The following is a 70,148-nucleotide window of genomic DNA, read 5'->3' on the forward strand; positions in this document are numbered from 1 at the left end:
CTTGAGCCGGTTCTAAACAGCATTTAGAGCCTTGGCTAATTTGAAGTTCCTCTCTCAGCTTATTTAGGTTCAGTGTGAAGAAGAAAAAAAACAGTGCAATTAGAGAGTCTTTTAAACGGCAGCATTGCAGGATCTCTGGGTTATTGACTCAATGAGAAAAACAAAAGAACAAAATGCTTTGAATGACCGAATGGCCACATTAAAAGCTTCAGGTGCAGGCAACACCGGAAGCAGCAGATTTCCTACACTTGTCCTGTTTTTAACTTTCTGTCCGGGCTGTATCAGTCAAGAGGAACATTTCCTAATCCTACGTGTTAAAAGCCAGGTAACAGGGTGTCCTCGTTTTACCCCAACCACATTCCCTCCAGTAGAACTGTGTAAATACCCGTACACAAATACAGGGGAGGCCTTTTTGACTTCAGCGATGACCCTTAGTGATTTTCCACTCAGTTCTCTACACGTATTTCACCGGCCTGCACACAGCTGGTGTCGTGCCACTGCGCTGGTTGGCTGAGTCAGAGGACAGACTCGTATCGGGCTAAAAAGAAGTAGACATGACCCCTCCCATTTGGAGCATAAGTCCATGTCCGACTCTGCTGATACGGTGGACACAAGCTAGTCCACCCTTCAGCTCCATTCACACACTACATCCGTTTGTTGAGACCATTGAAAGCATTCATTTCTTATTCTTGGACGATTTGGTGCCATAAAATAGACTTTTACTGAAGGACTTGTTTTTGATGCTTTGAATGCGTGTCGTGTCATTCACATATGGTTCTCCAGTGGATCCCTTTAAGAACAAGACTATCAGCTTCTTTGCAAGATGCAAGAGATTTTCTTCTAAATCGGAGAGAATTTGTGGCATTCACAACTTCATCCTCTGGTAGACTACGCATGTCAGTTTCGTGGCCCCTCCATTCAACAGTTGTGCAGATATTTTGAGACCAACGTAACAGAAAAACACATCACAAGGTCTGGTCGGAGCCCCGCTGTGTTTTTTTTTTTTTATTCTCATTCGTCATTGACACTTCCATAAATATACACTGTGAAGCCATTTTCTGTGGTTACAGAGCACTCAAACCTTCAAGCCACACCTGCTACGGAACAATAAAATAATTAGCACCTCACAAACATTAACCCCTTTTTGCTCAATAGTGCAGTCAGTACCCTTCAATATGGAGCTCTCATCTCCAACAATCAAACAGTAAATCTGGTCCGCAGACTATCAAAAGCTACATTTAGCCATTTTCTGGCTACTTGCTGGCACCAACTGTAGTTTTATTAAATATTTGAATTAGATCAGCTGCCTGCTGCAGCTGCAAATTAGGTGAACCGAGTCAAAACAGTAAAAGCTGTGGAGCGTAAAACCAAAACAACACAAAGGCTCCAAAGAACAGAGGGGAAATGTCAGGTGATGATTCTTGCCCCTTGCACATAAAATAGTCATTTGACCAATTGTTCATAGAAAACGTGTATTAGTGCAGATTTAGCATATTAATTGCAAATTCAAGTTGGTTTGTTTTTAAAAGTCTGGTGGCCGACTCGATCCAACAATTGTTTGAGAGGATGAATCAACCCAAGTAACATTACATGAGACGTCATTTCAACTTCTAAAATCTGAATCCACCAACAATAAACGCTTCTGTAGCAGAGCTCGACTGAAAAACCCTCCAAGTCGATGCAGAAATATGCCCACAGGGGTATTTGTTGGTTGATAAGTAACAGAAACTTGGTTTTACACGAGGTATAAATATTTTCTTAAAATACATTTCTAATGTTTGTACATCAACGTCTTCCATGTTAAAAACGTACTCTTGGCCAAGAGATTGTTTCCTGATTTTAGCCAACAGTTCTGGTCTCAGATCTCCCGTATTGTTCGGGCAACAACCCGTTCGTTTAAATGCTCCTATACTGGATTCAGCACCCGTGCGCTCTCATACTCCAAGAGAAGCGTTTTCTTCTTGATGCAAGGTTTGTATTCGGGATCGCAAGGCAGCGAGTCCTCGCCGTCACTGCTTGAAGAATTACTGGTGTAAAGAGCGTTCGGATCGAAGGAAGAATCGGCATCTTCTTCCTCGTCCTCCTCCCTCATGTCCTCGTCATCGCTGCCTTGCGCCGCAGGCTCTTCTGTCCCGGTTGAGTTTCTCCCTTTGGTCACTCGGTAACACTCCTCAGCGCTCAGCCTGCTGAGACTCACGTAGGGACGCAGCAGCTTGGACTGCAGCAGCACAGCCTGACTCTGCAGGGATATCGTCAGCCGGGCTCGGCTGGTCTGAGACCTGGTGGCCGGACGATCGGAGCGGGAAGAAGACGTGGCGGCGGGACGGACGGGTTTTGACTGCAAGGAACTGGCTTTGCGTGTTTGACGACGAGTTTTAAAGGAGTTCTGGTGGACAACTTGTTGAGATGATTTGGCAGAGGAAGGGATTTGGTTAGCAGTAGAAACTGAAGACAAATCCTTTGACTGAGAAGTAGAAGAAGGAGAATTGCGTGGACTGGAAGCAGAGACCGCATGTTTATTACTAGATATGGTAAAACACCTCGGAGATGCTTGATGGGGTTCAAAGATGGGGTAACTCCCACTGAAGGAGGCGATGTCTACCAGTCGGACCACCGGCGACAGCAGAGCAGGCAGCGGAGTTTCTTTGGTTGACCGAAGCCGACACAGACGTTCGGTTTGAGAGGCATCGCTTGTTGATCCAGAAGAGCCAGAGCTCAGTTCATCTTCCGGGTTCGTCGGTTCAGATCCCCGGGCTGCAGTCTGAAGACGGGTGGAGGTCTGTGGAGGTGGTTGATCAGGGGGACCGGGGACGAGGTTAGAGGGAGTGAGGTCCTGCGATGAGGAGGTCGATGAGGACGACAGGAACAGCAGGGGAGATGAAGAAACATTGGCCTGAAGCAGCAGCTCCTCCGAGCACTCGTCGGGACACTCCCGCAGGATGCTCTTCACCCAGCGCCGGTGTCTGGAGCAGAACTGAGGCCAGCAGGCAGCCTCCTGAACACACTCGCTGCTTCTCTGACTGGCCTTTGTCTTGACGAGCTCACCGTCGCCCTCCGATTGCTGATGTCCTCCGACATCTGAATCGCTGCGATTCTCCAACAACAGCGGGCTCTCCTCCGACACATTTTGCCCAAACGCCTCCTCTCCTCTAAAAATCTCTGGGAGAGTTTCGCCTTCCACTGACTTGAGAAGCTTCGACGAGCCGCCACACGGAGCAGAGTTTGGGAGCTGAGAGATTTCCACGTCTTTTTTCCCAACTTGGGGCGACTGAGAAATCTCGGCTGGACGACAAGAAGCAACATCTAAAGGGACAGAAAAGCATCACAGTCTGATTAGCAAAGGCATCATCAGAGAGAAGGAATGAGCCGAAAAAAACCTGGTGTTCAATTGAAACCAGTTCCAAATGAGTGAAATCCTGCAGCCATTTTAAGCCTGGTTGTTTTAATCAGAGCTCATAGAGTGAGATTAAAAGCAGAAAATACTGTTTTTGCTTGATTCATGACATTTTCCCCCCCCATTATACTCCTCATCTGCTCATTTTGGGGAAAGGTTTCTTACCACAGTGCAGCAGTTTCTTCAGAGTTGTTGCTATGGTCGTGGAGTCAGAGGTGATTACCTCCAGAAGCAGCTTCTCTTCTTCAGTCACGGGACTTTGTTTCTTCAGTATCTGGGACACACATTCAAAAAAGGCAACGACGGTCATTTATAGTCCTTCACGTTCTCTTGTGGGAAGACTTAAAGGCAGCTGGTGGGCTTTTCGACAATTGTTTTGATGAGTGGGCTTCGAGGGGAAAGTAAACACAACTATTTACCTACAAAAAAAAACTAAAAACTCTCCAGTGTAACTTTAAAACGCTCATATTAAAGACAAAAACATTTTTAAACGCTGTAAAGTTTTCTTCTTTTTTTTTTTTTACACAAGGGGACACCAAACTAGATTAAAACACACACTAACATGTCACACACACCTTATCAATGTGGGTATCTCCTGGTAACACGGTCTCCAGCTCACACAGATAGTGCAGCAGCCTCTCCTCCACTTTCTGGCCATAACGTTCACCGTACTGCTCCTCCATCTGATTCTGAAAGACATGTTATTGGATCGTAAGTATTATTGCATTGATAAGTCCTTTCACGGTGGAGCTGGTTTTAAGTTTGTTTGTTTTTTTTTACAGCTGGGTGACATTGGAATACATTCATGACCTATAATAAATTATAGTATACATCTGAATTGGATAAGTAACAAAGCTGTAACATAAATATTGTAAGTACAATATTTCCCTCTAAATTGAAGTGTAACCAGATGTAAAAAGTAGCAGAACATAGAAATACTACATTTCAGCATAAGCTTCCTCTCAGGGTTAACGAGTTTACAAGATGTGGTGGGTCAAAGGAAGAAACAACAATTCAAAGTATTTATTACCCCAAATTAAATCCTTGTTTTGGATGTTTGTGGGCAGCTCAACATTTGTATGCCATAAATAAGGTTTTAAATGTAGATCTGTAGTGCATCCTGCTGGACAGAAAGGGACTCACAATGGTGAGCTGGAGGAGAAACTAGCGCTCTGTACTCTTTATGTTAACTGAGGTATTTCAAGCAAAACTACTATTCAAAATTCTCCTGAAAATATTTGATTATTAGTCAAATATATAGTTAGTAATTGGGTAAAATTTCCATTTACTTTATATCTTTGCAGTTTTATTACTCGTCATTTCCTCTTTACTTTAAGGTGCTATTTACTGTGTTGCAAGTCATCTTAAGCAAGATATTCCCACCGTTATGAGCCAGTGAGGTGGAGTAAACTAACCTTGATATAACCTTTAAACTTGTCCTTGTCGATAGCGAGTGCTTGTGCCAGACCCTTAAAGTCCACGTGGTTCTTCCTCATGAGGAACATTTCACGTTGGCTCTGTGGAAGAATTCAAAAAAAATATATACTGAGAGTTTACACTGTCTGAATCGTGAGGCTTTGCGGTTGACATTTAAAACACAGCAGGTGGGTTTTTTTTGTTTTTGTTTTTAAAGGAATCAATGCATGTACACTCTATTTAAATGCTGGTCTGCTTTTAATATCAAATGATGCTCCCTTAATTCGCTTGGACTTTCCTGGAGCTGCTACAACTGCACACATAACCGTTTCATGAATCTGATACGGCTAATATTAGCAAACAGCTGACTACTTCTAAATCCAGCAGACATGGAGAAACATGAGCTTTCATTTTGAAGCTGTGCTTGTGTCCAAGTGCTGAACATAAATACAACATTGGCTCTCCTTTTAGCTGTTTTAGTCTCCACCAAGTTGCTGAGGGAAATATATATTTACCAGCTGGCTACTAGCTTTGCCTGTCAGGTGCAGAGCAGGTACAAAAAAATAATAATAATAAAAAAAAAATACTGCTTTTTAAAACTAGATTGATGAGAATGAACCAAAACAGGAACGTTGTGGATTGTAAAACCAAAACAACGAGCTAAAAAGGGACTAATTTGTGCTATATGCTTTAAAAGATATCACAAAGTCATTTGTTCCCTTTATATATAAATGGTGAAGTGCATAGGAGCATTTATAACTAAAAATAAGCAGAGTTGCAGTGTTGGACACTTACACACTGATCTTGGTACTGAGGTAGTTTACTTGGGAAGAACTGGACGATTTTAGACACCGTGTCAATCATTCCTCGACCCTCTTTGAGCATCCACATAATAACCTGTAGGGAAAGACAATAACCACATGGAAGAGGAAATCTAAATTATAAAAAAAAATACAATACAATAACAAAACATGCACGTCACACAGATTTTACATGATTGCACATGTTTGTTAAATCATTGGAAGCAGTACCATGGTCTTGAGGCCAAACACGATCTTCATGTGTTTGATGGCAGCCACCAGTCTGGGCTGAAGCTGATAAGTCGCTTGCAGAAAGTCCATCACTCTCTCAAAGTGCTCCATGTCCCGGGTCTTCACGATGGAGAAGACCTGGGCGGAGGCGACTCGCAGCCTCCAGGAGTCTTGGAGGCTCAGAGGCTGGGAGTCCACATCTGGCCAGTTGGAGGGGTCCACCACTGTGAAGAGACAACATGATGACATAATGAAACCGCCTCGACCACAGCTGTAAATAAAAAAAAATTTTTTTAAAAAAAGGCAAGATCTAACATGTTGTGCAGTGACCTGCCAAATATGTTCTTTGTTTACAAATCACAATATTAAAAAATATTTTCTACCCGATATCTAAAAGTTATTGCGTTTACTATCAACCGAGAACCAACCTTCTTGTATATCCATCATCTTGTGAGCCCAAACATGCTCAATGATCCACACCGGTAACTTTTGGGAAGCTCTGCAAACATCCATCCTGCAGCTCTCCACCGTCCATCAGGTGCTCGGTGACGCTCAGCCGGGAATCAGCCCGCCGGACCCCCTTTGAACCCGCCTCGATCATGAACGGGACCGAAACCAACCACCGGTCCGCCCAGCTGGACATGTACCGGCAAGTTGGAAGACGTGCGGCGCTGAACGCATCCTGCTCCCAAACTACTTATAGGCTGTTCCGATTTTGAAAATGTTTTTTTTTTTTTGCAAATGACTTCCTTCACACGCTTACCGGTTTGTTATCAAAATAAAAGTTCATAAAGGAAAAAGGTTGCGATAGGAGGGGGGGAACCATTTGTGATTGAAAACACAGAACGGATCAGCACAACCTTTAATATTTATGATGTAAATTTGAAGTTTTTTTTTTTTTTCGTGAATAAAAGATAAAAATTTAAAAAAAAAAAAAACTTTTATTTTGAAATTGACTGTGTCACGTGACGTTGTTACCCTGGAAGTGGTTGCATGTCGCCGTGAACCTTTCTTCGCCTGACCTCACCTTCCTCGATATGCGGTCCCTTTTCAGTTAGCACGGGCCCATTACTGTCAGGTAACGGAAAATATTATGTCATTAAAAAAAACAAAATGCAAATACTACGTCTTGGTAGTCGCGGCACATTTTAAAATTCAACGTGCTAACGATTTAGCTTCGTAGCTTGTGGTAGCCGTCGAGTGGGTGCGCATGTTTCGGCTCACCGCGATACCCCGGCGGGGCGGTGTTTGTTTGACGTACCGCGTGCCTATTCTTTTTTTTTTTTTTTTTAAATTGGGGGAGCGGGAAGAATATTGAATATAACTGCATGACTATGATTCATCCAGTAACATAAACAAATGAAAGGACTCTGCTGCTAATATGAAAAAAAAAAAAAAAAAAAAAATCGACTGAATGATAAAAAAATTAAAAAAATTAATTCAAATTGCTGACAGCCGATTACCGCCATCTTTGTTTTGATTCGGAAACCAAAGTGCAACTTGGGAAATGAGTTTGAAATTTTTTTTTTTTTTTTTTTTTGGTGTTATCTAGATGATTCATTGAAATGTCTAACCAAATGAACTAAATGTTCTCCCTGTTCTGTTCTGTTCTGCCTGACGTCCCTGCCGGCCTCCTCCCAGCTGCAGCTGCACCATGACCTCATCGGCGTCTCTGCTCCGGCTCTCCTGGAGGGGGTTCAGACTATGTGCGTCGGCGGGCCGTCGCCCCGGCGTCCTCGCTTTGACCTCTGCGACAGCGTCCCCCCCCCCGTCTTCCGCACATCCGCCGTCACTCCAGCAGCGTCAAAGTGCGCTCCTACCTTCAGTTCGTGAAACGCAAGGTCATAGCCCCTCCCAGTCCCCCGTACGGCCACGTGTGCCAGGTGGGGGACCCGGTGCTGCGTTCGCACGCCGCCGCCGTCGACCCCGCGGCCGTGACGGGCCTCGAGATCCGGCGGGTCATCGAGACTATGGTGAAAGTGATGCGGAAGATGGAGTGCGTGGGGCTCAGCGCGCCCCAGGTCGGGGTGCCGCTCCGCATCCTGGCGCTGGAATATCCGCAGAAGATGTTGGACGAGGCGTCGCCGGCGTCCAGGGAGGCCCGCGGCCTCTCCGTCCAGCCCCTGAGGATCTTCATCAACCCCCGGCTGAGGGTGCTGGACGGACGGACGCTGCTCTTTCAGGAGGCCTGCGAGAGCATCTCGGGCTTCTCCGCCGCGGTTCCCCGCTTCCTGTCCGTGGAAGTTTCCGGTACGCTTGTTTACGGCTTAATCCTAAATTTCCTGTTCGTATAACGGTAAAATTCGACTTTGTGATTGACTCAAAACATGATTTTAGTTTGGTTTTTTTTAAAAGGGCATTTCTGTATGTTTTTTTTTTTTTTTTTAATCCTGCAGGTCTGAATGAAAAGGGGCAAGCGGTCACATGGGAGGCCAGCGGCTGGTCAGCTCGGATCCTCCAGCACGAGATGGACCACCTGGACGGCGTCTTGTACATCGACCGCATGGACAGCAAGACCTTCGTCAACATCGACTGGCAAGCGCACAACGAATAGAGGATCCTCACTGCCGAACCACAAAACCGCGAAGCTGGTGCTACGAGATGATTTAGGCACCGCGGTGTGGTTGAACGCTCCTTACGCTTGCTGAATCCTTCCTGTGAGAAACTTTCCTGTTATGCAAGAAGCCGTTTGTGGTTCTGGTTAAAGTAAGAGCTCAGTTTCGGGACCATCGAGAACCGAGTCAACTGAATGTTAAAACCCCTAAATTATGTCTTTTGAGGTGGCGGCTGATCTACGCTCGATACATAAAGAGGGGAATTTGTCTGCCGCTGTCCCGGTGAAGACGTCCGGGACACGACGAGACCCGACAGGTGGCTCCAACAGCTGGAACGCGGATGTGGGTTAAATTACTGGAACTGGAATTTTCTGAAATAAATCAAAACGGACAGAAGCCATTAATATTAATGTAACGCGTGTTTCGTTTTGAGTTCTCATGTTAAATATTACAACAAATAAACGTACACACTTTGTCGCGCTCGTTTCTGAAGGAAACCTCGGCAGTTGAAACATTTCGCAGCCTTGAGAGACTTCGTACATCTCAGCTGGAGCGCACTGCTCCGGTTCTCGGGTTCATTTGGTGGGTGTGTTGGATTACACGCGTCCTGATTTCATACATCATGATGTCACGCATCTCGATGTTGCCGCTCCCCAGCAGACGATCATTTGAATGTAATTCGTATACACGAGAGATTTTGATCACCGATTTTACTGCTGATGACAAACGGGACATCTACGCCGTCTTCACGTCGAAAATGGGGAAAAAAAAAAAAGTCCCGAGACTTATTTTTCATTTTGCAGATAAACTTTGAACCGAGATTCTCTCCCTCTCAATGTCAACTAAAAACTCAAACAAATACGTGAAACTACTTTGTTTTGAGGCCGAAATGATTGTTAGTCATTTTGTTGAAAAGTCAAGCACCGCAAATTTTCAGCTTTCAAAAAAATGTCAACTCGACTTCAATGAAAATCCAATTTATCTACCAAACAATGAATTGGATTAGTAAAGAAAACATAAATAAAAGCACCAACTCAGCTAAAAAAAAAACGTTTAAAATACTCTAAAAAAAAAAAGGGGGGGAATGAATAGATTTGACGCGAAGCAATAAAATATCAAACGTGCCGACTAGTCCTCCGCACATTATAAATTCTACCCCGTAACTCCACTGACCAAACTAATTAAAGCTCATGCATCATAAAACACACATTTACCAAAGATAAGTGGTGCAATGAGCCTTTATACTGTCGTTTGTGTGCAGACAACAATCAACAATGTGCTTCACAAAGATTTGCAGAGACGTGAACCAGGATCACAAACTGTGATCGCAGCCGAATGTCAGCGGTGCAAAGTATTTTTTAAAAGTGGTGAGTAATATGGCCACTTAGAGTGAATCAACAGATGGCACCATGAAAAGAGACTCTGACCTAAACAGAAGAATTAGAGCTCATTTAATCCTCCAGTTCAGTCAAGGCAGCGTTTGAATTTCTGTACCCCCCCCCCCCCAAAAAAAATAAAAAGTATTGTTTTCAGTTTGCAGATTTAAGGCACTGGGATTTTTACTAAATGTGCCTCATTTAGTGCAAAACTCTTCCCAATACAAAAACAAACAAAACAAATCACACGGACGACGACTGGTCGAACGTTTGGCCGCAGCCGCACGTGACGGGATTTCTGTACCAGCAGTTGATGCAATACTCTTTCCCGCAATATCTGCAGAGAACCAGAGGCTTTCTGGAGCACCGCTTCCCGCAGGAGCACATGCCCAGCGGCCTGATGTCATGGTTTCTTTGGCAGAAGTCGGCGTGACTGCAGGAGCCGGAGTGGAAGACGCCGCAGCTGAAGCACAGGACCTGCGGGTCGAGCCTGGTGAGGTCGCAGCACTCGTGGAATTTGATCGGATGAAGCGACGGACTCGTCGATTTGGGGAGTGCGTCGGCGGGGGCGGCGGCGGCGTCGTCACGCAGCGTTAGGGAGAACATGGCTGCGCTGCTGCTGCTGCCGCCGCCGCCGCCGCCGAGAGACGAGGACGCGTCGACCCTGACCTTCCGCGGCGACTCCGATTTCTTCTCGCTCGTGCCGAACTCCACCCTGTGACCCTGCGTGAGGCAGAGGTCGAAGGCGTCGCAGTTGATGTTGTGCACGGCGTTGCAGTTGATGCAGCGCCTCAGGCTGAGATGAGGCGAGCGGAGGCAGCCGCAGAAGCGATCGGCCTCCGGCTCGCTCTGGCACATTGCCGCCGCTTCCGCCTGCAGACTGCGCGACTGCGAGTCCGTGTTCTCGGACCTGGACTCTCCGCAGGGACGCCGGCCGCACCGCCGGCCGGCCGAGGAGCTCCCGCCGGTTTCCGGCTCCGGCGGGGAGGACGGGGACGCCGCGCCGTTGCCGTGCGTCTTGACGGCAGCAGGGGGCGACGCTCTGCTTTGAGCCGCCCAGGATAAAGAGCGGGGGCTCTCGTCATCGCAGACCGCCGCCTCCCTCTGGCCCCCGTTTACCTGCTCGTCTCCGTAGAGACGCTCGTCTCCGTACAGATCCACGTCTCCGTCGAACGGCTCCATCAGCGGCTGGTCGGCTCCCAGGGATTTCTTGGTGTTGTCCAGGGCGACCTGTCGGGATGCAGGAACAATTACTGCAAACTTCTGCTGCTGTGTTTCAGGTTTATCTGAGATCGAATCACAATCCTTTTTTTTTTTTTAGTTAAAGACTGAAATGCCAAGTTTCTGCTGCAACTTTCCCAGCAGAACATTTAGAGGAGGAACTGAAGGAACAAAGGTCTGAATGAAGTTCGAGGTTCAACAGCTGGAAAAAAAAAATCCTGTTTGAGGGGAAACGCATTCTGAAATTTCAGATTTGATCTCTGAGAAGACCACCATTTTTTTTGGTCTTTTTTTTTTTGTCTTTGTTCCAAACGAAAACAAAAATAAAACGCGTAAACTTTAGAAACCAATAACAAAGTTCAGGGCCCTTAAATAAGACGAGTAACTAAACCCAGCAATGAAAGTTATTTATGTCTGCGTGTTATTTGAGATCCTCAAACCTCGATGACTCATAAGTGGTTCGGTCAGATTTCTATGCGAAATAAACCCAAAGTAAACAGGATTTCTTTTTCAAAAGGACACGCGGCTATTTACGCGCTTCGCTCAGTAAATCTGCACGACTCCATCCTTCCTTCGGCATCTGAAAATCACAGATAAAAACATTGCCGTCTAAGTTTGGTGAATCTGACTCGACACTTTTGTGTGAAAGAGCCCGACAGAAAGAAAATGTTGGATTAGAATACAAAAAAATCTTGCTGAGTGAAAATATTCGAGCACAAAACTCTGTTTTCTGCTGCAGAACTAATCAGATGTAAATATCTAACATGTCTGGAACATTAAGTTTATGCACATTTCTCCAAACTTCGATCTGGGTAATAATCTTTTCGACTGCTGGTTCCGGCTCAACTGGATCAGACTCTACTTGCTTTTTTGTTGTTGTTGTTGTTGTTTTCTATTGTGCAAAAGTTGTGGATGGTACCCGGTACTATTTTTGGGATCCCCTCCATCAAGGTTCCACATGAGCAGAGCCGATACTTTTATTCCGAGTCAGAATCAGAATTCACTTCACTGTCATCACGTATATCAAGAGGCGTGCCCATCAGCCACGTTATGATCTCAGCGATAATGGTAAAGTATATTTAAAAGCTTTGCACAATCACTGGCAGCTTCCAGTCATGTCATCGCAAAAGCAGAAAGCACCCCATCGTCAACAACAGACAAAATACACAACTCACCCCACGACTGACTGCTCGACACCCGTCACACCTACCTGCAGGCTGCTCCCGTCCCGCCTCTCCCTCACCACGCTCAGCTCCCACTGGGCGTCCCCGGCGTGCTTCCCCAGAGCCGTCAGAAGCAGGCGGCACTCGCAGCGGGCCGCGAAGAAGGCACACGACAAGCGGAGGAGGTCGTCCAGGGAGGCGGGACCGACTCTGGCCGACTGCAGGCGAAGCTGCTCGGGCCGGGACGGGCTGGGCTTGTACCCCAGCAGGCTGAACAGGCTCTCGATCTGCGGCGTCGACAGGGCCGGGGTGATGTAGTGGGTGAACGTACCAGAGTACACCTGGGACACAAAAGGAGAGAATCGTTTTACTTTCTGGACAGAAATGGAACCAGATTTGATCATTCCGGCTCTTTTTTTTTTTTTTTTTTCACCCACCTTGATGACTTTGTACTCCTCCCTCCAGGGACCCAGGTACAGGTTCAGTGCCGCTTGCTCCAGGACCTCAAAGGCTTTCGCCAGGCCCTTCAGCCCTCCTCTGGCTGTGCCTCGCCTCCTGCAGTCTGCTCCTGCTGCTGCTCCTGCTGCGCCTGCTGCTGCTGCTGCGGCCTTTAGCGACTCCTCCATCACCCTCAGCGGATCCAGACCGAGGCAGTGCGTCTCCCCAGCGTCTCCGTCCATCAGGAGCTCCTCCACCTGCTTCCACAGCTCCTCGTCTGTGCACGCCAGGCAGGAGCCCCGCCCCACAATCTGTTGCTCCAAACTGTAGTCATAGGCGCTCACTAGATCTCTGGTTCTCTGCCAGGAGACGCTCATCTCTTTTCATTCATTAAAAGAAGAAAAAGACAAATGTGTCAATGAAGATCAAACTGTTTAAAAAAAAAAAAAAAATCAAGTTTTAAATGGAAAGCCAGATGAGATTCAGTAAGAGAATAATAATAACTACCGGTTTCCAGTAATTTATATGTATACGCACATCTTTCTATCAGGGCTTAGCAAACAGGCATCGCAAACACATTTTTTTGATTTACAATCATTTCATTTTTTTCTAGTAAAATATAGTGTCAGCTTCCTCAAAAAAAGTTTCAAATCATTCAATTCAATAATGGAAATCCCCTTTGATCGTCATCACTTCCTGAGTCATAACACTAAAAGTGTACCGCACACTTCTACTGTTTAACGTAAAGCGTGACAGGACCCACCAAAAACATGCAGACGTCTATAAAATACGGTTTATTTGTAGAATGTGTCTCTATTTTCATGATTTTAATCAATTGATGTGAACAATAACAACTTCAATTTATCATTAATGGTGTTTTTTTTTTTTTTCTCTCTTAGTTTTTAGTCACACAAAATTAAAGCAATAGCTCCAATTTCACTGGGATTTTTCAGGATTTGTAGTTTGTAACGGATCTAATGGATGACATGTTTTGTAACAGAACTGCTTCAGAAATCAACTGACTTGTTGAATCCGGACATTTTGGGGTTTTACACATTTTATTCACCTTTTCAACTTTTTTCTACCGGAAATGTCGAAAGGAGTTGGAAATCTGGTTCACTACAATTTAATAAGGAATGCACTCCAACCAGACTCCATGATCATTTTCACACATTTAACAGTGCAGTAAAGACTGTTGACTGCTTGCAAGCTTTAAAGCAGCACAGACATTTGGAAAAGAAACTATAAACATTCAAAGAAATCCACAACAATCCTGATAATAACTCAATTTATTTCACTTCATTTGTTCTATTGCTTTTGAATTAATTAACCATATTTATGTTCTTAATCTCTGAGTGTGTAATAGTTCATCAGCTTGTGCACCCTTCACTGTGTGAGCAGCTCTGTGAACACCAACAGAGTTTAGATCAATAAAAAAAAATACACATTACAAATACACCAATAAATTACAGTGTCTGTGTATTGGGAGTTTCTCATATGGCTGCAAACACACTGAAGAAACTGTGGAGACTGTTAATATTAAATATTAATACTTTTAGCAGCATTAAATATTACAAACAGCACTAGAAAAGCTTCTCCTCAAACACGTTTACAACCGAAAACGAAACCTTGACATGGATGTAAAAAAATGTTACTTTCGAAATTTGTAAATTGTAAAGTAATGACCGTTAATGGTCATGAAGTTAATGAACATCAGTCAGAAAAAAAAAATTAGTCATCAATAACATGCTGACATTAGTATTATTTTAGGGTTAGGGTTAAAAGTTGTTGTTTTAAAAGTAACTAACGTTTTTTTTTAGTTTTTTTTTTTTTAACGTCGATAAATTACAAACCAAATCCTTCCTCAATATTGAGCGAATTTAAAACTCGCTTTTCTGGCTTGAACGAGTCATTCTTGAAATGTCACTCAAAACTATTTCAGAAATGTGGAAGTCGTTTTTCACTTCGGCCGATATACAAAGTGAACTTTTAGGGTGCAGTTTTACTCGAGGGCCAAACTTACTGTAAGAAATACACGAGGAAGGAAGTACCCGGGAAGAAAATAGCAAATTACCTCAAAAAAAAAAAAAAAGTTGTAATTTTCATACGAAGACCGCTTTCGTTTTGCTCTGGACATACGCCGAATTAAAAACCATGTCCACGTTGACATAGAAAACGTTGTGTTTTGGGTTAAAGAGGGTGGTGGTGTCGCGCCGACACGCAACGACGTACGATTTAAAGATTTTTGAACGGAAGTCTCAGTCCGAGGAAAAAAAAAAAAAAAAAAAAAAAAAAAAAAAAAGGGGGGGACCGGCGGAGCTAAGCTAACGTTAAACCTCGTTTAGGTGTTAACAGCCCTGATTTTGGACTAAAAACGTCAACTTCGGTGGACACGCATCGGAGACACACGCGGACTCACCTGCGGCTGGCTACCTGTTCAGATAACTGACGAGAGGGTCAAATCAGACATTTCCGGCCACACGGGCGTCTTCGCGAAGCGGACAGCTGCTCGATTGTCCGGGTTAAAGTAAACATTGTCACGTGGCACCGGGTTTTCCCAGCTCTCGACGAGGGGAGGGGGGGGGGGGATAGGGGGGGGGGGTGCGCTTGGTTTGTGACGTCGGGACGGGCCGCGGGGGAGGAGAGCTCTCTCTCTCCTGTGGTGACGAGATGACTTGGAAATTAAAACGCTGGATAGAAAAATTAACTGATATCTTGGGGGGGAAAAAAAGGGGGGGAAATAGGCGGAAACGAGAAATTAATTGTGTTAAGAAATTAATCGATAAAAATCACCGAATTGGCTGGGTGGTATTTCCTCCACTAGATGGCAGCATTTCACCGGTTTCCACACCTCTGCACGAGGACTTGACACACTTCACCTTTGTGACGACACTCACTGACATAATGCTTCCTCTTCAGCATGCTTTAATAGTTTTCCAGGTCTGGTTTCTTTTTTTTTTTTATATATATATATAATTAATTTAAGAATAAAACTGATTTAATGAAGCTTGTTGTTCTGTGATTGTATCCGAAGGCATGTCAAATGTCTTTTCTTTGTTTTTGCTCCTTTTCTACCTGCAGTAGATTTCTGAGAAAAATCTGCACGATGTGTAACAAAGCCACATGTTTTAGCTTGAAGGACAAATCTAATATTTACCCACCTGTGATGTACTGCATTTCCAAGGCTGTATTAGCAATAAAAACAGTCAAGACCCGAGACCCCTCGAGGAACCAGGATCCTCGGGTTCACACCATAATATCTGTGTCAAATGCTGAGTTTATTTCTTGGAAAGTTGTGTTTTGTCAAATTTCTTTACTTTTTTTTTTTATGTACGTCAAGGATTTACCATACAGATGAGCTCAAGCGAGGTGGTTTTAGTCCTTCGAAAGAGAAATGTAAGGTTGAAAACAGCTCTTATTTTCATTTTCAATACTTTTCATTTCCTCGGAAAATGATCTTCGTTGTTTAGTGTTAGAATAGTAAAGTAGTTCAAATGCTTATGATTGTTCATTAAAGATGAAGTAAACATAACGTTTGAGCAACAGTCAAAGCCTATTATGGAGAAAAAGATCATATTTAATTTATTTAAAGATTTTGTTTTGCTTTATTTATTTATTTTTTTAATTGGAGCTTAATCGGCCATGTCCTTAATGTTAACCACTACAACTAAATGTCCACTCTCAACCCTGACTTTAACATAAACCTGATTTTTAATCAGAATACTCAAACAGCTCCTTGAAGAAACGGCCAAAATGTCTAAACATTCCCAAAAAGTCCTCAATCCTCAGGTCTAAAACTCAAACCGGTCCCTACCGAGATAGCCAGACAAGTATACACACACCCACTCTGCCTCTATTTTTTTTAGACCCGGGGTGAGGACAGCTGGGAGCCTCTTTTGTTGACCTGCGGGCGTGGCCTCAGTGACACCGGGAGAAGGGCGGAACTCTGGCCCTTGATTTTAGTTTAAAGCGCACTGGTTCGCCCAAGATGCTCTGCAGAAGTCTGCGGCTTCACTTTCAGTGCACTCAGAGTAACATCCTCCATCCTTCATCCTCTAGCAGGTCTGTGCAGCTGCCGTCGGAATGTCAAACTCGGACAGGGTTGTGTTAGTTCTGGGAGGAGCGGGGACGGTTGGCTCTGGGATTGTTAAAGGTCTGCTGGATAAAGGTAAGCTGCCTCTTGGAGATACAATGAAAACCGCCTCCACCGCTATGAGGACATTCACCGGAAAATATTGGTTACTGTTTGAATCAGAAGGACGATGCTGGATTTTCTGTTTACTCGTTACATCTAAATAAATATGGACAGTCAGTTTTACGCACGGGTGTCCGTAACATGGATTTTACGCATGAAGGAATTCCATCAAAATAAACTGAATTATAGACACTTTCTGGGTATTTTGTATGTGTTTGTATACTTCACAAGTCTTTCTGGTTTTGATTTGTCAAACAATTAGTTATCAATCAGATGTTAAAGGTGCGTCTGCGTGCGTAAAACTGGCAAAAGCCCCTGTTTTCGGACCTCATCTACGTGCTTCACAGACCGACGAAGCCGGTAAATCGCACAAACTGCGCCAACATTTGGGTGCTTAATGTGCCAATTAATCTGCCGAGTCAGAAATAGGTTTTGGCTTTGAATAAAATAAAACCATGCGGTTCACAACACACATTTATAGTCAATTAACCATGTCAGTTAAATATGCCAACATATTGTGGCAAAGTTATAATTACAAATATATTTTAGAGGCAAGAGACTGTTCATGTCCAGATAAATTCATTTTAAATGATAAAGTTTGCAAAAATTTAACATTTTTATGATGAATCACGGGAGTAAATATGTAAAAATATGTGTAAAATATCAAGAATTTATATTCTGACCTTTACGTAATAATAAAAATGTATCTTTCCCAATATGAGCATGATGTTTCTCAATAATCCTTTAGACAACTTTTTTTTTGGGGGGGGGGGGGTTTATAATAATTGAGATTCCCAACATCCCATAAACTCTGACATAAATCAATCTAAACTCTGGATTCAGATTCTGCAGCACTTCCCATCATCATAATCAACAAAATTACAGTTTACGGTCAGAGGTAGATGAGTGTAATTTCAGGTTTTGGTCAGATCTTCATCCCGGTTTGAAGGCTGTTTTGGTCTGAGCTGAACTCTGTTTTGGGTAATTTATTGTTCCTCTGCTGCTGGGAAGGACGACGTCCTGATGACAGTTTACTGGTTGCATGTCCAAAGCTTCGTTGTTTGAACTGAGCAGAAAGTTACCATCTGCTGATCGGCCACTTTTTATCCCTCTGACGACCCTGATAAACAGATTAAGGATTGATGCAGGTCTATTGGAGAACGCTCACTTTCATGTGAGAGGGATTAGAGATGCTGTTTCTGTATTAAAGGTGCTGCTTTTGTCTGTCGACGTTACAGATTAATGCGAGTGTGTGTGTGTGTGTGTGTGTGTGTGTGTGTGTGTGTGGAGGTTTTAGAGTCGCGGTGATCTCCAGGGACAACAGCCGACTGGAGAGACTCAAATCGTTTGTCTCCCCCAACACGAAGGATAACCTCATCACTATAGTGGGGAATGTGGGTAAGTTGGGTCAAACATCCCTCCGTTCATCGAGAAGGCTGTCCGTCATCTATCTTTCTATCAAACTACTGAACACACCACATGTGCAGGCATGTCACCACATTGTTTGACATTATAATTACAGATTCCTCCCTGAAAGTCTCCTGGTATTTGAAGATCCAGAGACTTCTCAAGTTCTGCTAATAGAGATTTACATTGTGTGTGATAGGAGTTTGTATCATTCTCATGGCAACATACAACATCATGGCTGCAAGGAAAATAATCTCTAAAAGTCCCTGGGGGCTGCAAAGTTCATGCCACAAATACAGATTTGACTTAATTAGTTTTAATAAGAGTAAAACAAGCATAAGCAGTTCTGAGGTGCTGGACTTTGGCAGAGCAGTGCTTTGAATTAAATGCTGACATCAGCACGCTACTTCAAGAAATCCCATGCAACGGTTAGGTGAGGTGCAATTTAATCACTAACTGGATTACTTTCAGAGGCAATTTTAAAATGATAATAATAACATTTGTATTAAAGGCACACTCTGGACAACAAAATGCATAGTAGACAAATATAGGCAACACGTAGAAAGAAAATAAAAGAAGGCATAAAAATAATTCCTATGTTGTCAGGTTCCTGCTCTTATATAGCCCCCATAATAGGAACCTGAAAAAGATGTTCCCCAGCTTTGTATTCTAAGTATATCACGTGGCCTGTTGTGGGTTAAAGTTGAACTGAGGAAGACAGATTCTCTCCTGAAGCATCGTACGGTGTGCAAACGTACGTGGTGAGCCTATTATCGGCTGAATACCCGTGTCCGAGTGTTTTAACAATTTAATTTGAAAAAAACTGGATAAATTTGAAAAACAACTTTCCCACTGAGACATCTAAATAATCTGTGAGCAAAACAGTATACATCAAACACCGGGTCAGTTTTCATGTTTAGGCACCAGAAAGGCAGAAAAAAACTCGTAAACGGATTCACTTGACCTCCATTAAACATCACAAAAGTTTCCACCCCTAAATAACAATAAGCAAATTCCATTTTTAGTTTATTGGACTGCCATTACATAAGCTCTCGTTAATCACTGTATCAACATAATTTATAGACTATAAAAGCAATTTCTAGCCTTTTCTGTGATGTTTTAACATCACAGTTTTAGCATTTTTTTTCTGATGACATGTCAGTAATATATTCCATAAAACACAGCTCTCCTATGATGTGTTGATATCCTGAAGTTAAGTTTGATTTATTGTACAAAAAATATTTAATCTGAGCTCACTGCAGTAAACCTATTAACCTGTGGATGTACGATCATTTGGTACATCTAGACCAAAAAATATCAGCTTCCATCAAAAACTGTCGATGAGATCCTTCAATAAACCGTACGAGTCCAATCTCACTCTCACCCGAGTGCCTGCGACTGTTTCAGGGTCGGAGGGGGAGGCGGAGCAGGCCAAGCAGGCCCTGCTGAAGGAGGTGGGGAGGGTGACCGACATCATTTCCTCTCTGGGCTTCAGCTGGTGGCAGGGAGGACCCCCACACACCCAGACCCTCAAAGACCTGAACTGGGTTAGCACACACAACAGACACACAACAGACACCTGTGACTCCAACACACGAGACAGATGGTTACTGATTAAATATGGAATTTTCTTTGCCTTCAAGTATTTATTACTTTGTTGTTGTTGTTGTTTTTTTACTGGTGGTTGTTCATCTTAGTAGCAGTAACCACGTTCACGTCACGTCTGAATGTCAGTGCAGATGATTCATCTCCTCTCCCGTCAACTCCGCAGGTAATGGAGACGTTGCTTTTCAGCACGTTTGTCTCATGGAAGGTCTTCTTCCCGCTGGTGAGAGACGACTCGGACGGCACATACACCTTCATCACCGGTGAGTCCTGCAGCCATTTCAGTCCACTGACAGCTCAATATCGATACCCAAATGAACCACTGCTTGTTTTTTCTGCGTACAGAAGATAAATTGAGCCTTGAGGAAAACTTTATGACAAAACAGATTTGTCGGCGTTTTAATCCCGAATACATTCACCAAACAGATCGAAGCAGGAGATGTTTTTCACTATTTTTAACTGTAGCGTGCTGAAGAAGAGCCGTTTCCTCTCGTGAACTCGACTGCTGTTTGATTTTTATTCATCCTGAAGCCAAAAACAAAAATGTCTTTTTCTTTTGTTTGTGTTCAGCAAAATAACTGCCACACAATTTTTTTTAACATTCCCCATCAAAGTTGAGCACGTTATCAAACTGCATATTTCCATAAAGAGCCGACACACAGCATTTATTTGATAGGTTGCTCAGTTTGTAAAACAATCTGATAATCGTACGAAACACTGCCAGCTGCTCAGAGCCCAAAGTGACACCTTCACAATGCTTGTTTTGTTAAACCAGCAGTTTAAACCTCAAAACTCGTAACAACCAAATTAAAACTATTAAAACAATTTAAAGGAAAAGAAGCAAATCTTCACATTTCAGAAGTTGCAGTCATGAAATTTGGGGTATTTTTTGCAAGAAAAGTAGTTTGCATGATTATCAAAGTTGTCAATTAAGTAAAATGTTTCAGCTCTACTTACATTTACTGTTGAAAGTTACATTTATTTGAAAAAGCATTAGATTTTATGAGCTCTTAAAATCTTTTATATTGTAAAGTAACTAAAGATGATGCAGCAGTTATAAAAAAAAAAATACAAGATTTCCTGCTGACGAGTGCAGTAGTATAACATATATGGTGAAGTATAAAAAAAGAATATAACAAAAAAATACTCAAGTATGTATGTTAAGTGTAAGTACCTCAAAAATATACTTTAGTAAAGTACTTCCATGAGTAATTTTTCTTCACATGACATGCTTCAATTACTGATAGGTTCATCATAACAAAGACTCCTTTTAAATGATAAGAACTCAATTGATCCGTATCAGCGTTCATTTTTTTATGATTTTTTTTTTTTATCACTTTTCGGAGTATGACCTTTTTCTGAACCGACATGCCTCAAGTTACTTCTCACTGTGAGGCAACTGCTCTAACACCACTGTATCATACCGATTTTTATTTTTGTTTGAGTTTTGTATTGTTGTTGACCTTTGGTTTGGTATTAGTATGACCGCATGTACAAACCCGAACCTGTGTGGTTTACCCTTAGAGGGATTCGCTCTCCGTGAACCATGTGGCTTACCCTTATAAAAACTTTCGCCGGGAGAGATGTGTACCAACTTTCATGAGTTTTTGAATATGATAAAGCCCCCAAAAATGCAGTTGCTTACGGAGAATAATAATAATCGCTTGAATAACAATAGGGCTTTCGCACCATCGGCGCTCGGGCCCTAATAAAAGTCCATTGGTGTGTGTTAATGGAGTGTTTTGCTCCTCTGTGCCACAGGAGGTGCTGGAGAGAAGCTGCTGATGCCTGGCACGGGCTTCCTGACGGTGGGAGCTGCCAGCACTCTGGCCTTCTGCCAGGTGCTGCGAGAGGAGTACCCCGAGGTGCCTTGCAAACTCAACCAGGTGAGACACTAAAGGGATTACACAGCAGGACTCCAGTTAACAAAGCACACAGTGGAGTGGAGTGGAGTCACGTGGACTTTGACTGAAGACAAAATCGAGTCAACTTGCGACTGGACATGAACCTCAACGACCGGCCGTCTATGAAAACGGACGGGTCGTCTCCGGGTACTATAAAGTGAAGCCGATGCACAAGTGCTTTAAAGTGCGATACCACTGGTGTCCACTAGGGGCTGTCGCCAAAAAACTATTGGCTCCAATAGACTCCACTCCCTCTGATCGGTGTTCTAGTGGTCCATATGAAAATAATTTCAGAATTAAGATAGGGCCGGGGAACGAAACCACCAACCATGCAATTAGTGGAGGACCCACTGTACTCCCCACGGTGGTCACAACATTCATCCAGTTGTCTTATTTCTCTCAAACCTTCCCTCCTGACAGGTGAAGATCAACACCGGCGTAGCCCCTCCAGAACGAATGGCACCAGGCTTCGTGAATCACCTGGACCTGGGCGAGGCTGTCGCCGCCCTCATGGAAACACGAATCACCTCCCACACTGTTTTCACCGTCAACAGCCCCGCGGACTTAAAGACTGCCTTTCTGGAGAGGAACCTTTAGACTTGAAAAAACCCCTCCAGCCTCCAGCTCTGCCTTGTTGTCACAATGAAATACTGCTTCTGCTCCTGCACTCTCCAGACACACATTTACCGAGTCTTCGGTTCCTTTGATTTCTTTTCCCACGACTTTGTACAACATCATTGTATTTTCTTGTGCCTGTTATCGGATGATGAGCAACTGTTTTCACTGCATGGACCGTTGTGTGATATGTCTGTAAAAACACTCACAGCATTTGTAATACTCACCTTTTCATTGTTGTCTGTTTGATCACACAGTTCCGTTCTGGCATCCACATCAGTGGAAGACATTATAACCAATTTAACATTGCGATTTCGCCAACGATCTGTTAATAATGTTTGGTAAAAAAGCAGCCCTCTAAAGAGCAGGTTGAGGTTGACGACACGACTGGTCAGACTATGTATCTGTCGACCTGGGATAAAAGATACCCTACGGAGTATTTGACCAGTAGATCCACTGTGGAATAATGTTTAAATGAGCACGCACATGAACAAGCCATTGCACTGATTGACAAGTCGCTTTAACTGCCAAGAAAAGCATCAACGCCCAAGCAAAAGACAAAGACTACGAGGCTGGATCAAAAAGGTCAGAGACTGTTCCCGCTGAGCGTGAACGTCGCTCAGCATCGTGACGTGCACGGAGAAGCTGTAACCTTCGTGAGCAAGTACTCCAAATTTTGCTGCTCGATCAAAATCAGCACCTGAGTTACAGACGTTTTTTTGTGAGCGGTGGTCCCGGTGCGTCGTCGATCCCTCCGTGGATATGACGAGAGGGCGCACATCAAATTTGATGTCAAACTCTGAAACTTTTCAACGCAGACCCTTAAAACTGCTTCAGAAAGTCTAAGATGATGAAGCAATTACTCTGGAGAGGAGTTTCGAGTGACGGGTGCAACCAGCTGGGTTTGCTTGAAACTTGTTCAAGTTTCAGGTGTGTAAAGAATCACTGATCGCTGCTCACAAAAGCACGTGTAAACCAGGTGCTGGTTTTGATCATGTGACGAAACTTGGGAGTAATTACTCACAAAGGTCTCAGAACTTTCTGATCCACCCTTGTAAATAATGCAAGATTGACAATAATCAATTTGACATGAAGAAATAAATGGCCTTCAATGTTGACATGGTTTAATGAGTGAAGGCAGTAAAACAGAGACTTGACGAATTAGAAAACATTCACGACCTTCGACGTTAAGAAACTGAAATATTGCTGAAAAGGAGAGGTGAATTAATTTCACATCTTGTTATCTATACAGAGTTTCGGATTCTTTTAGACCATCAGACAAGCGCTTGGTTTGAAGCACACCGACTCCTTAAAGGCCTCGTTATGCTCCAAAAGAACAAGTTCCTGCAACACGTCGAACACTTCCCAGATTGTGATGTCAGATTGGTGTAGGAGAAGGAGATTTCAGAAACTGTTATGCCGCTTTTCTACCCAACTCTACTTGGCTCTACCTTTTTTTTTTATTTTTATTTTTTTAGCATCACCACCGTCTATGTTCAATACGAGCTAATCCGATACTAAAAGAAGACGCAAGAACACTACAGTCAAAGAGAATCGCAATCAGAATTATCATTGCGTCATCACTGCGTCATCAATGTTTGGGCATTTGTGTCCAAACCCACCATTGTTTACTAGTCAATCTACTACGGTGGCGGCATTGTTGTTGTTTTTTTTTACTCACTGGACCATTCGTTGAAGGACAACCCACAAAACCACATTGAGGACATTCCTCTGGTTGGTTGGGATCCAGCTAGTGTGTGTTGCACTGCAGATGACATCACAGTAGTTTCATGCAACGTCGCAATAACAACAAGCTCCTCTCCGAGGGGTCCGATGTGTAGCGGAAAAATAAACTACCTGGTACCAAAGAGCGGGTAGAGTCGAGTCAGGTCGAGCATGCAGTGGGAAAGCGGCTTTAGAAGATCCAACAAAGACTTTGATTGACGCTTACCATTTTTATGGAATTAAGGCAAAGGGCTCTGAGGCGTAAGCGGCATGGCATGATGTCAGAACCAGCCTGATTACAACAGCTTGGTATATTACAGCCACCTCGTAGAGCTTCGAATAGGTTCACGTTAAAGCTTAAAAATACCGCATTTTGCATTCAAACACCAATAAACATGAAATATTTGACTCTATCGATCTTGTGTGTTCTTTCACGTATTGGCCTGGATGCGTCTCTTTAGCAACATCAGGAGCAAAGGGACATTGCTGACCTTGCAACGCGGCTTGATTCAAGATATCATCATGAGATCACAAGGTTACACAATCCATCTCGTCGGGCTTCAAGTTGGGCATTTGTGTCCAAAGTAGAAATGGTTCTGACCAATCAGCAACTGTGGATTTGAAAACGACATTTACAGGGGTAGCTGAGGCTCGCACGGCAGAGCAGGTCGCCAACTAACCGCAAGGTTGGCGGTTGAACCCTAAGTTGACCCCAACGTCGAAAGAGCATCTCTGTCACCGATGGTGTGTGAATGGGTGAATGGGAGGCAAATTGCAAAGCGCTTTGAGACCAGCGAAAAGGCGATACATGCAAGTACTTTTTACAACGATGATCTGATTGGTTGAAGTTAGCCAATGATAGCAGACAGCATCCAATCACGGTGCCGGGTATTTATTTGAAAGGACTCTTTTCCAAACGGTGAAGCGCGTCAGGTTGGGAAACTACAGCGTAAGAATAAAACTAGTACGAACAATACAGAGCAAATAGGTTGATTTGTCACATTTACATCCAGCCTAGCGTGATTCAGCCACAGTTTTTGTTTTGAACTTGTCGGCTGAAAGCTCAATTAGGCCAAATTATAATTAAACCGCAAAGGAGAACCCAATGGGCCCCACTCCCGAAAAGGACAAAAATGGTTCAAATCTACCGGCACAAATGTCTACGTTCGCCCTCCGCGGAGGACGTTCTCATCTCATTGTAATGGGAAAAGAAAACTGGCTTTTGTTTAAGAGAGAACGAGGGGCCACGGCGTGGAAATGTGGGTGAAAGGAGTGAATGAAATGAGAGGAAATGTGGGTGAAACATCGACTTTGATGCCGTAGCGGGAGCAGAAGACAAAGAGCTCTGGTCACCCCTCTGGTCCAGCGTAAAATATCTCAAATATTTCCTGAACTCTGGCTCTCATACCGGCCAACAATCACATCTCAAAAATACGGAAGGTTTTTCTTCTGGGGGTTTCCTACCGACATCGTCAGCCATCGGGTTGCTTCTTTCCTACTTTCACGTGTTTTGTTACCGCAGAATTCCCAATAAAGCCATTTTCATTTACATGTTTTTCTGTTGTCTTTTGCCGCGACGTGACCTAACAAAAATTACGGTACTCGAAAACACAACGTCTGTGTGCTGTACTGTCCACAATACGTACATGCGAAAAAGTTTGAAGCGACAGAATATCTTTGTCTCGACAAACCACTGGCAACTTGGATAACATCAGACAAACATAGGAAACTTATGGATTTGTGCATGATGGTAAAGTTTGAGGACACTGCAGTTTCCCGGTAGAAAATATAAAATGGGACGGCCTTAAAACCCTGGAAAAAAAAAAAAAGGAGTTTTGGCAGGTTGACAACTATTTGATGTACTGTCGTGAAACTTGATGAAGATATCCATTGCTGTTCCGTCGAAGATGGTCTAGATTGTGGAGATTTATCAGAAGCTGCCTTCATGCCATGTTTTTACCCATCTAAAGCCAGAACCGGTCTCAGATAAGCGTTCGTGTGAATTTGAAAGGCATTCAGTGGACAGACGACCGCCAGCTGTCGGAGGGACCATCAACCCAAAGTTCTCGGCTTTCGCCGTCACTGGAAATGTGTTCATTTCCTCTCTTCCACAGCAGCAGTGGAGGGTTGTGAGTCCAACACAGATAGCAGCCGACAAATTCGTCTCCGGGCAGGATAAAGGAAGTGGCACGCAGCCCTTCAGGTTATCAATAACGCTCGGACACCGTTTTTAATCATTATAATTGGCAGTAATGAGGATAATTGCACAGACACACACACATCCAGAAGGTTAAAAAAAAGGAGGGAGCATTCTTTCGATCTATCGTATCTGATAACAAACCAGATGTTTGTAATGTCGGAGGTGACGGTAACGAAGGGGAGGACGAGCGCTTCAACAGTCCAGAGGAGCGTGTCAAATTACTTCTCTGCTTTTGATTAAAACATTGGAGTGGCTGAAACGAGAGGGATTCAAATTTTAAACCAGATGGAAAAAAAAAAAAACAATAAAAAACTGCAGGAAAAAAAAAAAAGCTGAAATCTAAGCAGCGCGTCGCAGCGCCTTTCGTGAGAGAGCAGCGAGACTTCAACCAAAGCGGCGTCGAAGCATTTTAGTTGCTGAAAAACCAACAAACCACACGTTGGCACTTCGGGGCGGCACCACAGGACGGAAGTTTAGTTTAAGAGAGGCAGGGCGGCTACGGAGGTCTCGTGTGTGTGTGTGTGTGTGTGTGTGTGTGTGTGTGTGTGTGTGTGTGTGGTCCCTCGTGGTAGATCATCTTTCCCTTGTGTGGAGCGTCGGTCGGAGTCGTAGGTCTGGTGGAAAACAAGAGAAGTCGTCGTCAGCCCATAAACGCTGTATCTATTTAACAACAGCTGCCTAGATGCTTGCTGCTTTGGAAATGATTGATAAGGGCTTTGCACACTCCAGAGGCTCGCGTCATGTCGGCGGCCAGCTTCGAGGTCAGGCAAACGGAGTCACGCTATCTCCGCCGGGGTGTGTCCCTCCACGCCGACGGCACACGCACGATCACAGGCGGCGCTCGTAAAACAACGATGTGCGCCGGCACGTCACACGGAGTTACTCAATTATTAACTAATTGGTTCAAAATGTGGGTTCATGTAAAGTGGTCTGAGGACACAGTGGGACAGCCGGGTGAGAGACATTTCACCACGGCGGCCGTGTTTGGTGGAGCGCTCGGTCCTCTCGCCGAGACACGCATTTGTATCCGGACAGAAGAGTTGAAAAAAAACAAACTTGAGGTTAAAGTCCATTAAATACTTTAAAAAAAAACTATTTTCAGATTAGATTTTTTTTTTTTTTTTAATGATCTGCTCAACGGACAGAAAATCATGGAATTGGACCACGAGTCACTTTAAACAGTAAGAACTGTTTCAGTCCATAATCATGTCATCTTCATGAGTAAGGCTTCCGGAAGCTGTCAACGAGAAGTCTTTTGGCGTCCATGTTGCCTTGCGAAGGTGCAAACAAACTCAATATAACGTGCTAGTTAAATGAGCTTCTCATCTTTATCTATCTCTTCAAGCCTTTATCTTCATGCTGAGCTGAGCTCGTCATCTTCTGGCTCGAGCTTCATATTTAAGAGCGAGACGTGAGGAGGGTATCGATGTTATGCTCGAGGGGAAAAGTGAATAAAAAAAAAAGTCAAACCAGCGTTCTACCTGCTGGCATGAAAGTACAACAAGTTTAGAATAATTATAATTTGGTTTTGTTTAAGCTGCCTGTGATTACATAAAAGTGAAGCTGCAGTGTTGTGCTGCACGCGGGCTGCTCGAACCTGACGATGACCCCACTGACGTGAGCGCAGGAGGAGGAGGAGGTCGACCCGGCAAATGAACCGGAAAAAGGGACAAACACCCACAGTGAGACGGAGAAAGAGGGACATTCAGAGGAAGAGCGAGCGGCGGATGGAGGACATGCTGGGCGCTGCGCGGGCTGCTGGTGGACTTCTGACGGATTCGGAGTGGCATGTTGTTTTTTCTTCCGAGTTCACAGGCCTCTGCTGCTATTCAGCCATGTGCCCATCACGGCCTCCTGCCCCATCCAGGCATATCACCCCTCACACAGACGCCCCGACAACTGACAGCCACAAAAAAAAAAACAAATCTAAGAAAAACTTGTCACATCAGCTCCCATTAGCACCGGGAGACTGTTTCTCCAGGTTTTGTTTTTCCTCTTCTCTCGGTAAAGAAGCGACATTTTATACGATTTTATCCTTGAAGTGTCGCTATAAAAATCATTTATTGCCATAGTGCTTTTTCAAAAGGCTATTTTTGACGTGTCACAGCCGTTATTCACTGCTGAAGGGATCCATATTACGGAAAGAACCAGTCAACTAAGAGAAACAACAGTCCATTACTTGAGGATGTCAATTTCAGTCAGTCCAGAAATTGAAGCTAAATAAAAAAAAAATTTTTAAAAACCCATCAAACTCAGTGATGAAACTGTTTCTCATGAGGACCACCACATGAAAGGAAGAACAAGAGTTCCCTCTGCTGCAGAGAAGTTTATCAGTAAGCAGCTTCAAAAATCAGCAACACCAGCATCTCATTAGAGCCCACATCTCCGTTTCACAGTAAAAACAGCCGACAGATCTCAACATGACCTGTTGGCAGAAGACTGTGTGAATCAGACCTTCATGGTCGAACTGTTGCAAAGGAAAAAAAAAACCCCAACTGAATGGGACCAGGAAATAGAAGAAGAGAAGTGTTTGGACCGTGAAACGCAAGGAATGAACACAAGACTCGCGGAAGTCCGGACGTTGGTCTGATTAGTCTATTTGTGAGATTTCAGCTGTCGTACTTTTGTAAGACACAATGAAGGCAGTCCGATTCACCAGATGAAGATCTTTGGTGTAAACCTGCAATTGGTCGACCATTTCACGCAACTGTTTTCAAAATCTCCATTGCAGCAGAAAGCAACAACATCCTCCGAGCAGCGACCTAAACAGTGAAATTGTTTTGATGAAGACATGGATCACGCCCGTTCAGTTCATTTTTGCTCTTTTGCAGCAAATCAGCCATTTCAACGGCCACGTGTAAATATTCCACCAAAACAAGTTTCTCCACAACACCATCATCGTTGCACCCTGAGACGAAGATGTTTGTGATCGGTTTGAAGAATGACGAAAACGTCGTTGCAGCGTTGTTGTGGAGTAGCGGGAAGCTACAGTCTTCTCGAAAAGTATTTAAAAGTTTAAATCGCTCGATCATCATCGGCGCAAAACCACAAGGACTCCAGCACTGTCACACAAAGAGGCAACTAAAAAGCAGGAGAGTTGGCTGGAGTGGTATCTGAAAAGATCGGGTCAACAGGCCTGGAGGAAACCGGAAGTAGAAACTTGTCCAACAGAAACGATGAACTGGGAATCCTCCTTTAGAACAAAAAAAAAGCACAAAAAGACACGGAAAACAAAGACGAGAGGTAGAAACGATGAACTGACACGGAAGAGGTGGAAAACACACAAACTAAACAAACTTGGGAGGGGAGGACAATGAGGGACAGATGAAGCTAATCATAATATAAATAAATCATACCATAGACTGTATATAAAAGTAGACGTAGCTTCCAGGTCTGAAAAAAACGAGGCCAATGGGGGAAGTAAAGTACCTTTAACTGCAATACCACCGAGGGCCGCTAGGGGTCGTGTCCAAAAAGTCTCTCAGAGTCAACAGAGGCAATTCGTAACCAGCTGTGTAATCCGATGAGAATCCACGTTCATCCGTGTTGGGTTTAGTAAATGTAATGTAATGTTTAGTAAAGAGAGCCAGAGAACGCTGAACGAAAGCACACAGGAAATGATTTAAACATCTCTCTCTTCTCTTTATTGCCTGGTCTCGTCGACACACATTCGCCCTTCTCAAGCACTCAGTCCGACAGTTTAATAATGAAATGACACCTCCAGTTTTCAAAAACAACGCAAAATGTACAACAAATAATTTATATGAACATAGTGGTTTAATCCACTTTGCATAATATCACAGCATCCTGACTTTTTTTTTGTTTTTTGTATTGTTATTCATTACAGACATTTATTACATTGACATCAATCTGTTTTTGGTATTAATGTCACAAAATGAAGGTAGTGGTAACAAATCAAAAAAAGCTCTTAAGATCTTTTGACATCTTTTGGACCTAACAAATTTAAAAATGTATGTTAAATACTAACTTCGAGCAAACAAACAAACCAAATAAAAATGATAAGAAATAAAACTGCAGTTTTTCAGTGTAAGTGGAGGCGAGTCTGCTTCAAGTTTGTGTTGAAAACACGTTCAGATCTCCGTGGTTAAAGATATTTGAATCCAGGAACTACTGGTTTCCACTAATTCGCCTTGAAAACCTGCTCGACATTAAGCTGGTAATCACTTCATCTTCACCCTGCTGCAAGTCTCAGATGTCGCAGTTTAATTCCACCGCAAGAATGCACCACAGGGGGCACAATTTAAATTCAGTTTGAGGTTTCAGCAGAACATCTGCAGCCGTAACACAACACGGGGAACGACAAAGCAAGATACCACGATTTATAAGTCGATGGTGGTTAAATTCTGTGCAAACCAACGGCTGACGGGAAGACCAACAGAGTGAAACAAAGTAAGTCAATAAGTAAACATTATTTGCAGGTACTTGGCTTAAAAAGAAAGAAAAAAAACAAAAACAGGACTCTTTAAGGTAAACGCTCGCTTCAGTGTCTGTGTATTTAAAACTAAACCGCTTCAACAGAAAAGCATAAAAACAACCCGATCCCTTTAATACCATACATCTTATATAGTTAACATTTTGCTCTGCAGGTAACTAGACGTCAAGAGATGAGTCGACTTTGATGCTCGGCATTAAAAAAAAAAAAAAAGATAAATCCTACTGGCGGTAAAATCGAAAAACCGTATGCACGCAGATATGAGAGCAAAAGCGAGTTCTTTTAACTGTCGCATAGCAAAAACAACTATCAAAAAGTTCACGTGCGCCTGCAGTCCATAGTGGCTCGACTTGAAAACTCGTGTTACAAAAACTAAAAGAAAAAGATTAAAGAAAGGGGGAACGAAGGAACTACCAAAGTGCAGCGGTCCTCCTACCTGCAGTGTTGCTCAACCCGACCTGCTGTTCCAGACAGTCAGACGCTGCACAGACTTTGCAGCTCTCAGCAGGCGCCGCTCCGGTTTCCGACGGCGACGATCAATCAGCAAGTCTGTCTGCAAGCAGATCTACTGCCTGAACCCGACACCATCGTCCGGTGGAGCTTGTCGAACGCCTCGACACCCAGAGTGCATAATATTAATCATTTCAATTCATAGTTTATGGATGAACGTCACCAACGGTCTCAAACACGCGCGCGCGCGCACACACGCACGAACGCAAACTGATTTATAAATGTGCTTTGTTTTACAAGTTAAAAAATAAGAAGTTAAATGAGGCATTCCAGAAGATTTCCCGAAAACGACGAACTGCTCCGATCGCACGGTAAAGTAGACAAATATCAGAACACAAAGTTAGCTCGTTCACAACTTCAGTTTTTCACGGCTCCCTCAGATGCGACTTGAAATATTGTTTGACGGACGCGTTCCCTCATTAGTAAACGAGCACATGTTGCAGGTTTTTCCTCTGTGAAGACATATTCAGAAAAGGTTAGTGTTTTAAATTTGGGATAGAGAGCTTACAGTATGGATTTTTTTTTTTTTTTGAGTCCCTTCCCAGTAGTAAAGCGAACTGGCTGCTCCTCCTGTAACTGAAACCCCCGTCCGGATCCACATTTGTATTTTCAAGTTCTTTCTCCTGCATTTTATCAGCGCAGTGAGAAATTTAAAAACAATCTGATGGAAACACCAACATGTAGGGCTGTCACCATTAAAAGACGCAGAATTAGCTGTTTCTAATGAATCCGTGGACGAACAGACGATTATCGGCGGATTACTGTGACACCGAAATAAACCTAAAAATGTGACAATTCTGTGGCAAGTTCTGCAGTTGTTGTTTTTTTTTGTTTTCTTCGAAGCACGGTCACCGACGTTTTCTTGATTTCTGTGTCCGTCATAATCCTGCGTCTTAAAATCCCGTCTGGAACGACGAACTACCAGGAGCCGCTCGAGCCTAAGCGTTCATAAACTCAATAGCCTCCCTTCTAAAGGTTCCTTACGAGCTGGTTAACAACTCTCGTATCGCTTTTGTCGTTCTAAACCTCGACGTTCGTGGGCAGAGCGACGACTCGGCCGTCACAGACATGGAGGAGAAACAACAACAACAACAACAAAAAAACATCAACCAGTCTCTGCAGGGAGGTTTTCACGGTGTTGCTCAGCTGATCAATCACTGCGTGAAGAGGAAGTGAATCATCAGTCGGTTCATCAGTTTCCAGGAGGTTACAGAAATGTTTTGACCCGTCTTGTCCATCGTCTGGACGGAGGATAAAACCGGTTTAAAACGGCTCCGGTCTCGACCCAAAGTCCAGCGCTCGTAAACGCAGCGACGCTTCACACGTCACCTACGGCGAAGCCCAGTTTGGTCCCACGCAGGGTCTGATTTGGTTAGAAACGATTCATAGGCACTGGTTTAGTCCCTCTGTTGGAAAAAGAGTTCAAGGAAGTCCTTCTGTTAAATCTAAAGCATATCTGCGTGGGCAAGTTAACATGCGTCACCACAACATGCAGGCAGCTGCAGGTTCGGCCGTTGCTTCTCTGCAGCGCAGCAGAGAACGCGAGAAGAGCTGTCGGGAGGATGCGCAGCAGCCTACGACACAGAAGACAGTATTTCATTTGGAGTACATTTAAAATAAAAAGGTGAGGCTGCGTTTGATCTTTCGTTAAAGCTTCAGGCAGCAATGGTCTGTATTTTTCTTCATCCGTCAGCTCTGTTCAAACATGAAATAAAATGAATCAAAATCTGAATTAAGGCTCGTTTTCCACGCTTAGATGCCAGCGAGGACTTTTAAAAGTTCTGTCTTGAAGTCAAGTACATCTATGTCGGACATGACTGCTGTCAAAACTGCAGCGGGGAAGGCGTACAAAGTCATACATGTACCAAGAGTTCAATTTTTGTCCGTCGTGGAATCATTGTGTCACTGGGAGTTTTGGGGAACGCGGGTTGAGGACGTCACATTTCATAACGCACAGTGTCGTCGCGGCCCCCGTCCCCCGTCCCCTCCGAGCTGCAGTGTGCTAACATCACCTTGGGCGCCGGGCACACTCGTCCCTCAGTCTACTTCACTCCATCAGTCCCTCCATCTCTGCTCATGAGTGCTGGCAAAGGAAAAAAAAAAAAAAAAAGAACGGCGTGCGCTCCACAGCTAATGATCAGGTCTACCAGTCACCCACGGGTCAAACCGTTCTGCAAAGATCAGTCGAAATTACACTGTACAAAATGTTTGGTAAAGTTCAAAGGTTTGTTTGGTGATACTAAAAGACGCCACTGTTTAAAATCTGTACTGTAGAGACGACTGAACGGAAACGTTTTGAGGTATGTTTGGTAAAAACGTAGCGGACCGTGACCCAAAACTGAGGCGCAGATCAAACCACTAATATTTTTTTAAATCAAAGATTTTATCAGTGACATCCTCATTCTACTATTTTCATCTTCATGAAAAGCTCATTATAAGCTTTCAGCTGACTTTGCGAGAAAGGTGAATAAATTAAAAAAAAAGTTCTTGTTCATCAGGTCGTTAAGTGCAGACATTTATTTACCTTTTTCACATGAGCTTCTCTGCAGGCAGTTGAGCTCCTCCCGGGTGCAGCGACTCAATGTAGGCCAAAGCACTCTGCATGGAGGTCAGACAGTAGCCTTCCTCTCCTATCAAATAGCTGAAAGACAGAAGTGGGCATTAGTTCATGAAAGTGATCAACACGCCATTTATTTCAACTGTTTGAGGTCAAAGAAAACCGAAAGAGGTCAAGGAAGGACACAAACACAACGAGGCATGACTGCCCACAAGAATGCCAAACATCCCAGCACGGGACAAAATCCAATTTATTCATTTCGCTTTAATCGACGCATCGGCATTTTCCCACGGCGAGTGTCCGCTCCACCTTCGCCCGCTCTGGAGACGTTCTCCGCGTATTAGACGGGTGGGCGGCGCGAGGGAAGGGAAGTGATGGACGGAGGGGCTGATAGGCGAGAAGAGCAACGGACCAGCGAGGAGAACTTTTCCCAGAGATGGCAGACGAGAGGCCGAGCAGCGCTGGAGAATGAGTCAATCCTGGCTGACCTCGGACTAACTGGAGCAAGACACGAGAGCGACCGCAGGCAGGACGCTGGTGTGTGGGTGTGGGGGTGTGTGTGTGTGGGAAGACCAAGAGAGGAAAGAAGATAAGACGCCTATCACTCCACTGTGATCTGTACATTGTGAATTAAATATAGCTGATGTAGTTAGTTTGGCACAATACCTCAATGTTCATCGAGCGTGTGTATATTAAAAAAAAAAAAAAAAAGCATCTCAACAAACCCGAACAAGCAACCGGCTATCACCACATTTGATTTAATTTACCAAAAAAAAATAAAAACCGTTGACAAACCTGAAGTAACCCTTTCAAAAATTGAAAAAAATAACCAAAACATTAAAACATAAACAAAAAAGTGAAAATATGTTGTAATTTTCATCAAAGACCAAATGTCAAAGACAATTGGATTATGCCATTATAACTTGAAATGGGTATTTCTGCAAAAATACTATTTAACATTCACTGGAACTATTATATGAAGAAAGGTCATTTGTTACTTTACTGGTCGTTTTTTTTTTTTTTTTTAATCTGTTCAAGCGGGAGCAGATCTGCCGCCATTTATTTGTGGAAATCTGAAAGCGCCTGAAGCGAGAGGCTCATTCAAACAGCCAGAGTTAATCATTTACAGTAGACAGTGTTTCCCCTGCTATTGTTATTGTTTTGCCCCCCCCCCACTCCCCCTGAAAGAAACTAAATATTATGTTGTCTACTTGGTTAGTTTCTGAGTACTGGTTTCTTTTCAGCTCCGTGTGAGTCTCCACTACATTGTGCTGTAACAACAACAACAGCGGTGTTAGAAGCTCTGCCGCTGAACTGCATCTACTACAAATGTCCCTCCTGACAACGTCTTGTTGACCAAAGCAGAAATGACATCAAGAAGAATAAAAGCTAAGATTATGTTGGTTCAAGTGTTTTTTTTGTATTTAGACACAATAAAAGTACCAAATAAGTTTAGGGTAAAATGAAATGTACCTCACATCTCACCATGTTTAGTTACTTTTTTTTTAATTGCAATAACATTTTGTCCCATCTGACCTTCTAAAAAGAAGCTTCATACCTCATCTGATTCATATAAATTTATACTCTGGACTATGAAATCTCAATGAGTGACTGACAGCTGATGCCTCAGTCCTCTCGCAGCCTGGACGGCCCATGTTGGCTCCATTTCTTCCTTCACTTGAACACTTCCAACCCACCGAACTACATAAACATAAAGTGGGACTTTAGTTGCATTTTTATGGAGAGGAAAAACCAAATCCCAAATATCCCGACATTCCTTGGCCATGGCCAACCAGCTGGCTTTTACAACCACACTGTTTTTATGGCCATGAGTAGACCTTTCGGGTGTGGTCTGAACTGACACGCTACCATAATAAGTATGATGAACGGCAACTCGAGATCACCAGCCCTCCACGACTGTCCTCCTTCACTGCTGTATTCGTTTTTTGGCAATATAATTTCAGCCTTACTATTGGGCCCCGATCAACGTCAGAAAAGAGTAAGAAGGTACTAAGGCCCGACTAATGACTCGGACTCAGCCTGCAAATATCTGAACTTGGAGTATTGTTTTTTTTTTTTTGGTCTTTATTTACATATGTAACATTGGCATGTTATCACCTTATGAAATTGTTGTGGTGAAAGCAAACAATCGTCTGTTTTACACATCCAGCAGACGCGGAGTGACATTGGCTTTCATTCAAGTCGTGTTTGTGGCCACCTGTTTGATTTAAGTCCGATATTCCGTCTCCTTTTAGCTCCGTTTGGATCTCCACCAACTCCTGAAACAACATCTGGCTCTTCAGCATCTCTGGCTTTGTCTGAGTGCCGTTTGGTGCTGGGATGTTAATGTACAGCGGTTTTATCTGATCTTTTTATTCCACGGCAAACAGCTCCCAGTTGCGAATGTTGAAAATAAGGTTGAAGGAATGAAGAGTTCAACGGTCGTAAACCAAAACAAATGAGCTGAAAGCTGCTAAAACTACAATTACATTATTTTGGCACGGGGGAGGGATGATGAGAAGTACATTACTTTATGATAAATTTGTATTAATTTGCTCCACAAGGGATGTAACGGGGGAATATGTATTTGTTTGTCTGCAGTGAGGCATTGTCAACATTGACAATGAGAGAAAAAAAGGCACTTTGAGCAGTTCTAATGGTTAAGCTACTCTGCTGGCTTCAATTTAACATCATTATGAATATACTGCACTATTAAAAAGTTTTATTTGATCTATTTGATAGTTAAGAGTAGAAAGCTCAGAGTCTTTTCTTATGGATTGTGCCTAAACTTTTGCCAAAAGAATTACGGCCAATTAAGAACTTTTGAATTTTACATAAAAATAAAATAATTTTGCTTTTTTTTTTGTGCTGAAAATGTACCAAACCATAACTCATAAAACCAAGTTACATACCAGGACCATGAATCTTAAGTACTGTTACACAACTCACCCTTCATGAATAAACTCCTCCAAAGCAGCACATTCAGACACCAGCTGAGGACACTGACACCGCAGAGCCACGAAGGACAGGATGGGCAACAGGTCATCGGCACCACTGTCGACGAAAGACCGATTAAAACAGGACAACAACAGTAAATAAACAGAGCAGAAGGGTGTGTGTGTGGGGGGGTGGGGTGGGGGGGGATAGAGTAACATACACAAGTGACATACACAAGAGTATTTTGGTTTGTGCTCCCGGGGGGACTGAATGGAAACTAAATCAAATGTAGCTCTTAATGTTCAGGGATGGAAATGATAAAGCTTTTTTTTTTTTTTTCTTTTCTCTCTCTCCCCGAGATTTGTTGGGAGGACAAATTGCAGCCGGGGAGACGATGACAGCCTGATAGCATTTTCCCTGTGTGCAGACAGTGACCGTTTGTTTATCAGGACTCGCACGCAGGGGCTAACTGCTTGCTTGATAGTTTGCGTGAGAAGGTAGGTCTCGCTGGCCCTCGGCTGACCCAGCCGCATGCAACTGGATACTCTCCTCCTGCGAAGGTCCTGGAAGGTGTGGACGGGCTCACGTAACCGCCGAGAGAGCCGGACCTCACACACTCGCACAATTGCAACCTCGTACCATCGTCTTCACGACCGTAAACACCCACATCGATCCCTCACGCGAAAACTGGTGTCTCTGCATTCCAAGGATACAATGCAGCCCGGCCACGAGCAGAAATACTGATTTCAGTCAGAGGATTAGGCTTCATTGTGGGTTTTGCGCTGCTCTGCGCTTTAGAGAGCTGATTAAACCAAACACACCAGAAACGGGCAGAAGGGAACATTTCTTAACTAACAAGATACAGAGGAAAAACTGGTGACCAAGTGAGCAGCACAATAGAAGAGTGACAATAAAGGGAGGTAGACAAAAAGCACTCGAGACAACAAATGAGCTCCCGGGTGGTCACGGACAAAGAGCTGACGTAAATGGGAACGCTTTTCAAAGACTAAAAGAGAGGGCAACACGTTCAATAAAGTGCGTCTGTGTGATTGTACGTCAGAAACGAAAAGGGTACACGCAACTCCTCTGTCAGCACGACGTCTTGATTAGTCGCAAATCCACTTCCAAATTCTTATCCGAGTCCGAGGCCTTGATCAAAAACACTTTCTCTGAGTCACAGCGGCACACAGAAATGCAACCTGTATTTACGTGGCCTAAGAAAAGCCAGAAGTGAGCTGCAAACAGGACAGAAAAACATGTCAGCGCTGGCAGATTGGAGGCAGTACGTGATCCAAATTCACCCTCTTCAATGAGCTTGGAATCAAATTTAGAGGCAAAACTTTAACTCACTTCGGATCTCTGAATTATAGCTGCCGGTGCCCACTGGCTAGAGTCTGACGTTGTAAAAACAAAATGGATCTGTGATGAGCTAGAAGTGCCAGAGTTTGCCCGTCAAAAGCAGTTAAAGACCTGAGGTTAAAGAGATTTTTCTTTCTGCATCGCTGCTCACTTTCACCAAAAGACGATGAGCTGTCAGAGATGATCGGCCTCTAAAATATGTAATTTCCCACTCCCCCGGTTTGCCCGTGTTTGGCGTACGTTTCCAGGTAACAAAACCAACTCCCCTCGGCGTGATTCAGTTTTCTTTTGTCAGAGTGACATTTTGTTACCAAGAAGTTGTATGTACTGAGAGTCCAAACAAAATAATCCCTCAACGTCACAACTTTTCTGGATTAAAAAGCTCTGAGAAGTGCTGTGCACGGTCATCTCTTCTACTCCGCCGTCTCTGATCACTTCACACAGACTCCAACACAAGCAGACAGATATGGAGCGGCAGACATAGCCTCAGCCTTTCTCCAAAAACATTAGTGGATCCACCGAAAGAGAAAAAGGGACGAGGACAAGAGTGTATGGAAAAAAAAAATATATATATATAAAAGACAAGATATCTGATAACTCCTTGGATTTCATTTACATGCTTTTTTTTTTTTTTCCTTGACGCTGCTCGTTTCTGGGCTCTATTAAAAACTTTTTACAAGCATCAATGGTAGGAACAAATAAAACCCTTTAAAAGCTGGTGACATATCCCATGGGTTTGATGTCGACTGTTTTAAGCCCTATTAAAAAGTGTCAAACGTTAACTTAAGCCTGGTTCTCCAAACAACCCAGTAAATGCTCCTCTTCTAGGACCAAGTTCCCCGCCCACTTTGGAGAAGACATGCTGGCCATCTGTTTGTTTACTAGTGTGTTCACTAGAGGCCTCTGCTTGTACAATATTATTCCCAAAATATACTCAGTCCACTAATGTATGGCAGAGTGTTAAACTAGGCGGTGATGTTCCTGATTATAGGCGCATCGCTGCGTTCTCGCGTGAATGTGTTACAGGGGATAACAGGCAGCCACAGTGAGAAAAAAACAGATTTAAAAACTCTGCATTTCAGTCAAACTCTATCAACACACAACAATTTCAAGTCTATAGAGCACTGCATGTTCTAGATTACGGTTGCTACAACCCACTGAGCCTTTGTCCGACTGGCTGGGAATCATCAGAGATTCCACAAACCTCCATCTCTTTTCTTCTGATCTCCAAAGCTCCTCGCTGGACCTTGGGTTTGTTCCAAACTCAGACAGGATGACCCACTTTTGGGCCTGGCCAGGAACAGGCACTCTATAGGGGGGCAACAGACGCCAGGACAGCGCCCACTGTGCCAGACCTAAATGAGCACTGATGAGACCTGACAGAGCAGCTACCAAGGCAGAGAGCCCTGAAAGGATGTTTCGGTCCTTCTACTGGACTTTGGGGCAGTCTTTCCGTCCTTACCATGAGCATGGAGTGAGCATGGAGTGAATGAGGAAAGGACTTTTATTTTGAAGGTTAATGAGAAGTACGTTAAAGGAACAACGCCTGCCCCACACACAGACTTGCGCTGCGTTTTCTCTCACTTGAGATTTCCAGTAAAATGTACTCACATGGCAGCTGTTTTGGGAGAAGAGTCCGACTCGTGAAGACACCTGTAATTCTCAGCACAGGCACAGATCAGGCGTAACGTCCTGACTGTAACAAAACATACAGAAAGCAATTCATAAAACTCTTGGACTTGGACCAAATTTACAATTACTGTATACGGAGATACAGAGCACTGCTGGTTTTTAAGCGATTTTGCTCCATTATTCGGCTTAATACAAAAGTAGAGGAAAGCGTTTCAGGTAAATTGTCAAATTAAATATCAGATTTAGGGGCTGTCGTGGATTATTTTAACCAATATTTGTAAATACGAGCCACCAAAAAGAAATAAGCACCACCTTCGGAAAGACAAATAATCACAGACCTTGCAGGTGTAGCTTTCAAAAGGCTGCAGGTTAGCTGGAAGAACAAACTCGTCTGCTCTAAATGAGACCGTCCAGCCTCACAGACACTAAAGCTTAACATGCTTTCTAATAAAAGAAAATGTAACTGTTTATTTCTGAAGCTTAAAGCATCCCGACTAACATCCCCAATCTGCTAACTTCCAAATGAGCCTGACCGACGCTTCAGATCTTCTGGCACGGTCGTACTAATGGTTCCTAATTCCTGACTTGTCAACTAAAGGTGACTCAGTCTTTGCTGTCCGAACTCGGGAAAACTCAGACGGGCAAACTCAGTATCCTCCTTTAAACCTCTTCTCAAAATACACTTATCAAAAATGCTTTTTCCTAACTTTTGTTGATGTCCTAAATTCCTGGTCATTTGTTATCATTGCACATTTTACTGTAAAGAGCTTTGTAACATTGGTTTTGAAAAGTGCAATATAAAGAAAGAAAGAAAGAGACGAGTTCAGGGACTCCTTGTCCCACATTTCTGAGATTACTACAAGAAGTTCACCGCCGCTGCACCGTTCAGGTTTTAGTTTTTTCACCTTTTGCTACATTTGCAGCAGGAGTGATTTGCTGCATCAGAGCTGATAATGCAGATAAGAAAAAAAAAATGATGATCTGGTGAAAGAATCCCAATTTTAATTATAACATTTTTGTGTAGCAAATTGTGGGCTGTCCTGAAACCTGAGACACTTATAAACAAACTTGAAATAAGTGATTTGTGTGTAATGAATATAAAACTTTTTAATACTTTCTTAGGCGGAGGAGGCAAAATTGAATTATTTTTTTTTATTACTTTTTAAGACTTGCAAATACTTAGAATAATTAAAAAAAAAAAAAAAAAAAAAAAAAAAAAACTCTTAAGAGGCCAAGATGAGAGTCAGCACTGAGCCTGTGGTCAGGAGCCTCTGCCAGAAGAGGGTGGACCGCCTCTTTCAAGGTTAATTAAAGCGCACTAAGAGAAGCTATCTGTTGTGAAATTCCTCCTTTTTGTGAATAAAAACAATACAAACTGACTCACCAATACATTCCAGCTTCCTCTGTGGACAGCAGTCTTGAATGAGAAGGTGAAGCTCTTGAACTGCCGACTCATAGGGGTAGGAACCTTCCAGTGAACCAGGCTCTGGGGGAAACAGTTTAAAGGGCACGCCGACATCTCCAGGTGAAACATCCCGGTACAGCGTCATAACCGCTTCAAAGGACTGCTCCCTTTCTCGGTGCACCTTCCTGAAAAAGAAAGACAAAAGTCAACAGACTGAAAACCCATGAACATTAGTTAATTATTAATTTGACAAATTTCATGGGAGCAGATGACTCAACAGTGATTTAAAAACCATGAGTCATTCCCACCTCAATAACTGGGTGTGTTTGTGGGTGGAAAGCCTCAGAGGGTAAACTAGCAAAATCCCTTTCCTTATTCACAGACTCATTGTGGCTTAACTAGCAACCCCTACTGGTTAGGTGTTTTTTTTAAAACAACTTTTCCAGTCTTTTGTTGCCCTTGTCCCCACTTTTTGGAGACATTTGATAGGCCTCAAATTCAAAATAAGCATATATTCTTCATAAAACAATATAACTTCTCAGTTTCAACATTTTCTACATTGTCTTTGGTCTATTTTCAATTAAATATGGGTTTATGTGATTTGCAAAATCCTTGCATTCTGTTTTTATTTCCATTTTACACAGCGTCCCAACTTTTTCAGAAATGGGGTTGCAACATAGATGCTGTATGAACAATAGCAACAGCATGTGCAGCAACAGGTCCACGGAGACTTGTGGGAACAAAAGCCAGAGAGTGTCACGTAAGCAGATATTCAATGACTAATGACTACAAACCAGAATGCAAACGGTGTCACAGGGTATTAGTAACGAAATGAAGAAACAACTCAAACCTGTGAAAGCGGCTCAAAGACAAACGGAGAGTTTCAGGTGTGAATCTAATGTTTACATCCTGAAATGTTACTGTAGTTGTTGGACATGTGATGTTAAAGAATGCTAACGTTTGCTTGTTTAGGGTAATGCAGCGATAGCTGGGGGGGGGGGGGGTGCTCATACGGTCAGCAGCTCCGGTCATTATTGTTCAATCTGTAAAAAAATATAACATTGTGCCTTCATGTTCAAATACATTTGATCAGTTTATTACCAAATCCGGTTTCATGACTCGTGGAATTTCAACGGTAGAGGCACCGGATACCAAATTTCTGGTTGTTGGATTTTCCAAACTATACAACCAGCTGAATAATTTATATTGACAACCACAAAACTCGTATCAGCGAGCACACAGTCACCAAATGAGGCTCAACTGTAGAAAGGGGACATTAACATGACTCCAGATGGTTGTTTGCAGCACAGTGGTGGGTTTTTTTTTCTGAAAATCAAAACACCAAGAAAAGGAATTGTTTACTTGCCACTGTAAAACATTTATGGATAAACAAAGCTGATGTAATGAATCACATATGAGACTAAACAGAGTACTGACATGGCACTGAAGCCCGAGCTCACGTAATTAATTTATACAACGAGCGTAAACAGTAACCGTATACATCCACAGTTTGGACAAAGTTTGACTTTGCAGACCAAGAACTTGTTTCTCCCATTTCTTGATGACTCAATGATTAAATTTCACTGCCGTTGTTAAAAGTTTCCTTAGAAATTGTTAGCCGTTAATAACAATAATGCTGCGTATGCGTGACAAGTTTGGAAACCGCTGTGTTAGGCTGTACCGGGGGTCACGCACAAAGAAGCAGACAACAATGGCATGGCAGTGACATGAACCACAGCACATCATCAAATCTCAAACCTGCAGTGAACGTGCTGAAATCTGATTAAAACATCTTCAATTCAATGCGAAGAATACCAGCAGAAAAATCTGCAAACACAGTTCTATACTATCTTACCTATATTTCTTAAAAACACAAATCTGCCCTGAAGAACTTATTTTCATTAAAAAAGAAACACTTTTTTTTTCCACTTTAAGTCTTTCTGGAGGTCAGAGTGTGTCAACATCACTACGAAAGGAAAAGAAAAGAAAGTTTGTTTGATGGTACTGAAGTAAACTTGTCAGTTTCTGTCATTTGTCCGTGATGTGACTTCACCAGCCACCCAACACGTCAAATTTCTCCTTCATTTATGTCTAAACTCTGTCAAACCCAAGAGGTAACAAATACAGAAAATAAATAAGACTCGTACTATTAACTGCAACACAACTGATCATTTTACAGACTTGATTTGAGGGTAACGAGAATTACCTGAAGTACAAGCTGGGAAGAGGCTGGCATAGAAAGAGCAGCACTGCCACATGCTGGTCAATCAGAAACCTCAACCCACAGGAAACAATTCATGTCAAACTCTAATACCCATTTGCTTTAAGTGCAGTATAATTACAGACTTAAAATGTACCTCGACCTTCGAACCTCATTCAAGTCTACCAACAACACAGCAGTTGTGGTTTGACTTGAATAAAAAAAACAACAACAACAAAAAAACAACTTACAGTATTGTTTGCACCGTATGTTTTAGAGCACAAGAATTTAAAGGTGCAATACCTGAAAAGAGCCACCAGGGCGCTCCACAGGGGCGTGAAGAAGGCTTCCTCTATGCTGGCGAGACACAGGTCCTTCGAGCTGGCTGTGTTCAGACACTCAAAGGACAGCAAACACAGTGACAGAAGCTGATCTGAAATATATATGAAAAAAAAAAAAAGCCACATCACTTCTAATCCAACAACTTTTCGATTGAATGTGAATGTTACACCAAGACGAAGCTGTTGCTGTTAATAATCGCCACATCCATATGTCACTGTGCTCACCAATTGCAATATGAATGTCCTTCACGATAGCTTTCAGGTGTTCCTTAACCGCTCTCATCTCCAGCTCCTCGACGTGGCCCTCGCCCTGCTCCGACTGAGCCGAGGGATCGCAGGCCAGCTCCGAATCCAAGCCGGTGTCGTCGGTGCTGCCGTGTGGCAGTGCCCAGTCCAGCCGGGTCAGGAACTGCTCCAGGTCTTCAAACGAGTTCTCCCGGTCTATCGACACCTGCGCGCGAGGCTCCTCCGCGTCCTCGTCGTCGTAGAGTTCGTGAGACGGCGAGGGGGAAAGCGAGGGGTTGGTGCCGAGACTCTGGCCGACGACGTTACTGCCTGCAATCTTGATTGGCTTGCTCTGAGTCTCTGTGTTGCGACATAAACATTTGTAGTAAAACATAATGTTTTCATCACAGAAATGTTTTTTTTTTTTAAAAAAAAAAGACATTACTATACATGGCTATAGCTTGGCTGCATCGCCATTACTTAATGTATTGATTTGTTTCTCATATACACGTCTAAAGAGTCATAATTTCCTCCATTTAGTCCAAATAAATGCACATCAGGTGGCTCGATATGCAATGAACATTAATGGATAACACAAACCAAAAATAACACTTCTGTTGGATATGCAGTTTATTTTCTGACATGTACATTATCTTTTCATCTACTGGCTGGCTTTCACAAACTCCATTTGATTTCTCTAATTCAATTAAGGATGAAACCAGCCGCAACAAAACAAAACCCGGAGCTGAGGAAATGAGTATAAATGTGATCCTAATGTTTTCTGAAACGTACCCGGCTCTGGTTCTTACCTGGACGAAGCAGGTTGTGAATGCTGCGTGAAGGCCTCAGAGGCAGGGGGGGACTCTGGGGGAGGCCTTTACTAACGATGGGGTAGAGCCTGTTGTAGATTCTGTACTGGTGTTTCCTCAGCAGCTTCACCACTGGGTGGTCAGACCGGCTGAGGACACAGTGCAAATGTTAGTCGAAAACCTCAATGTCCTGTTACAAATAGTGTGGCGACAGGCTGATACCGGCTTCAGGCAACACTATCCAGTCTGCTGTAAAGAGAGGAACAACAATTTGGGTCAGTTCAGGAGTGTTTTTCTTTCAGTTATACAATAAGTTGAGTTGTGACAAGGACCTTTTAGCACCAAACATTTTGACTTGTCACAGTTGGAATTAAACGATGGCTCACTACCATCGGGTGTCCCAGATCGCCATGACAGTGAGCATGAATGCACAAAAGTCGGATGTCCCCTAAGCTGTACACAGCCATCATTAAAACACCTGTGCTGGGGGGCCCCGATAACCGAGAGTCCCCAGTTCAAGTTGGAACATTTCTCCTTCCCCTGCGGTCTTCCCACATTTCCTGTCTATCTCTCTATATATCTGTCCAATATATACATACAAAAAAAAAAAATCTATATTAAAAAAACAAACAAACACCTGTGCTTCCCCAACTGTGATAAGTGAATGTCCGCTGTGAAAAAGGTGCTTTCAGATATGTTTGTGTGGCAGCCCTCTCTGAGCTGGCCTTCACCTGCAGGACCCCGATGGGTGGAGTCGTTTCATCGGAGAGATTCGGCTCGCCCGGTCTAGCTCCACGACACGAGGTGGGATTTATCTGTTGCGCGTTTACTTTCTCTTTGTTAATTTTCTTTTTACGTAAACGAGTTTTAAGTTACAACTCCTGTGTGGTCTCCCCCCCTCCTTTGTCCAACCTTAAGCTTGTGACCTTTGTGGGGGGGAGGGGGGGAAAGGATTTTCCGGCCCAGAGAATATCTCAATAGATTTCAGTTAAACAAATCCTGTTCGCTCCCTAACCCGGGAATATCCCCGATCTAGACTTTTAAACTCCGATTGATTGAAATTGGATTTTTTTTTTTTTTTTAACTCAACATTCCTACTGAGTTTTAGCATCACTTAATGAAACTTAAAAACATCTTGCGCACCCAGAGAGCACCAAAACAACAACAACAAAAAGGAGGAGGGCAAAGGGTCTGCCCCTCCCCTAGATTTTGGGGTTTATTTGTAGTTAAACATTTGCAGTTTGCGGTTGTTTGTTTCTCTACTCTAAAGGCACGAATATGATCTTAAACACGAGTTAAAATATTTTACCTGAGCAGGTAGGAGATTAAATCTGACACTAATGTGACATCAGGATTCTCCTTCAAGTTGGCTTTCCACTGTTTGGGCCAACCCTAAAGAGACAAACAAAACAGTCACAACTACATCTCCAATCACACATAACAATTGCAAGTACTTGGCTTCTGATCATAATGTGTAGATGGAAGAGCATCAGTCACGATACACAACACTTTTAGAAATAAAAAACTAACTCCATGGTAAAGCAGCCATGAACCAGACAATGTTTCTGTTGTGGTTTACCGGTAGTGTGCCAGGACTACCAACGCTGCAGTGCGGTAGGTCCTCTCTTTGTACCCCGAGTATTAACCGTGTAGCTGTTTTCAACATTTCAGAAAGTATGTGTATTGGCAGCATTATCATATAATTATGTGCTGCCATAAAAGCTGCTGATTAAAGTTTGGGGAGCTGCATAAGGCCTGTGGCGGCGCATCATTATTATGTTATGTTTTTATGGCGTAAACTCACATGGTCTTGCTCATATTCCAAGACATTGGTGTAGAGGACACGCTGCTCTTGTTCTTCTGCAGTCATTTCCCCAGATGCTGCAAATCTCCTGGAATGACAAACACGTAATGATGTTGTTTATGCATCGGCATACTTGCAGACAAACCGTATTTACCGATCTTGGCCCTTTACCAATCAACCTTTTGAGTGCAACTCCAAAAAGTCGCTGATCTTTTTGTTTTCCCCCCTCATTGCACAGCATTAAGCTTGTGGGTTTGTGGTTTATATTGGGGCAGAGAGACAATTTATTAATTAATATCGGCCAAATTACAATTGCTTCTCTATGCTTTCTACTGAGATGAAAGAGATGTACATCTCAACCTATGTAACTTTATACAAAAATGGGAATCAGAATTTGACAATACCCTCTGTGATTTTAGTGGAAGAGTAAACGTGACCCTGAACCTAATGGCTCGAAATAATTTACACCCTTTCCAAGAATTTCACGAGAGCTTTACCTCGAGAGCTGCAGGCAACGACACAAACAGATGACACCACAGACAGTGTTTCAAATCCACAGGAAAGCACAGATATAATTTCCAAGCTTGAGGAGATGCTGGAAGAAGCTAACTTGAGGCAGGTAAAACAAACTATGCTAAATTGAACGGGAAAAATTATAATGTTTTATAAAAATTTTCAAAGACTACTAATTCAAAATGTCTACAAATATCAAAGTCAGAACTTCAATTGTTGTGGTAGCAACAAAATAAGTGTTGGGTCTTCTGAGTATCATGTTTGTAAAGAGGCATGCATAAAACTAATAAACAACTCATAATAAGTTGGTAAAAAAAAGAAGACGATAGAAACAAAGAATAAAGTTTTAACATGATTCGTTATGTTTATGGAGAACCACAGTACCTGTTGGCTTCTTCTTGTAGCCTTAGTCTTCTCTCCTCCATCTTCCGCTGGAGCTAATGTTAACATTCAGGAAACCTCCAAACATCACAACCTCACATGGATCAGCATTAAGTAGTGATGTCTTCACTGTGGAGACTCAGGAGCCCTAATGAGGTACATCAACACCCAATGAGCTAAAAGATGATTTTCCATGTTAATAAATCTACAGTTAAATGTCCCTTTTCTTCTCTAATGAGCCTCTTTCTTCTCCTGGCCTGTTTCTCAGCAACGTACCACCTATTTTATGATGATTTGAACATTGTAAGTTGTAACACTAAGATTGTGATCTTTGCTGAAAGAATGCGCAAGTGGCTCGTCATTTAATTTGCTAAATACCTAAAACGCCAGAGTAGACAACAGTTTACAGTATTTGTTTCCTGTGACACAGCAGTCGGGCCCATTACTGCACAAAGCTCACCACTCACTTTCCAGGGATTGGAAAAGCAGGACAAATTGAATCAATTACAGAGAATCAAGTCACATAAGAAACGGGAATAAAGCATCAGACGCAGCCTTAGTGAAAAACTCTATAATACTGAAGCTACCCTTCACCAGCAAGCAACAAAAATGGAGTCTTCCAACAACACAAAAGACAAGCTGAGAAAGGAAAGGATACAGCATCTTCCCTGGCTTTGGCTATGATGAGGTTCTCCATCATCTGCCGTTGGAGAGAAAGCGTCTGCATTGGGAAGGAGAGGAAATTACTTTAAATATGTGCATTGATGCAATTAAATATGATCAAAAACAATATGAACCTTGAGGATGTGCATTGTTTCTGTAGCCCCCCCAAAAAAAGACCAAAATAATGGAAAGAAAGAAAAAAGAAAAAAGAAGAAGCCACAATGTTGTAGACTATCTAAAATCTCAAAAAACACCCACACACCGAAAGTCTGGATTACAGGGTTTTAACCTTTACAACAAACACCTAAAGACGACAAGAAGTACTTTGCATCACAAAGGACACTTTCAAACCTCCAGATGACATTAAGTGATAAAGAAACCAACACAAACAATTAGATCGGTTCCCTCCTTGCTGACTGTGGCACCCAAAATCTCTCTTATATAGGCTACCCTGTGCGTGTATATTGAAAACCATTATCTTGTGTGAAATCTCACAGTAAATGTTGGATAACAGTGAATCAATCTTGGATAACAATGAATCATTGTTGGAGTAGTGCTTTCTGTACGTGCTAATTTACACAATTGTCATTATGGCAAAACATGAAACACCGAAAGCCAAAATTTTGAAAACCCCATTGGTTTAATGGCTTTTATAATAAAATTAAGATTGTAAATCCCTGAAGTGCATGCATTTAAATTATGCAAATGAATGGCTGAAATATGCAAAACTGTACAAGTTAGTAGACTCTGAATATAACTCTTAATGAAGGGCAATTTATATTATTTTATAGTGCTTCATTTTATTCAACGTGAGTTTTTTTTTTATGTCTTAATTAAAATGTCAATATCTTTAAAAAAATTATGTTTTAAAAGAAAAAAATGTTTTCTTTACTCAAACACATATCGCGATTTTAATATCATGATTTCAATGCCTCGTTCGTGATTTTTTTTTTTTTTGTCCCATAAAGCATTTAGAAAAACAAAAAAAACCCGTAGGTGGCGTTAATTGGCTCATAAAGTTAGCTGACATGACTTTACCTTGATAAACGCCTTTAGTTTTCTCCAGTAAACTCGAAGCTCCGAAGTGGGTTCGTGGTGAAACATTTCGGTATCTGAATAACAAGTTGACATTTCTTTAAAAAAAAAAAAAAAAAGTCCCGAGATAAAACAGAAAGTTTATCGAGGGGAAACGGAGGTAGCATTCAACCGTGGTAATTAGACAAAAAAATAAAAAAAATAAAAAAAAAAATAAAAAAAAAAAAAAAAAAGGTAAAGCTACCTTAATGAAAGTTAAATCTCACTCACCTCCTTTAATCCTTTTCTCAAAGAATCGTTAACGACAACATAAAAAAAAAAAAGTTCTTTACGCGCAGGTACTCACCGCTGATCACCAACAAGACGCGTCAGACTAATGGTTAACGGACCGGAAGAACCACAGAATGTCAAAATAAAAGCACGGGAAGTAGCGTGCATTTTTTTACTTTTTAATGCTTAATAAATTATGCAAACATCACAGATCCATCGTTAAAGGATTAAATTGAAGAAAACGTTTGCAATTTTTAATGATTAAGCATAACTTACTTTTTAATCACCATGAAAATAGAGGAGATCGAATACACAATAACAATTCATATTGGATTTTGTTTTTTGTGGGGGTTTTTTCCCAGTGAAACTACTAAAATATTAACCATGAAACTCTTTCGATTTTACAGTTCCTGGTTTCCCGCAGTTCATGTGAACTGAATTTCAGGTTGTTGAGTGAAAAAGTAAAAACATGATCAGAAATGTTGGAATAAGAAAAAGGTGAGCGAGTTTGGGATTACTATTTGATGTAACGTGTCTGATCTTGCTGTGTTAGGACGCTGCAACAAGAGACCGTGGTTGAACACTAGTTTAAACAATCGATTTACTGTACAGAACAGAGTCCACCCATGGATGCATGACGCAGACTTTCAAAATGATCTTTTTAGACACTGTATTTTAAAAAAAAAAAAACGTAATTTTAAAAATTGCTGTATATTTTCCTTTTATTTGGACTTAAAGCTTCACAATATACTCGAACGTCAAGAAAGCTAGCCTGTACTCTATTTGTCTCTCAGTAATGATTATTGCATCCATTGTGAACAGTGAACTCTTATATTATTGACACGTCGTGTGGCTTTGTTGAACCGCACATTTACCCTCTTATCTTAAAATCCGACACTTAAAAACCGTGAACTGAGAGCGATGAACACGTCAGGATGGACTTTAATGACGCCGATGACGTCTGATATAGATTCATTGTTACACACATTACACGCACTAACGCCGTTGTTGTCAACCTTGTTCAAAGTCTGACATAATTGCAGTGACATCGCTTGAATGATTGATCAACTGCAAAACCTCCGACACGTGCAGCTGTGTGTGTGTGTGTGTGTGTGTGTGTGTGTGTGGCCGTGATGCTAAGTGGTGAGTTTACCAAATAATAATCATGTTTATTGTAGGTATGCATGACACAGAAACCAGTTCAAGTATCATATTGGTGAATACATTAAATAACACTTTGCAGCAATGTTACATTAACTTCTCTGATCGAAAGAGTTATAATAAGAGGCGTTTCTAATATTTTATCACTCCCATTAAAATGAATGAGGAACACCCTGTATAGTATAGCTCAGTGGAGTTCAACAGCAACACAAACCACAGTCTCCAAAATGACCATCAAAATTAAGCAAACGTCTCTCTGTATTAACGTCAGTGTTTGTTTTGCTCTTATGGCTAATTAGTGTATTTGTGTATCAGGTGGGTAAAGTAACAGGAAGAGGTCCTGTCTGAGGCAAAAACATGAAGAAACCTCCAAACAACCAGCATTTTGCACCACCATACATGATGTAATGAACCCACCCAGTTTGTTCACTGCTCAACTGTAAAGATGATGATATGATCAGTAATCTTGTAGGGGGCTTTAATCTTGAGTAACCCGATAAGAGACTGAAAACGGAGCCAGGACTCCCGTCTCTCCTCCTCCTCCTCCTCCTCCTCCTCTCACTATCTCACAACAAATGCTCCGAACTTACCAAAGACGTCTTCTGATAGGCCTGACCGGGGCTGAGCCTCGCCAGACGAGCTTCATAATTGGCTCTCAGCTTCTGGTTCATACGTGATGCTTCTTCAATGGGCGTCAGCTGCCTGCACACACGGACAAAATGCAAACAAACAAAGCATCACATAAGTGTTGTCTCAAAGGCACAAAGACCAGTCTCTCTGGGAAGCTGATCATTGTTAGCGGACATCTGTTGTCAGTGGTGATGGCTGATTATCACATATAGCGCAAGCAAGCACCAACAACACTCGCAGAAGGTAAATCCGATATTTCTAACTTATTATTCTTCGTCGTGAAAATGATCCTCAAGTATAAAGAGACTGAACAGAGAGACTTCGGCGGGAGCATTTGACTACATTAGTGACGTAAACATCTTAATTTCAATTTCTAAAATTTAGATCACAGAATTTACTGCGAGACACTGAAGACTGTTTTGGTGTTTAAAGTTTACAACGCGGTGCTCTACTGACGGCTGCGTGGAAATCTCTTATCTCTGCTCTGTTGTTGACTTCGGGTCAGCAATACTGATGGAAACCAGCTCTTACTTTTTGCTCATGTCCTGTAACGCTACTGTTTGCAGTCTGTGGAAGACTTCCGGAGGTAGAAACGGGGATAGTTCCCCGCCGCCCTCTGACAGCACCCTGCGGTGACCGGTCCGTGTCGGGTTGGCCGCTTTAGGCTCAACAGGAGGATCACCTGCAGGGGAGTGTGACAGCAGAGCTGAAACACAAAGACAAAGAGGTGCTGATCATGTGGCTAGACATTGGCTTTGTTTTGATTTGCTAGCAGCAGGCTCCAAGTTAGCACTGATTGACCGGTGTGTTTATAAAAGAGATGCCTCTGATTGGAGGGTAATGTAATCACCAGTGTTTGCAGCCCCGGCGGTGGGGGGGACAGCAGTGTGATGGGGCTCTGTTAGGCCGGGAGAACCAGTGGAAGAAGCGGAGGCGGGGAGGTCAGGCGGGTCAGCGTTCTTTCCTACGAAGGACTTGGCTCGCTCCAGACACTGCTCAGCTAGCCTCAACATGCGCTCCTCCTCCACGGCCACCACCATCTCCTTCTCCTCTGAGGCCACACAGAAAGACAGCGCGTCGGGGGAAGCGATGCATTTTAAGAGCAGGCGCTCCTGTCTGATTAATTTAATGTCAGTCCACTGTAGAAAGGTCATCACTTGGCATTTTGACATCTGATTTCAATTTCATGAATAACAATAAACTCCTGTATTCAAGCTGATTAGTTCAAGTCTGGTTGGGATGATTAACTATGCTGCTATCAAGTGGCTGCTACGTCCTCAAACCTCTGAGGTTTTGTGTGTGTGTGGGGGGGGGAAGGTGTGGGGGGGTTATATAGATAGTGAGATACAACCCCCGTTTCCAAAAAAGTTGGGATGCCGTGAAAAATGTAAATAAAAACAGAGTGTGATGAACTGCAAATCACATAAACCCGTATTTAATTACAAATAGACCAAAGACAAGCTATCAAATGTTGAAACTGAGAAATGTTATTGTTTTATGAAAAATATATGCTGATTTTGGAATTTGATGCCAATAAAAAAAACCTTTAAAAAAAAGTTGGGACAGGGTCATGTTTACCACTGTGTTGCATCAGCTCCTATTTCAGCAACACTCTCAGACTGAATACAAGCAAATCAATACTATTGAGTCGTTCAAATCAATCTTTGAGTACAGAGTAAAAGTCAACGACTCAATAGTATTGATTGGTTTTAAACAAGGTGACACTAATACAGTAATCTGTCTCGTCTTTAGTGTGAGTCTCTCCTCCAAAACACTTAAGGGGAGTCAACTTAATTAAACCAAAAAGACAGCAAGATACTGTGATTCAGCAATGACTGTAAACACTCGTATATTTGTTTGTAAGTCATCATAAAGTTGTATTTCCTATTGTTTATCACTAGAGGTTGGTGGAGGGCTGATATATCTCCGTGCAGCTTTAATGCCACTCACTGTACATGGTTTGCCTCCAGTGTGACACATTTCCAATTTCATCAAGTGGGAATAAACTGATGAGCCGAAACATTAGGACCACCAATGTGCTGTTGACTCTTCATGCGCCGCCGGGACCTGGACTCGGTGCTATTGTATTGTAACAATACATTTTTCTGGTGTATGCCACATTTATGACAGGTTTTTCAGTCAGTGTTCGTCAGTCTGTCTGCTTGACAGTCCCATTTTGTTGAAACTAAAAAGGACTTTTGAGAAAAATATTCTGAAATTTCTGAAAATATTATTTTATTGGATAAAACAGATGACAAAGTTTTCCTTTGGGGAAATGATTTGCAGTTAAAATATGTCATATTATAATTATAACATTATATTGTATCATATATAAAACTTTGTTGTGCTATACAAATAAAATCAATATTATTATGAAGTGCCTTGTCATGCAGCAGTGTCTGCCAATCATAATTTAAGTTAAACAATGTGCTAGTTTGAACATATGACCAACTTTTTAACACGCTACTGTTATACCCTATTTGATAACTCCGTACGGTAGATAAAAACAAGTACACATAACAAAGAAGTAACAGAGAAAATAAGCAGAAGGTAAGATATCATGAACAGTACACTAGACAAGCCACTACTCAGATCTTACTTTGTGGCCCAGCTTCCTCCAAAAGCACATGTGAGATGTAGTTGATGGTCCGGAGGTATTCACAGTAGGCTTCCTGCAGAGAGGCCACAACCTATTATGATCAAGTTAAATAGTAAACAATGCAGCCTACACACAGAGAGTGTTATGAATTGCTGGAGCCTACCCCAGCTGACTTTGGGTGAAGACAGGGGCCAACACAGACACAGATAACCACCCACGCTTACATTTACACATTTTACACCTACAGCCAATTAAGAATCACCCCCTAACCTAACCTTGCATGTTTTTGGACAGTGGGAGGAAGAAAAAAACAAAACTCCCCACAAACAGTCCTGAATTTAATTACTTTAATTCAAAACACGTACTGTCAAAACAGAATTTAACAATTCCTACATGTATTTCATCTGAAAAAAAATAAATATGAAGGGCACCTGCCCCCCCTCGAGTTAAAGGGCAGTGACGCCTCTGGCCATTACTGTTATAAAAAGGTTGTCGTGTCATATTTAACTTTTTAAACAAACGCAGCCTATTAGTTCATAGTTACGTACACTTATAGCCTAAAATACAGTTTATTGTTCATTATTTCGATATATTTGTAGAGTATTTAAACGTATTTTTTTTTTTAGTAACATTAACCACAAAACATATTGTAGTAAAAGGTGTGTCGCATTAAATTAAATGACAATAAAAAATATATATATATATATATAAACAACCAGCAGCAGGTGTGTTGACTGACAGGTGAACGTTATCTATGACAGCCTCCGCCCCCTCCGTCTTGTTTACATCTGCACACGGCGTTTCCTGTCGGGTTAAAAACTGGGCGGTTATCGCAGCAGTCCGGAGGCCGTGCAGCTCACTAACCTTGTGTTTGTCCCCTCCGTCCAGCTGTATGGCCAGTTTGGCCATTTTCATGGCATTTTGAAGGGGCTTCACGCCGCTGTCAGCCGCAGCCATGGTGAGTCCGGAACTCTTCTTCTTCTTCTTCTTCTTCTTCTTCTAAGTATCCTCCTTCTTTGTTTTTTTTTCTTCTTCTTCTTCTTCTTCTTCTTCGCGGGCCGCCAACTAAAGCACACACCGCCCCCTGCTGCATCAGAGCGTGGGAGGCTGAATTCATGTGCGACAATTTCAGGAACAAATTTATAAATGAAAGCGGATTCATCCTGAACTAAATACCAGTTCCATGTGAAAACAGTGAAAAGCTCAGAGATGTTGAGTTTACTATCACAGAAAACTGAGGAAAATAGCAATGCTCACGTTTGAGGAGCAGATTTAGCATTTCTGCTTTAAAAAAAAAAAAAAAAAAACATCATCAAACTTTGTGTAACTAACTGATTCATCGACGAATCATTCACCAGGTGTTAAGGGCTGCTTGGATTTTGGGAGGCGGCGGGAAATGATATAAGTGACATAGGAGCACTACAGAGGTCTGCAAGGGCCAAACAACAAGTCTGAACTACAAGAATGAAAGAAACAATCACTAAAGTTATCATGAAATCAAATATCATAATGTTCAGATAAAAAAAAAAAAATCACTGTAAAGTTGCACTTTGCATTGCAGGTCAATGTCGCCACATCTAATGTTGCTTTTTGTTGAGGCAGACAGAAAAAACTGTGGGGGATCAACAACATTTTAGCATTTCTGTTCTGCAACAACTTTGAAGGTCATGTTAAAATCACACGGGTTACATCGGAGCAAGAAAGCAGCTTGTGGTGCAGGGACGCTCAGACAAAATAGCTGCAGGTCGAGCTAGATAAAGAAATGTACAGATATGGATCTGCTGCAAACTCTGTGTATTGCATTGAGCGTTTGCAGAGCTGATGGTTTCACACAGATTAATATCACAGACCACAGTGTTTACGCTTCTTCAGGTTTCATTGTGTGCAGCCTCCAACTTTCCCATCAACTCAATCTTTCTTTGCAGTATTGAAACAGTAAGCCGTGGCTTCATGTTGTATATTATTTGCAGTTTTAAGATTTTTTTTTTTTTTAAATGAGTCTTGCTTGTTTTACATTATTTATGACTGAAAACAGAACCAAGCTACAATGGATTGACATGTTATGTGCTCTGAGAGGAAGTCATGCATTTCTGCTATAATTTCTTCAGTTTAGAAAGCAGCGAGATATAGTGAAGACGTCATCTAGTGAGTCATTGAACTTTCCAATCAGCTATTTGAGTTGGTTAAGAACAAAAAGCTAGAAAGAGAATTATTATTTTACTTACATTAATCAGGCTTAATCTTCTTAATTCTCTCTCTACCTGTAAATACGATTTTTCTTTCTTTATAAGCCATATGTGGTGACTATGTTTGTTGTTTGCTGCCCCTCGGGGGTCAAAAACCGATACATGCCCATTTAACATACAGTCTGATACCAAATTAATAATCTGCAGTGGAGGAAAAAGAATTTGGGTCCTTAAGTGAAAGAATTAATAAGACATTGTGAAAATATTCGATTACATGTAAAAGTCCTGCATTCAAAGCATACTTAAGTAAAAGTGTGTAAGTACTTACAACAGTAAATTCACCCTCTCCCTTTAGTGCGTATGTGCTTATTTCAACTTTTGTGTCCTGTTGTTTGGTTTAATGTGCAGTCATCCATCCTGTTCCACCTGATAATCATGTAGTTGTTTCTGTCCTGTAAGAACCACGAAGCTTTAAAATGCCAACAAGCTCAGAAAAACAATGCATTTTTTTTCAGCTAATCAAAGGAGGTTTTAAAACAGTTGATTTAGCTTAAAAAGCAGGATACTTTCTCTTTTTTTTTTAACCCTTAAAAGAACATTTAATCTTTTAGTTTATTAGAAAAAATTCAATTTAAAATGACCTGATTTGGGGATAGATGGTTTTCACTGGACAGAATGGGAATGAAAAACTGTCATATTAAAAGTACCTAAGGGTGTCAGACAAATGTAGTGGTGTAAAAAGTTAAATATTTGCCTGGGATTTATTGGAGTAGAAGTGAAGTTGCATGAAATGGAAATAATCTAGTGAAGTACAAACACCTCAAATTTGTTCTTAAGTAAATGTACTTAGTTTCATTCCACCACAACATATCTGTCAGAAAACCCAATAAGTTCTGACAGCAGCCTCAGAAAGTGGTTTAACAGTTTTTAAAGGTAAGTCCACGACAATAAAGCCGAAATGGAAACAGATATGAACCTCCCAGATATATAGAGATCGTATTTCGTTTGTTGACGTCAACCACTGACCAACTGTTGTCTGATAACTCTTACAAATATTCGTTCTCTGAGCTCAATAAAAACACATAAAAATTACTAATAACAACCAAGGAATCTCTTTAAATCAATCGTGTTTTATTAAATACAAAAAACAAGTCTTCACATCTGAGTCTGTTGAACTAGACAAGGATTTCTCACAGTTTTAGACAATAGTAGATGTTCACTGCTGCTGACCGCTGCCTTCAATGCTCTGGAGTCGATAGACATCTTGAGCCCACTGGAAAGTGTGACTGTAGCAGATCTGTTTTCCTGTGACAGTCTTGATTCTGAAGACAAAAAAAATTAAGAAAATCACTTTATTCACCCTGTTTTCTTTGAGTTTTCATGGAAGTATAATTCATTAAAAATGATCCATCTCTCTGTTCATCATTTCATCACCAGTCACATGAAGAAAAATAGAAAGAATGAAGCCCAAACTCACATGAAGGCCGGCCGCAGACAGGAGCTGTGGGTCATTGAGATGCCAGATATGCGCTTTAAAGGTAAAGAGCGTGTCATAAAAGCGAAGCAGCAGCTTCCAGGAGCGTTGTACTCCACCGCTTTGGCTGTGAGGGAAGGCAGAAGGAAAAAGTCAGTAAAAAAAAAACACGTCAGAGAGAATCCTTTGAAAAAATACAAGGAGGATCGAACACTCACACCCGGCGTTACAGCAGCAGACTGTGAGCAGCAGCAGCCCCAGAGAGAAGCAGAGAGTCTTCATGATGCTGTTTGTGAAAAGGTGGTGAAGGTGATGCTCTTCTTCTTCTTCTTGCCTCGCTGTGACAGTACTTCAACCCTGCATCCAATATAAATACTGTCCATCCAAAATTAAACCTACCACAAAACAGAATTTCCCCCGAAACATTCCGACCGCTGGTAACATCTCTCAGAGGGAAGTTGCAGTGAAGCGAAAGGCCACAGATTTGTTGTAGAGATTAAAATGATCTTTACCGCAGAAAACAGAAGATTATTCTCAGCATTTATCTCATCTATATCTGAGTCCATGGAAAGGTCATTACTGACGTGTCATACACAAACAGCAGAAACATATTGTATCCAGTCATCAAGTTTTTTTATTCATAAAATTCAAATTAAATTAATATTTTGTTCTAAAGGTTCTCACAGAACTCGTCTTCCTTTTAAAAAATTTACATTTTGTAAATTTAACAGAAGCAGAAAACAACATGATTTCACGTTGATAAATGGATACGAAGCAAACAAAACTGATTTTTTTTTTTTTAAGAAATAGTTTTACAGGTTTGGAGTCGTACCTTCGCTGTTTACGCCTGCTTCTAGTCAATAGGGAAATCTAAGGTAACCTGGCAGCTTGATTTACCACACAAACATCAGAGAGGTGTTGATTTTCTCATCCAACTGAAACAAAGCTGAATATTTCCCAAAATGTCCATCTATTCCTCCCATAACTTACTCTTACAGCTACAGTAAAGTATGTTCGTCTTGATACTTTTGTCTAACATATGAAAGACGACAGGACAGGACAGGACAGGACAGGACAGGACCGGACCGGAAATAATTTGTCTGTGTATTTTTGCTGTAAGTTGCAGGTTATCTGCCTTGTATGGTGTGGACACAACCATACAGGAAACTAAACCTGAAAGGGAAATAAAAATGTGTAAAAATATATCTGTTCTTCTAAGAAAGAACAATTCATGGTGTTTGGACTACAAATACACACCCAAAAACCACCCACTCTGCCTCCTCCAGGGTAAACTACATCACTCGATCGTCATTAGTCAGTTCCCCTATTTAATGCAAATTTGTGTATTGCAGACTGAAGTGATAGAAGCAGCGTAATGTTCACAAGATCTTTTCACAGCTGTTTCCAGATGAAAACACAAACCCCAATCGGTGGCCTATTTAAATCTCTTCCATCATGCATCTCAGAAACCATCAATTTCCTTTTGATTGTCATCTGTTCTTGACTTGCATCTATTGGTAGATGAGCTGCCAAAGCAACACGGAAATGTGTCTTGCGGCCTCAAAACAGGAACAACAACACAAAAAAAAAAATCTAAAAACATGATTTAATATTCTCAGTATGGGTACACGACATGAAGCATGTATGGCGACAGAAATATTGAATAAATACACACATTAATAAATGGTGGAAGGTAAGTAAAAATAATGTATTTAAAATGATAGGTCTTCATTTTTATTCTATTGTTGTTAAGTTTAATATACTTAACAGTATTTATTTTTTCAAATAAACACTTGGGCGAGTTAGTTCTACCCCCTTTGGTATACAAATTACACTAATACCCAATTTACACATCAAATTCCTTCCCATGAGATGTACAGGGCAGACTTTAGATAACAACCCTTTATGCTTTACACATATGTTGGTTTCCGGATCTACGACTTCCACATCATCTGTTATTGGTTCAATATTAATTCAATTCAATTCAATTCAATTTTATTTATATAGCGCCAAATCACAACAGAGGTTATTTCATGGCACTTAACACATTAGGCATACCATTTGCACCTTGAACTATTATTTTCTTCTCCCATATCTTCTCCAGACCGTATTTCATGTTCTGTACATTTTATTACACTCCTCGATGGCCCTGAATCCACTAACATATCGTATTCTTTTCCATTTACGATTATATTCAGGGGATTACTGCAGGGGATGTTATAGCAGCCAGGTTTTGCAACAACAGTGTTTCTATGTCTCCTTTTTCTGTGTGTGTTGCATCTACATCAGCTGGTGTTGAGTCAGCGGTCTCTCGTGGGTCCGAGGTCAGTCATGCCTGCTCCTCCCGACCCGGTCCCGGTCGGTCCTTTTGGTCCGGTTAGTACCGGTCACTTGTATGCCAGAGTTAGCGTCGAAAACTTTCTTCAGTCTCTTTAAATACGTGGAGGACGACTCACCCGGCCCTTGAAGACAGTCCTGTATCTTTTTCCAATCCATTGTCTGCCGATAGTGGTCCCGTATGCAATCAAGTAGAGCCGTCAGGGGGACCTGGTACTCACTGGCGGCGCCCTCTTGGTGCATCATGTCTTCGTTATTCTGTCTGGGGTCCCAGTCGCCCTGGACATCCAGCCAGTCCATCTTTAATTTTGCAGATATCAGCCTCTGGATTTCATGATCGGTTGGCCTATAATTTTGCACCACTCTGGTCAGGCCTTCCACGAACTCAGCCCCTCTAAACCGGTCTGAGAGGGGTGTTCCAGGTTCTCCAGGGCTTCTTTGATTTCTGCTTCCTTCCTTTGGAAATTTGAACAATTTATGCCATTTGGGCAGAACTATTGCAACATCTGGCCCATATTTATCCTTCATTTGTGTGCATATTTTATTCTCCCCGGCTCCTTCATTCTTTGTGCTTTTACAGTTACCCATGTCGACAGAATCGTTTTCTTTTGGATATATTGTAAACTGATGAGTATCCCTGATACTTCAAAAAATATGTCCCAGACTTATAAAATACTCCTGGTATTTTGGGTTGCGTTTACTGACCTAAGTCCGGTTGTTCTTTTTCCCTTTTATGGGATCCCAGTCACTCCTCCAGGTTTCCAGTCACAAGCTGCTGGCCTCTCAATTGTCCAAAGTGAGACCACAGAGTTTCAGGGCGGAGGACTTTGTTTAGGAGTCCTGGACTCATTCGTGCACGTTTTCAGCAGCCCGGACTTCTGTAACTCAGATTCCTGGATGAGTTGTTGGGATCCCAGACCAGCCCCAAAGTATGTTAGGTAAATTATTGTGACACAAAGCCGGAGTCTCAGGTACAACAAAGGCAACTGTTTATTTGAACAAATGCATTTGGGTCCACAAGCATCACTTCAGTAAGCTCTGCAGAGTAGTAAACAACAACCTCTCGTCTAAGTTTCCTTTTATGACTTCTCCTCTCCCCCCGCCCTTGGGGGAGAACTGCATCTCTGCTAATCTTCATGTGGACCTAAAAACCTTCAGAAGGGCGAGAGACACCCTGGGACATTCTGGGATTATTATGCCTGGTAGATTAGCACAGCCAGGTGGTGAAGAAGAGAGATTGTTGTCAGTAGACAGAGTTCCTTTGTTGAAAGCGTCTTTTCACACATAGAAAATGGTAAATACAGAGAAGAGATGGATTTTTCTCCATCACTTAAAAGTAACAAAAGGTGTCAGACAAATGTAGTGGTGTAAAAAGTTAAATATTTGCTTGGGATTTATTGGAGTAGAAGTGAAGTTGCATGAAATGGAAATAATCTAGTAAAGTACAAACACCTCAAATTTGTTCTTAAGTAAATGTACTTAGTTTCATTCAACCACATCATATCTGTCATATTTACATATAAACCTGGAAAAAAAAATCTGAAAACCCGATAAGTTCTGACAGCAGCCTCAGAAAGTGGTTTAATAGTTTTTAAAGGTGAGTCCACGACAATAAAGCCAAAATGGAAACAGATATGAACCTCCCAGTGATATCCAGATCGTATTTCGTTTATTGAGGTCAACCACTGACCAACTGTTGTCTGATAACTCTTACAAATATTCGTTCTCTGAGCTCAATAAAAACACATACAAAATACTAATAACGACCAAGGAATCTCTTTAAATCAATCGTGTTTTATTTAAATCAAAAAAACAAGTCTTCACATCTGAGTCTGTTGAACCAGACAAGGATTTATCACAGTTTTAGACAATAGTAGATGTTCGCTGCTGCTGACCGCTGAGTTCAATGATCTGGAGTCGAAAGACGTTTTCAGCCCACTGGAAAGTCTGACTGTAGCAGATCTGTTTTCCTGTGACAGTCTTGACTCTGAAGACAAAAAAAAAATTAAGAAAATCACTTTATTCACCCTGTTTTCTTTGAGTTTTCATGGAAGTATAATTCATTGAAAATGATCCATCTCTCTGTTCATCATTTCATCACCAGTCACATGAAGAAAAATAGAAAGAATGAAGCCCAAACTCACATGAAGGCCGGCCGCGGACAGGAGCTGTGGGTCATTGAGATGCCAGATATGCGCTTTAAAGGTAAAGGGCGTGTCATAAAGGAGAAGCAGCAGTCTCCAGGAGCGCCTACGCTCCCCCGCAATTTGGCTGTGAGGGAAGGTAGAAGGAAAAAGTCAGTCAAAAAAACATGTCAGAGAGAATCCTTTGAAAAAATACGAGGAGGATCGAACACTCACACTCGGCGTTACAGCAGCAGACTGTGAGCAGCAGCAGCCCCAGAGAGAAGCAGAGAGTCTTCATGATGCTGTTAGTGGAAAGGTGGTGAAGGTGATGCTCTTCTTCTTCTTCTTGCCTCGCTGTACAGTACCTCAACCCTGCATCCAATATAAATACTGTCCATTGGGGAACCGAAACTTTGTGATTCCAGTTTTTTCATCCAAAATTAAGTTGACTCGTCAGCAGTCAGATGAAGGGAAGTTGCAGTAAAAGTGAAGGCCGGTCGGGTCAGGTCGGGTCAGGTCAGGACAATTCATCTCTAAAAAGATTGATGACATATGCTCCTCATTTTCAAACCCAGCTTCTATAACTACATGTCCATCATCTTCATCTTCATCCCCTTCGCTTTCCTCTTCCACCCCACCCCCCCCGTCTCCCAATCAAGTTCTCACCTTGGTAACCCCCCACCACCACCACCACCACCTGCCCCCTTCACCCCATCCCCCATCACACATTCTCCAGTCTATTGCTCCAGACCTTCTTCCTTTTCTCACCCATCTCGTCAACACTTCTGTCAACTGGCTGCTTTCCTGAACTCTCTGAAGGAGGCGAGACTGAACCCTCTCCTGAAGAAACCCTCCCTCAACCCGTCTGATGTAAACAACTACAGACCCGTCTCTCCTTTCTTTCCAAAACTCTCGAACGAGCTATCTCCAATCAACTCTCCTCCTATCTCCACCATAATAACCTTCTTGACCACCAGTCTGGTTCCAACAGACCACTCAACAGAGACGTCCCTCCTTGCTGTCTCTGAGCAGCTTCACACTGCTAGAGCAGCCTCTCTGTCCTCTGTCCTGATCCTTCGAGACCTTCTGCTGCATTTGACAGTGAACCACCAGATCCTTCTTTCCTCCTTCAGGACCTCGGTGTCTCAGGCTCTGCTCTCTCCCTGTTCTCATCCTACCTCAACGACCTCACCTACCGGGTAACTTGGAGAGGATCTGTGTCTGAACCTTGTCTTCTCACTACTGGTGTCCCTCAAGGCTCCGTCCTGGGTCCCCTCCTCTTCTCTCTGTACACCAACTCTGTCGGCTCTGTCATTCACTCGCATGGCTTTTCCTACCACAGCTATGCAGATGACACCCAACTGATCCTCTCTTTTCCCCGATCTGAAACACAGGTAGCAGCACGAATCTCTGCCTGTCTGACTGACATCTCTCAGTGGATGTCCTCACACCACCTGAAAATCAACCTCGACAAGACCGAACTGCTCTTCCTTCCAGGGAGACTCTCCCACCCTCGACCTGACGACTATCTTGGACAACTCTGTTATCCCCGACCCTGACTGCTAGGAACCTCGGCGTGACACTCGACAGTCAACTCTCTTTCTGCCAACATCACTGCAACAACACGTTCCTGTAGATACATGCTGCACAACATCAGGAGAATACGTCCCCTTCTCACTCAGAAGGCGGCGCAGGTTCTGGTCCAGGTTCTGGTCCAGGTTCTGGTCATCTCACGTCTGGACTACTGTGACTCCCTCCTGGCAGGTCTACATTGGCAGCATTGGAGCCGGCGACACCAACAGACTTGGCAAACTGGTTCAAAAGGCCGGCTCCATCGTTGGCTGCAAACTGGACAGCCTGGAAAAGGTGGTGGAGAGGAGGACGCTGAACAAACTATTATCCATATTGGATAATCCTGACCACCCTCTCCACCACCTGCTGCAGGGACAGAGGAGGATGTTCTCCAAAAGATTCCTCCAGCTCCGCTGTCACAAGGACAGATACAGGAGATCATTCCTGATACAGGAGATCATTCCTGATAAAGGAGATCATTCCTGATACAGGAGATCATTCCAGATACAGGAGATCATTCCAGATACAGGAGATCATTCCAGATACAGGAGATCATTCCTGATACAGGAGATCATTCCAGATACAGGAGATCATTCCAGATACAGGAGATCATTCCTGATACAGGAGATCATTCCAGATACAGGAGATCATTCCTGATACAGGAGATGATTCCTGCCCACTGCAATAAGACTGTACAATAACTCACCTCTGGCAAAATCCATCACACAACAATAACATGTTGTCTGTGTTTCTTGTTTGTTTAAATATAATATAATATATATATATATACTGTACTATATGTACTGTATATACTGTGCATTTTTATATTTAATATTTTTTACTGTTATTTTATTGCTGTCCTGAATCTATAAATGCTGCTGTAGCGAAAAAAATTTCCCCTTGGGGATTAATAAAGTAAGTAAGTACCTACCTACCTACCTACCTACCTACCTGTTAGTGCCATCCGACCTCTGCAGCTCATCCAGAATGCAGCAGCTCGACTGGTCTTTAACCTCCTAAATACACTCCCACTACTCCGCTCCGCTGCTCCTCCTCCTCCTCCTCCCTTCACTGGTTACTGGTAGCTGCCCACATCCGTTTCAAAACATTGGTACTTGCGTACCGTGCTGCGAACAGATCGGGTCCAGTCTACATCCAGGACATGGTCCAACTTTACATCCCAGCCCGCTCCCTCCGCTCTGCTTCCACCAATCGGCTTGTTGCTCCTCACTGAGCTAAACTCTCAACAAAATCACGACTGTTTTCTGTCCTGGCTCCTAAATGGTAGAATGAGCACCCCACCGACATCAGGACAGCAGAAACTCTGTACATCTTCTGCCGCAAACTAAAAACACACCTCTTCAGACTTTACCTTGAATAGGAGAACTTTAGTAGCACTTAAAATGGCACTTACTGATGGCACTTTGTAGTTTGGCTTTCTTGAAGAAATTGTATTTTCTTGATTCTTGTTGTTCTGGGTTTTGTACCGTCATGGTTGAAATGCACTTATTGTAAGTTGCTTTGGATAAAAGCGTCAGATAAATGAAATGTAATAATGTAATATAAATACTGTCCATTGGGGAACCGAAACGTTTGTGATTTCAGTTTTTTCATCCAAAATTAAGTTAACTCGTCAGCAGTCAGATGAAGGGAAGTTGCAGTAAAAGGGAAGGTCAGGTCAGGTCAGGTCTGGACAAGTATTTTTTTTCCCACAGCGGGGGGAAATTTGTCATCACAGCATCTTAAGGATAGAAAGTACAGGTATAAAAGATGAATAACAATAAATACAATAGAAATAGGATTAAAAAAAAAAACTAAAAAGTAACAAGTACAGACCTATATATACTCACACATACAAACATGATAATACATATGATATAAAATATATAAAATCTAAAATACCAGAGATAAAATTCATGACAATCCAATCTTTGCTTGTGTTTCTAAGGTTTTTTAAAAGGTTATAAAGAGGTGTTTCTGCAGGCCTACAGGACAACATGACCATAATCAATATGTTTACGGATGCGTGGCTATCCAAGTGTCATTCCTCACTTTTTAATAAATATCTTTCCAGTCAATCTAGTTGCTGATAATAGAGATAATTTGTCTGTGTATTTTTGCTGTAAGTTGCAGGTTATCTGCCTTGTATGGTGTGCACACAACCATACAGGAAACTAAACCTGAAAGGGAAATAAAAATGTGTAAAAATATATCGGTTCTTCCAAGAAAGAACAATTCATGGTGTTTGGACTATAAATACACACCCAAAAACCACCCACTCTGCCTCCTCCAGGGTAAACTACATCACTCGATCGTCATTAATCAGTTCCCCTGTTTAATGCAAATTTGTGTATTGCAGACTGAAGTGATAGAAGCAGCGTAATGTTCACAAGATCTTATCACAGCTGTTTCCAGATGAAAACACAAACCCCAATCGGTGGCCTATTTAAATCTCTTCCATCATGCATCTCAGAAACCATCAATTTCCTTTTGATTGTCATCTGTTCTTGACTTGCATCTATTGGTAGATGAGCTGCCAAAGCAACACGGAAATGTGTCTTGCGGCCTCAAAACAGGAACAACAACACAAAAAAAAAAAATCTAAAAACATGATTTAATATTCTCAGTATGGGTACACGACATGAAGCATGTATGGCGACAGAAATATTGAATAAATACACACATTAATAAATGGTGGAAGGTAAGTAAAAATAATGTATTTAAAATGATAGGTCTTCATTTTTATTCTATTGTTGTTAAGTTTAATATACTTAACAGTATTTATTTTTTCAAATAAACACTTGGGCGAGTTAGTTCTACCCCCTTTGGTGTACAAATTACACTAATACCCAATTTACACATCAAATTCCTTCCCATGAGATGTACAGGGCAGACTTTAGATAACAACCCTTTATGCTTTACACATATGTTGGTTTCCGGATCTACGACTTCCACATCATCTGTTATTGGTTCAATATTAATTCAATTCAATTCAATTCAATTTTATTTATATAGCGCCAAATCACAACAGAGGTTATTTCATGGCACTTAACACATTAGGCATACCATTTGCACCTTGAACTATTATTTTCTTCTCCCGTATCTTCTCCAGACCGTATTTCATGTTCTGTACATTTTATTACACTCCTCGATGGCCCTGAATCCACTAACATATCGTATTCTTTTCCATTTACGATTATATTCAGGGGATTACTGCAGGGGATGTTATAGCAGCCAGGTTTTGCAACAACAGTGTTTCTATGTCTCCTTTTTCTGTGTGTGTTGCATCTACATCAGCTGGTGTTGAGTCAGCGGTCTCTCGTGGGTCCGAGGTCAGTCATGCCTGCTCCTCCCGACCCGGTCCCGGTCGGTCCTTTTGGTCCGGTTAGTACCGGTCACTTGTATGCCAGAGTTAGCGTCGAAAACTTTCTTCAGTCTCTTTAAATACGTGGAGGACGACTCATCCGGCCCTTGAAGACAGTCCTGTATCTTTTTCCAATCCATTGTCTGCCGATAGTGGTCCCGTATGCGATCAAGTAGAGCCGTCAGGGGGACCTGGTACTCACTGGCGGCGCCCTCTTGGTGCATCATGTCTTCGTTATTCTGTCTGGTGGTCCCAGTTGCCCTGGACATCCAGCCAGTCCATCTTTAATTTTGCAGATATCAGCCTCTAGATTTCATGATCGGTTGGCCTATAATTTTGCACCACTCTGGTCAGGCCTTCCACGAACTCAGCCCCTCTAAACCGGTCTGAGAGGGGTGTTCCAGGTTCTCCAGGGCTTCTTTGATTTCTGCTTCCTTCCTTTGGAAATTTGAACAATTTATGCCATTTGGGCAGAACTATTGCAACATCTGGCCCATATTTATCCTTCATTTGTGTGCATATTTTATTCTCCCCGGCTCCTTCATTCTTTGTGCTTTTACAGTTACCCATGTCGACAGAATCGTTTTCTTTTGGATATATTGTAAACTGATGAGTATCCCTGATACTTCAAAAAATATGTCCCAGACTTATAAAATACTCCTGGTATTTTGGGTTGCGTTTACTGACCTAAGTCCGGTTGTTCTTTTTCCCTTTTATGGGATCCCAGTCACTCCTCCAGGTTTCCAGTCACAAGCTGCTGGCCTCTCAATTGTCCAAAGTGAGACCACAGAGTTTCAGGGCGGAGGACTTTGTTTAGGAGTCCTGGACTCATTCGTGCACGTTTTCAGCAGCCCGGACTTCTGTAACTCAGATTCCTGGATGAGTTGTTGGGATCCCAGACCAGCCCCAAAGTATGTTAGGTAAATTATTGTGACACAAAGCCGGAGTCTCAGGTACAACAAAGGCAACTGTTTATTTGAACAAATGCATTTGGGTCCACAAGCATCACTTCAGTAAGCTCTGCAGAGTAGTGAACAACAACCTCTCGTCTAAGTTTCCTTTTATGACTTCTCCTCTCCCCCCGCCCTTGGGGGAGAACTGCATCTCTGCTAATCTTCATGTGGACCTAAAAACCTTCAGAAGGGCGAGAGACACCCTGGGACATTCTGGGATTATTATGCCTGGTAGATTAGCACAGCCAGGTGGTGAAGAAGAGAGATTGTTGTCAGTAGACAGAGTTCCTTTGTTGAAAGCGTCTTTTCACACATAGAAAATGGTAAATACAGAGAAGAGATGGATTTTTCTCCATCACTTAAAAGTAACAAAAGGTGTCAGACAAATGTAGTGGTGTAAAAAGTTAAATATTTGCTTGGGATTTATTGGAGTAGAAGTGAAGTTGCATGAAATGGAAATAATCTAGTAAAGTACAAACACCTCAAATTTGTTCTTAAGTAAATGTACTTAGTTTCATTCAACCACATCATATCTGTCATATTTACATATAAACCTGGAAAAAAAATCTGAAAACCCGATAAGTTCTGACAGCAGCCTCAGAAAGTGGTTTAATAGTTTTTAAAGGTGAGTCCACGACAATAAAGCCGAAATGGAAACAGATATTAACCTCCCAGTGATATCCAGATCGTATTTCGTTTATTGAGGTCAACCACTGACCAACTGTTGTCTGATAACTCTTACAAATATTCGTTCTCTGAGCTCAATAAAAACACATACAAAATACTAATAACGACCAAGGAATCTCTTTAAATCAATCGTGTTTTATTTAAATCAAAAAAACAAGTCTTCACATCTGAGTCTGTTGAACCAGACAAGGATTTATCACAGTTTTAGACAATAGTAGATGTTCGCTGCTGCTGACCGCTGAGTTCAATGCTCTGGAGTCGATAGACGTTTTGAGCCCACTGGAAAGTCTGACTGTAGCAGATCTGTATTCCTGTGACAGTCTTGATTCTGAAGACAAAAAAATTTAAGAAAATCACTTTATTCACCCTGTTTTCTTTGAGTTTTCATGGAAGTATAATTCATTGAAAATGATCCATCTCTCTGTTCATCATTTCATCACCAGTCACATGAAGAAAAATAGAAAGAATGAAGCCCAAACTCACATGAAGGCCGGCTGCGGACAGGAGCTGTGAGTCATTGAGATGCCAGATATGCGCTTTAATGGTACAGGGCGTGTTATAAAGGAGAAGCAGCAGTCTTCAAGAGCGCTTGTGCTCTCCCGCAATTTGGCTGTGAGGGAAGGTAGAAGGAAAAAGTCAGTCAAAAAAACATGTCAGAGAGAATCCTTTGAAAAAATACGAGGAGGATCGAACACTCACACTCGGCGTTACAGCAGCAGACTGTGAGCAGCAGCAGCCCCAGAGAGAAGCAGAGAGTCTTCATGATGCTGTTAGTGGAAAGGTGGTGAAGGTGATGCTCTTCTTCTTCTTCTTGCCTCGCTGTGAGAGTACCTCAACCCTGCATCCAATATAAATACTGTCCATTGGGGAACCGAAACTTTGTGATTCCAGTTTTTTCATCCAAAATTAAGTTGACTCGTCAGCAGTCAGATAAAGGGAAGTTGCAGTAAAAGTGAAGGCCGGTCGGGTCAGGTCGGGTCAGGTCGGGTCAGGTCAGGACAATTCATCTCTAAAAAGATTGATGACATATGCTCCTCATTTTCAAACCCAGCTTCTATAACTACATGTCCATCATCTTCATCTTCATCCCCTTCGCTTTCCTCTTCCACCCCACCCCCCCCCGTCTCCCAATCAAGTTCTCACCTTGGTAACCCCCCCCCCCCCCCACCACCACCACCACCTGCCCCCTTCACCCCATCCCCCATCACACATTCTCCAGTCTATTGCTCCAGACCTTCTTCCTTTTCTCACCCATCTCGTCAACACTTCTGTCAACTGGCTGCTTTCCTGAACTCTCTGAAGGAGGCGAGACTGAACCCTCTCCTGAAGAAACCCTCCCTCAACCCGTCTGATGTAAACAACTACAGACCCGTCTCTCCTTTCTTTCCAAAACTCTCGAACGAGCTATCTCCAATCAACTCTCCTCCTATCTCCACCATAATAACCTTCTTGACCACCAGTCTGGTTCCAACAGACCACTCAACAGAGACGTCCCTCCTTGCTGTCTCTGAGCAGCTTCACACTGCTAGAGCAGCCTCTCTGTCCTCTGTCCTGATCCTTCGAGACCTTCTGCTGCATTTGACAGTGAACCACCAGATCCTTCTTTCCTCCTTCAGGACCTCGGTGTCTCAGGCTCTGCTCTCTCCCTGTTCTCATCCTACCTCAACGACCTCACCTACCGGGTAACTTGGAGAGGATCTGTGTCTGAACCTTGTCTTCT

At 42.4% G+C, this 70,148-nt stretch overlaps 5 protein-coding genes and 1 long non-coding RNA gene across 10 annotated transcripts; 2 read left to right on the forward strand and 4 right to left on the reverse strand.

Annotated features, from left to right (window-relative positions):
- Window positions 1-975: 975 nt before the first annotated feature.
- Window positions 976-6,829, reverse strand: LOC138206009 (serine-rich adhesin for platelets). Its single transcript, XM_069162432.1, has 7 exons — window positions 6,270-6,829; window positions 5,842-6,065; window positions 5,606-5,707; window positions 4,810-4,911; window positions 3,970-4,083; window positions 3,560-3,668; window positions 976-3,303 (listed from the first exon to the last, which is right to left on the reverse strand). The coding sequence occupies exons 1-7, from the start codon at window positions 6,352-6,354 to the stop codon at window positions 1,907-1,909; spliced, it is 2,133 nt and encodes a 710-aa protein (XP_069018533.1). The 5' UTR covers window positions 6,355-6,829; the 3' UTR covers window positions 976-1,906.
- An 896-nt stretch (window positions 6,830-7,725) lies between these two features.
- pdf (peptide deformylase, mitochondrial) lies at window positions 7,726-8,872 on the forward strand. Its single transcript, XM_069162436.1, has 2 exons — window positions 7,726-8,091; window positions 8,238-8,872. Exons 1-2 carry the CDS (start codon window positions 7,812-7,814, stop codon window positions 8,393-8,395), a joined length of 438 nt encoding a protein of 145 aa, XP_069018537.1. The 5' UTR covers window positions 7,726-7,811; the 3' UTR covers window positions 8,396-8,872.
- Window positions 8,873-9,616: 744 nt separating this feature from the next.
- Window positions 9,617-15,104, reverse strand: spata2l (spermatogenesis associated 2-like). Of its 2 annotated transcripts, none has more exons than XM_069162433.1 (4): window positions 15,014-15,104; window positions 12,594-12,973; window positions 12,204-12,497; window positions 9,617-11,002 (listed from the first exon to the last, which is right to left on the reverse strand). In XM_069162433.1, the coding sequence occupies exons 2-4, from the start codon at window positions 12,969-12,971 to the stop codon at window positions 10,016-10,018; spliced, it is 1,659 nt and encodes a 552-aa protein (XP_069018534.1). In that variant the 5' UTR covers window positions 12,972-12,973; window positions 15,014-15,104; the 3' UTR covers window positions 9,617-10,015. The 2 variants fall into 2 exon arrangements, with proteins under 2 accessions (XP_069018534.1, XP_069018535.1); XM_069162434.1 differs by having other exon boundaries at window positions 15,028-15,101.
- A 1,524-nt stretch (window positions 15,105-16,628) lies between these two features.
- LOC138206189 (uncharacterized) lies at window positions 16,629-23,801 on the forward strand. The gene is made up of 6 exons (XM_069162738.1): window positions 16,629-16,762; window positions 18,080-18,187; window positions 19,604-19,743; window positions 19,968-20,064; window positions 21,563-21,687; window positions 22,126-23,801. Exons 1-6 carry the CDS (start codon window positions 16,678-16,680, stop codon window positions 22,300-22,302), a joined length of 732 nt encoding a protein of 243 aa, XP_069018839.1. The 5' UTR covers window positions 16,629-16,677; the 3' UTR covers window positions 22,303-23,801.
- Window positions 23,802-29,872: 6,071 nt separating this feature from the next.
- Window positions 29,873-54,759, reverse strand: vps9d1 (VPS9 domain containing 1). Of its 4 annotated transcripts, none has more exons than XM_069162700.1 (17): window positions 54,594-54,758; window positions 53,730-53,820; window positions 51,981-52,181; window positions 51,662-51,836; window positions 51,091-51,202; window positions 48,030-48,092; window positions 47,375-47,427; window positions 46,478-46,565; window positions 45,983-46,065; window positions 44,674-44,822; window positions 43,865-44,224; window positions 43,602-43,731; window positions 41,078-41,283; window positions 39,673-39,757; window positions 36,715-36,819; window positions 33,733-33,849; window positions 29,873-32,614 (listed from the first exon to the last, which is right to left on the reverse strand). In XM_069162700.1, the coding sequence occupies exons 1-16, from the start codon at window positions 54,684-54,686 to the stop codon at window positions 33,738-33,740; spliced, it is 2,106 nt and encodes a 701-aa protein (XP_069018801.1). In that variant the 5' UTR covers window positions 54,687-54,758; the 3' UTR covers window positions 29,873-32,614; window positions 33,733-33,737. The 4 variants fall into 4 exon arrangements, with proteins under 4 accessions (XP_069018801.1, XP_069018800.1, XP_069018803.1 ...); XM_069162699.1 differs by having other exon boundaries at window positions 29,873-32,782; XM_069162702.1 differs by having other exon boundaries at window positions 29,873-33,849; window positions 51,662-51,812; window positions 54,594-54,759.
- Window positions 54,760-61,504: 6,745 nt separating this feature from the next.
- LOC138206375 (uncharacterized) lies at window positions 61,505-62,471 on the reverse strand. The gene is made up of 3 exons (XR_011178942.1): window positions 62,087-62,471; window positions 61,871-61,997; window positions 61,505-61,713 (listed from the first exon to the last, which is right to left on the reverse strand). It is a non-coding gene; the product is annotated as an uncharacterized lncRNA (long non-coding RNA).
- Between the last annotated feature and the right edge of the window lie 7,677 nt (window positions 62,472-70,148).

The sequence above is a fragment of the Embiotoca jacksoni genome, unplaced genomic scaffold (genome assembly GCF_022577435.1).
Source record: "Embiotoca jacksoni isolate LCO1_2020_lvr unplaced genomic scaffold, fEmbJac1.0.p SCAF_3, whole genome shotgun sequence".
Lineage (NCBI taxonomy): Eukaryota > Metazoa > Chordata > Actinopteri > Embiotocidae > Embiotoca > Embiotoca jacksoni.

Coding starts and splice junctions, on each gene's coding strand:
- pdf (XM_069162436.1), top strand. CDS start 7,812: ATGGTGAAAGTGATGCGGAAGATGGAGTGCGTGGGGCTCAGCGCGCCC. Junction 8,092..8,237: donor CCTGTCCGTGGAAGTTTCCG/GTACGCTTGTTT, acceptor TTAATCCTGCAG/GTCTGAATGAAAAGGGGCAA.
- spata2l (XM_069162433.1), bottom strand. CDS start 12,971: ATGAGCGTCTCCTGGCAGAGAACCAGAGATCTAGTGAGCGCCTATGAC. Junction 12,498..12,593: donor AGGAGTACAAAGTCATCAAG/GTGGGTGAAAAA, acceptor TTTGTGTCCCAG/GTGTACTCTGGTACGTTCAC. Junction 11,003..12,203: donor GGGACGGGAGCAGCCTGCAG/GTAGGTGTGACG, acceptor GCATCCCGACAG/GTCGCCCTGGACAACACCAA.
- LOC138206009 (XM_069162432.1), bottom strand. CDS start 6,354: ATGGATGTTTGCAGAGCTTCCCAAAAGTTACCGGTGTGGATCATTGAG. Junction 5,708..5,841: donor TGTTTGGCCTCAAGACCATG/GTACTGCTTCCA, acceptor CTTTCCCTACAG/GTTATTATGTGGATGCTCAA. Junction 3,304..3,559: donor GAAGAAACTGCTGCACTGTG/GTAAGAAACCTT, acceptor CTGTCCCTTTAG/ATGTTGCTTCTTGTCGTCCA.
- LOC138206189 (XM_069162738.1), top strand. CDS start 16,678: ATGTCAAACTCGGACAGGGTTGTGTTAGTTCTGGGAGGAGCGGGGACG. Junction 16,763..18,079: donor TAAAGGTCTGCTGGATAAAG/GTAAGCTGCCTC, acceptor GTGTGTGTGGAG/GTTTTAGAGTCGCGGTGATC. Junction 19,744..19,967: donor CCCTCAAAGACCTGAACTGG/GTTAGCACACAC, acceptor TCAACTCCGCAG/GTAATGGAGACGTTGCTTTT.
- vps9d1 (XM_069162700.1), bottom strand. CDS start 54,686: ATGGCTGCGGCTGACAGCGGCGTGAAGCCCCTTCAAAATGCCATGAAA. Junction 51,203..51,661: donor TTACAGGACATGAGCAAAAA/GTAAGAGCTGGT, acceptor CCGTGTGTGCAG/GCAGCTGACGCCCATTGAAG. Junction 41,284..43,601: donor GCCCTGGTGGCTCTTTTCAG/GTATTGCACCTT, acceptor TTTCTTTTTCAG/GAAGGTGCACCGAGAAAGGG.